The sequence below is a fragment of the Podarcis gaigeae genome, assembly GCF_964106915.1.
Source record: "Podarcis gaigeae genome assembly, chromosome: 17".
NCBI classification, from domain to species: Eukaryota; Metazoa; Chordata; class Lepidosauria; order Squamata; family Lacertidae; genus Podarcis; species Podarcis gaigeae.
The window spans coordinates 23,379,276-23,440,223 of record NC_139694.1 but is presented as its reverse complement, the minus strand read 5'-3'; the positions used below and the strand labels follow the sequence as shown (position 1 = coordinate 23,440,223).

The window sequence follows — 60,948 nt, the reverse complement described above, 5'->3', positions numbered from 1 at the left end:
CTGTAGCGCATGGGTAGGGAACCTCAGGTTCGGGGACTGTGTGTGGCCCTCCAGGTTTCTCTAACCGGCTCTCAGCACTCTCCCCAGGCCAGACCCTTCACTGGCCATGATTTCCACCAAAAATGTTTCCACCTGGCTGGGATGCAACCTTGAACTTTGATAGTGCCTTTTGAACAATGGCAACTCGTGCATTCATTGCCCTGTCCCCTTTTGCCTCTAGCTTTGCCCCCCCCCCATTGGAAATGTGGCCCCCTGCTCCTGCTGCAGCATAACCCCATGGTGTGGCTACGCTTTGATGCATTGGAAAGCAGCACAATGCCTGTGAAGATGCACATCATATTCCCCTTTACTGGTACATTTAAAAAGCACTGTGGCGCTGTACCAACCCACATTTTTAAGAAGCTTCAAAGTGCCATCATGTTCCTGCACGCGAGTATAGAAAGGCCAGCCAAAAAGAGATGAACAAAACCCGGGCTTGCTCTTTTCAGCTACAGCCACTGCTATGTTAAGATCGCCCTCTGCTGCTCAGCCCAGGTCTATATTCACATTACAAAGTGATTTAAAAGACTCCCCCCACAACCTCCTCTTGGCCTGCAGGAAGACAGAAAAAGACAAACTGAGTTTTGCCAAACAAAAAACATCTAACAGTGCCACATAATCTGAGGATCACGACAAAAAGAGTGGTTTAACAGACTAATTTCAAACCATGCCAAGATACCTAACCCAGAGTCGTCCTCTCACCTTTATAGTTAGAAACTGAATTGTCAAGTTCGAAGGGACCTCAAGGATCATCTAGCCCAATTCCCAAACGTACATAGTGTACCGCCTTCTACATATTTGAGGTGAGCTAAGGTTTTTCTGTGAAGGACTATGAACTGTGCAAGGAACACCCTCCTCAGAGACAGACAATGATTCAAATGAAAGACTGTTAGGATTTGCACACATTACGCAATACTGAGCATCTCATTTTCTGGATGGATCATTCTATTGCCAGTTATATGCTGGCGAAATGCCCGTTTTGGTGCCAGGTCAGTGTGCTGTGGGAGAGCATGTTTCTACAGGGATCCCTGTGGGGTGCAGTTCACCTCTGAGTGCCGGGTACACAGAGACGCATGATGCACGTTTGCAAAAACCATTAGTAAGGCCAGGCCAGAGAGAATAGAAAGGCAGTTTATCCTCCCTGTACAACTAGGATTAGAGAAGGAATCAGTTTTAAATGCATCTAACACCAGAATTTGGCAGTTCCAGCCCAACTGAACTTTACTGTCTTCCGATTGCCTCCTTGCCTGCTTATGTCTAAGACACCTGCCCATTATGGTAATTTAAAAAAAAAAAAACAACCTTGCTAATCATATGCAAAATAATATGCTAAGCCTGTTTTACCAATTTCTGTGGTAAACTCAGAAGCAATGAGCAGAAAGAGACCATTGTGTTCAAACTGGTTTATTAAATCAAAGATGAACATTTCATTAACTATACAAAAAGAAAGTGGTATAGCAAGAGTTTAGCATTGTTTGAGAAGTAAGTGTTACAGACGATCTTTTATGTCATTCTTACCCTCCCTCTTTCCCACTCAGAGTTAAGCTCTGTTGTAGGGATAGTCAACCTGGTGACCTCCAGAGCTTATCGGACTCCCATCAGTTCCCAGTCTGCATGACTAATGGTCAGGAATTACAGGAGTCCTTTAACCTCTGAAGTGACCCATGTTGGCTCCCCCTGCTCTGTTGAATAATTTGATCATCAAACAGAGACAAGTAAGTTCAGTTTCAATGCACAGAGTTTACTGTATCGGAAATGCAAACAAATTACTTACTCAGTGCTTAAAAGGTATATATACTAGCCCACAACAGGAGAATAGAAGTAATAAATATTTACAAATTTTTGAATTTAAATGAAAAATAATGATGCACTACTAGATTTTACTACCATTTAAAGCTGCCTCAAATTGATGAACTGCCATGATAGGAGTTCAGAAATATAAACATAAAACTGAGCCAAAGCCAGCAGTTTAGCAGCTGCAAAAAGTAGCTTGAATTCCATCCAAAAAATATGAAATATCATCACTACTAGGTACAAGACAGGTTTGTATAATATAATCATATAGTTTCAAACGGGAATAGATGTTGTCAGACAGCTGCCTCTGCTCTTTGACGCTTCGTTTTTGTCTTTTCCCCTCTTGGCTGTGCCGCTATTTGGAGCCTGAGTATACCGTGCCACAGTGGAAATGCCGTCCACAAACTTCGTCTTGTAGAGCACATTTGCATTGTTGAACATACCATCCTTCAGCGATACCACAATGAACTAGGAACCGAAAAAGCATATTGTTAAGCATACGTTTGAAACAGTTAACTTCCTTTTGTAATATGAAATGAAGTTATCGGTGGAATGCAACAGTTGTCTAACTGCAGTCCTCTCATGAACAACAGCTAAAATCTGCCTAAGCGCTATTGTTCAGCCTGGACACTGAAGCCAAGCTCCGAGGACCTCCTGGCAGTTCCCTCACTGCAAGAAGTGAAGCTACAGGGAACCAGGCAGAGGGCCTTCTCGGTGGTGGCACCTGCCCTGTGGAACACCCTTCCCAGATTTCAAGGAGATAAATAACTATACAACTTTTAGAAGACATCTGAAGGCAACCCTGTTTAGGGAAGTTTTTAATGTTTGATGATTTATAGTGTTTTTAATATTCTGTGAGAACCTCCATTTATTCCTCTTACTTTTATAGAAAGAACGAGCGACTGAGACAGAAATGAACAAATGTACAGTACACCTGATAAGAGAGAGAACTGGAACCCTTCCAAGACCCAGAAGCATTTGTTCAGAAGATACTCTGTGAAAATTACACTCATTGTTACTAGCTTCTTACTTGGGAATGCCTGAAGTGGGTTCGAAGCATCTGTCCAATATTCTGGGTGTGTGACAGATCAAGGGCTGCATCTACCTCATCCAAGATGTAAATTGGAGCTGGCTTGAAGAGAAGCATGGCTAATATCAAAGATAAAGCCACAAGAGACCTGAAACGCAAAACAAAAATAGAGAACCAGACACACCCAGGTTTTATATGTGAATACCTGTATCCCTATTTTCAATAACGGACACTTTTTTTTTTAGGTTTCTGGAATAGAAGTACTTAATGAATACTTCACAATACTTCTGTCTTTGAGAGTAATGCAAAGTGACACAGCTAGGTCTTGAAAATTTTGAGTTAAACAACAACATCATGTAAACCTCAAGTGCATAAACAGTTTAGACACACCGAAGATTTCAGTTTAAATCTTGCTACATTTGTTTGTCACTGTACTAAAAGAATCTCAAAACAACTTAGCAAGATAAAATACAAATGAATAACATCAAAAAGATTCAAAACATTTTATGATATGTAATATCTAAAATACTCGTTCAGTAACGCAATAAAGTCTTATAATCAGCCAGCCACAAAAGAGTATACCTGACCGAGTGAAAATGCCTTAAGCTGCTGTCAAAAAACTGAAATTGACAATACTTGGTATGCTTCATTGAGGAAAGCATTTCAGAGAAGGGGCCAAAACTGAAAGGGTCTGTTCCACGTGCCCATTATGTGTACCTCCCTCAGGAGAAGCACACGGAGAAAGGGCCTCTGATGAAGACTGCAGGATTTGGGCAAGTTCATACGAGGAGAGGAAGCCCTTGAGGTATTGGGGTTCTGAGCTACATAATACTTTACTAGACAAAATCATTGCTTTGAACTGAACTCAGAAATTAATCGGTAGCCAGAGCAGTTGGACCAATTTTAATGAGTGCAGGTTATGCACTAACTGGTAAACAGCAAGTAAGCATTAGTATGCATCCCATCTTCCTTGTCTCTCCAAATTAGGGAAGGAGAGTCAGCAGCCCTTGGACCACCTTGCCACACCCACAAGGATTCCAAAGTGGACCTGTTCCCAAGAAAGTGAATATTCCCAAGGAACCTAATAATCAGGTGAGCTCATTTTGGGCTAGTCAGATTTGTCAGTTTGCTCCCTCCTCTGGCCAGTATTTTTCTCCAAAACCAAGTTCACGCACCACTCTGCATTCCCCATACTGTAGACACCAGAATAAAGAGCCTCGGAAATTGCAGACCACAGTATAGCTGAGGCCTGTACTTTCCCCATTGCTATACCTCTATAGACATTTCCACACATATAAAACTATTTATTAGCTTAATGGAGGCCGAGCCCACAGTTGTGTTTTTAAACCTTCTGACAGATTTCTTAGCAGCTATTTTAGTTTAGCTACCCAACTCCTATTGTTCTTTTATTATTTCCTATTGTTATGTCTTTTCCAGGCTTTATTATCTGTACAAAACTATTTACAATGCAGAGCATCGCAAGTCCATGTCTGCTCAGTCGCTAGCAGAATCTGGGAGTGGGCAGACCTTATACCTTCCCAAGCATAACAGTCGTGTGACCCCCCCACCCTTCTCCTCCCCTCTCTGAGCGCAAACCTACTGCGTAGAGTGGGCATTGGCAAAGGGGGACTTGCCTCCCCTCCTCTTTGCTCAGGCTCGGTGTTGAGGCTCTCCCTAGCATCTTCTGATCCCTGTGTCCCTTCCCCACTGGAGGCGGGGCTTCCCTCCTCACCAGAGGAAGAACTGCTTCGCAAGATCTTCGGAGGCTCCCTGTAACACAACTGCCCTTCCACCTCTCGCCTCTGAGCTGATGGCAGTTCCCTGACACCTATTACAGTCATACCTCAGGTTACAGATGCTTCAGGTTGTGCGTTTTCGGGTTATGGACGCGCCGAAACCTGGAAGTACCAGAACAGGTTACTTCTGGGTTTCGGTGCTCGCGCATGCACCAAAACACTAAATTGTGCTTTGTGTATGTGCAGAAGCACCGAATCGCAACCTGCACGTGTGCAGACATGGTGCTGCGGGTTGCGAACATGCCTCCCACACGGATCACGTTCGCAACCCGAACGTCCACTGTATTAAGAACATCTCACCATTTTTTCACTGAACTCATGAAACTTAACAAGGTCAGTATCCAGACTATTACACAGAACAATGTATCATAAAAAACAATGGATATCCCTGCGGTATAGGACAAGGATGGGAAAGGGACAGAAGGCAATTTTGATTTTGTGCTACATTTGCGTTTATAAATATATATAAATATATATATATCACACTAACCTTTGGCCCCCACTTAATTCAGTTAAATTTTCCTTCCAGGTGTTCCCCAAAGCAACTTTGAACTCGAGACCATCTAGAACAGTTTGGCCTTCAGGAGGAGACAGCATAGCATTGGACCCAGGCAGAAGCGTTGAGAAAATTGAGCCAAAGTCTTTGTTTACCTGGGAAATTGAATGCAACCATCATATTTTTAGAGGTTCTTTTGAGTTAAGACCGAGACCTGAATCATGGCTTCCATTTCTAGCACACAGCAATTCCATAGGCAACAAAGGTCTTTTTTTGCCACTCATTTTGCTTGATGGGACTTTTGTGCATCTCAAGTAATAGTTAAATGGACAATGGATTTTGGTTAATCCATTAAAAAAAGACCCATGAAATTAAGTTTATTCTTGAGCCCATGGACAGAAGAGTTATCAAACTAAAGAGACCTACCTTCTGCCAGGCAACATTTAAAGCTTCATTTTTCTTTTGGTCAAGCTCCACAATTGTCGCAAGAATTTTAGACTTGTCATTCTCAACAATTCTTTTCTTCTTCATCAAGTCATTGTACTAGAAACAGACAAGATTGAAAATCATGTGACTTGGCATGGGGCAGATTAGGTTGTAGAACTTGCAGTTTTCCTTGATTTTTAGTGTGTGTTTGAACAATTTCACAAAAGCAAGGTAAAGAAGGTGCTTGTAGGGTCAGGGACTTTAGTGCTTTGTGGAGTTGTCAGTATTTATTTGGTGGTGTGGAAGTATGAAGCAATGCTGCAGAAGCTTGATACTACACTGATAGTTTGGAACAAAAAGCAGAATCCTTCTAATATATACCAGTAACAGCCTCTTTTGCCTTTTTTGCTGCCATTGGCTGTCCTGCTCTGATGTCACAGAAGATCTCTCTTTGCAGCAGTGTCACAGCCCCTCTTGCCATTGGCTGCATTTTTCCATATCATATGGGCTGGCCATTCTGGGACCAGGCACCTGAATGCTTTAGGCAGCTGGGTACAAACCTGCTAATAATTATAGCTCATTAACAGAAAGCCTGAATGACTCCTTTAAGAATGTTATGGAGGTCTTTTGCTTGAAGTAGACAGAAAAACACTGGGCAGTATCCAACGAAAGCATTCCATCAGCACAAGGATTTCTGCTTGCTCAATGGAAAACTCCCCTCTCTGCCTTTGACACTCTCCTCCGCTACATACCCTCTAAATTTACTCTGGGGGCTCTCTCAACTCTCTGGAGCAGATCTGGGGAGAGCTTGAGGCAGGCACTGCACAAATGAAAATCATCGTGCTGACAGGACATGTTAAGTTAGATATTGCCTGCTTTCTGCATAGTTAGGCATCTAAAGCCATCCAGTTTGTTGTTCACTATCTAAACACGCTGCTTCCACATTAGGGTAGGGTAATGCAGGATATGGTATGGCTGTGTACACAGTAACTGGGAGGTGGCACGGGGAAAGAGTGGAGTGGAAGCGACTTAACTCTTTCTTCTGCCTCTGTAAGCATGTTCATAGCTCTCATGTTGACATTCCTGCCCAACTTCTCTTTCTTTTCCTGCAATTTCTGAAGTCTCTGGCCAGCTTCTTTTGGATTGTTAGTTTTGAAATCGTAAGCTGTGTTTGGTTGGCCAAAAAGGTTTTTCTCTGAAGCTATCCATTCATAGTCATTCAGCATTTTGGCAACCTGTTTAAAAAACAACAACAAAAAACAGTTTAGAACTTTTATAGAGTAATATTCATCTACCCCCCCCAAAGAAAAGGTTTCTATAACTCTTAGCACAGCAATTCCAAACTGTGATGTGGGAAGCCTCAAACACCTCAGGTAGTAACTTATTGGGTTCAGCGTTGATATTGTGTTTCATCTTTGGTATGAAAGTTTATCTTGCAATGAGAGGAGGAAATCTGTTAGGGAAGCTTCTGTTTGGGATATTAATCTTGCATTTGCTAGTAGGATCACAATGTTTTTGCAGCCACATAGATAAAGGAAGCCAAACAATGGTAATGGGAGATGAACAAGCAATGCACTCAGCAGTCATTACATCCCATAGAATTCATCTCTGCCCACAATATGCATATTTTAAATTCAAACACAGTTAAAAGTATCAGAAGTAGGGATCTTATTCACTGGTGAGGAAGTAGATATGTTAACATACCTTTGCAGAAGCATCAGAAGCCTCCTCCTTGTGTTTGCTGACATTGTGTTCCAGCTCCTTGATCTTAAGCTGCGCCTTGTTATTTTGTTCTTTATATTTCACAACCTCTGTAGATTTGGCTTTGATTTCTTTATCCTGGGCCATCACCACTGCTTTCTGCTTAGCCAGTTCCTCTTGAGCATTCTTTACGGATTCCTGAACAGCAAAGGAGACAATTATCTCCCCACATTGATTAAAATTAAATGTGGACTGGAAATATTTAAAGTAGTAAGTTTTAACGTATTAAAACTCAAAACAAAAAATAAAGCATTTACGATTTAAATCACTCTCAAGATGTGATTCAAGAGACAAAACGGAATGCCAACAGAGGGACTTGGCAAGCACAAAAATGGGACTTGCCAGCATAGTATTTTAGGATACTCTGGAGTATTGACTCATCAGCCCCTCTTTTCTTAAAGCTTGAGAGTTCAAGAGGACATGTCAGGTTGCCTCTTTCATTAAACCAGAATGACAAGACTTACCTTGTTTTTTGCTACCTCGGCTGAAATGACCTCAATCTGCTCTTGGAACAATTTTATAGCTTCATTCACCGCCTCAATCTGTTGCGTATAAGAGTTTTGTTCCCGTTTTAGCTCTTCAAGTTCCAGTGCTAGAGCTTCAGCTTCCTGAACAAAGCAAGCAAACAAAACAACAACACCCCTTAAGGCTGCAGTTCTTTGGGAGCAAGCCCAACTGAACGCAGTGGGATTTGCTCCTGCCAAAGCATTCATATTATCTGTGCTACACAGATAGCACTTGCTTGGTATTCAGCTAATGAAATTAAGCACACTAGACTCTCAAGGTGGGTTGGGCAAATGTTTTCCAAGGTTCTCCTGACGGTAGAAAGCTTTCCCACATCCAACTGTCTTCTAAGGACCACCTAAGTGCCTCCCCCAGTTTAGTTTAGGAACAATCACAACTTTCAGTTAATTTCAAGACTATTTAAATGTTTGGGCACCATTACACTGTTAAAAGTTTTACCTGCTCTTTTTCTTTCATCTTTTTGCTGGAAGCATCAGCTTTTTTTTTGGCTCCATCAAGCTTCTGCTGGGCATTTTTCAACTCTTTCTCCCTTTCTGCTTCGGCATTTTTCATTTTGTTTTCCAGCACTTTGAGCTTTTCCTCTGCTTTTTTCTGAACCTCTTTTGTTTTCTTTAAAGTCTCCTCACTTTCCTCTGAAAAGGAAGAGGCTGCTGATCACAAACTTCTGGGCAGAAAGATTCTACAGCAATTCTGTTTGAAGCAAAAAATCCCCCCTCCCCCAAGGAAACGGAGCCCATCACGCCAGCCAAGCTCTCGCCGAAGCAATACCAGTCCTGTGCCACTTTGTGAGGCTGGGATCTGATCTAAATGATTTGCCTGGCTACCACAGATGTCAAGCACCAGTGACTCAATGTAGAATGCACTTTGCAGAAAGCTACTGGAGATTAAAGAGGCTAATTCTCCTTTGGAGAAAGATAAACATTAACCACTGGCAAGAAATACAAAAAAGTTACCAAATTACCACACTGACTTAATTTACCTTTTAAAATGATTATTATTTTTAAAAAGTCATTTCCCTTGCTAAGCAACCGGCTTGCAGACTCTAACCCAAAGTACATACAGCCAGTTAAAATACGCTATCACTGTTTTCTTCTCACCAATTGTATTTTTCAATGTATTCAATTCTTCCTGCTGTTTGTAATAGGAACTTTGCTGCAACTTGGTTTGCAATAGTTCTGCTTCTTCAGATTTGATTTCCCATTGCTGCTTCAGCTGACGATACCTTTAAAAAATTAAACATTTTATAAACAACAACCAGTGCTTCACCCAAGTATTTTATACTTATATAAAACCTTTATATAAAAGGTAAAGGTACCCCTGACCGTTAGGTCCAGTCGCAGACGACTCTGGGGTTGCACGCTCATCTCGCTCTATAGGCCAGCGAGCCAGCGTTTGCCCGCAGACAGCTTCTGGGTCAAGTGGCCAGCATGACTATGCCGCTTCTGGCGAACCAGAACCAGGTTTAGACCACAGAGCCACCTGTGTCCCCAAGTATTTATATACAAGTATCTTTAAAAGCAATTGAACTGGATAGTAGCAATACTTTCTAATGATTTTTTATTTAACTGCATTTGCATCTTGGCTTTTCCTCCAAGGAACTCAAGGTAGTGTACACATTCCTGTCCCTCTCATTTTATCATATAACAAGCATAACAAATGTTTTGTGATAATTGTAATATTTCTGTAGTACAGATGTCACACAAAATTAGTCAACTGTGCTCTTTAATTGGTACGGAAGTAGCATTACTACAAGCCAGCTTGTACCAACTATCTGTAGAAGTTTAAGCTTCTATACATCGTTTTTTATTCACAGATTTTTATCTAGGGAAAAAGACCCAATTCCTCCCGTGAAATACAGCATTATAAAACATTCATACTGCTTTAAGTGAGGCAAACTTCTTCAGGTTTCTATACAAAAGTAAGTACTGACAATACATACTTTTCAGCAGTCCCCTGCAGACTTTCTAATTCCCTTCCTATTGACTGCAATTCAGCCTCCTTTGCTTTCAATTCCTGTTGCACATCTTTTACTTCTTGAAGCTTGGACAAAACTGAAGCAGATTGTGGTCGTGCGCCTGGTTCATGAAAGAAGAAAGACGTAAACAGCTGCTTGAATGAAGACCAATGAATACATAAGCTACACAAGCACAATCCAGTCGCTCCACAGCTATCTATGATGAATTCAATTGGATGAAAAGGGTTGCCTTTGGAATAATGTCAGGTGACACAAACGCTCTGTCTGCAGGGTGAAATTTGTTATGCTGCATCAAGTGATCCACATGTATTGTTAAAAATATTATTTATTACCTGCTCTTCACGCTCAAGTCCCAGGGCAGGTTACAACAATTAAAGCACAATATTAAAAACCATTTAAAACAATTTACAGTCACAGAAAATATACATCTCAAGTTTCAAAAGCCAGGGTAAACAGTGTGTACAAACACATCTGTCCATTATAACAGAGGGATAAAACTAGAAATGCAGTCTTTAGCAAGCAAATAAATGAATCCAAATTCAGTATAGCCAAACAAAAAGAAAACAAAAAATCAGTTATAGCTGTGCAATATGAAATAAAAGGCAGCAATTACCTCCACTCAGAGTGCCTTGAGGATCAAAGGTATCTCCATCAAGGGTGACCGTTTTTGTCATTATCCTTTTGTCAAAGGTAACTCGCTTGGCATTGTCCATGTTATCGCAAACCAGCGTGCCTCCAAAAACGTATTCCATTGCCTTTTGAATTTCAGATTCATATCCCACCAGACTAAGGGCCAGATGGACACTGTCTTCACCAACCTAACGTCCAAAAGAAAAAAGAATTAACACGGCAGAGAAAAAGAGAACAAATAGCACTAGAAACAGTGAGACTCAACAACTTGCTCTCCCCTATTCATTCAATCCAGAAGTGGGTCACCGGAGGGAAGAATCATTTTTCTAGCTTCCTGGTAGGTAGGTCATTGGTGCTTATGAGGAGGGAGGGAAACAAGGCAGCAGGGAGATTGGTGTCATGGAGAAGCAGCAGCAGAAGCAGCCTGAACTCTTATTGATGCATTTACACTGTGCAGAGCTGCCCACCACCTCACCTCTCCTGGGAAGCCAGTCTAGAAGCTCACGCCCCCCAGCTGTATCTGTCTGAATGACTGTATAACAGATATATTGGTTGAATTGTGATGGTTGCCCCGTGATTTCTCACCAACCCACTGCTCAGACAGAGACCACCTACGACAGGGGTGTCCAAACCTTTTTCAAAGAGGGCCAGATTTGATGAAGTGAACATTCATTTTTTAAAAAAGGATTTTACCCCAAGAAATAAACTGCCACAGGGGCCAGATTAAACCGACCAGCAGGCCGGATTAGGCTCCCAAATCCCAAAACAGATTTCAGACGTGCCTGACCTAAGAAGTCCAGAAGTCCGCAAAATCATCGATCCCAAATTCACAGCCTATAAAAGAAGCATTTGGTATAAACAGTGGTACCTCGGTTTTCAAATGTAATCTGTTCCAGAAAACTGTTCTGAGTTCCAAAACATTAGAAAACTGAAAACTCAATACGGAAGTCGCGTGGCATGTTCAACTTCCGAGGCGTGTTCAAAATCCGAAGCATTTACTTCCGGGTTTATGGCATTCAGAAACCAAAATGTTCATTAATGGAGATGTACAAAAACTGAAGTACCATTGTATACAGAACATAGAAGTGTAAATCATATCATAAGAAAACTAATGAGCATGTAGGGTGTCTTATAAAGTGAAATAATTCACCAGTAGCATGCTGGAAAAAAATTTGTAAAATTATTTAAGAACATACCAAGGTTTTAGCCGCTCTGATAGCTTCTTTCTCAACAAACCTCGCTGAAATTTTGTTCAGTGGAATAATGGTATAGCGACGCTTCAGTTCGCCCTTTTCTAGCAATTTTTTCCCAGTAAGCTAACAGAAGAAAACAAAAACAAAAAATTACACTTACATACTAACCCATTTAACTCATAGCTGGTGCTGAGTTAATAACAGATTGCAGCAGTAATAAATTACAACTTCTGAAAGGTAGAAAAGTTTTATAGGTTTAATTTCTAACTCACACCTAGCTTATGTTTCAAACTGTATGAAGCTCACGTTAGACAAGCTTTAGTTGTGATTCTGAGTCTTAAGATATGAATAAGGCCATAAAATTTGTGAATGAGATAGACCCAATTTCAAACAGGTGCCTCATGCACCTGTTGAGTGCTAGGACTGGCAGCACTTTGCCGTCTAGTGTTACCCTGCTGCCACATCTAGGGTCTTTTGTGTAAAAAACCCCTTTAAAAAGCCTAGATATTTTCTTTTTATTTATCCTACTGAGAAAAACATACCTCGGTGTCCACCACAACGTTGTAGAGTCGACCCCCAGCAACTACTTCTAGTGCTGTTGCTGTAGAGATATCTTTCACCGTAATCAGAGATGCAACGAGGCCTTTCACTTGATCTCGGTTCCAGTTCTTTTCTGGATCTCTTAAAATGAACAACAACCATCAGTCGTAATATGGCTGCTGCTAAATATTATCAGTCAATTCAAATGTATTGCCTGAGAACAACATAAAGCTGGGGGGGGGGGGAGGGGGAATGGCTGACTAGCTATCGATGCTCTGACAAGAGATAATTATGCAATGATTTACGATAGACAGGATGAATCCTGGCATCACACTCTCCCTTTGAAGATAGGGAGATTAATTGGCATGAACCTCACTTACCTCTGAAAGCAGTTGTTCGTCACATGGAGACAAAGAATTGTTATTGGATGTGGAGTAACGTCTCAGAGACTGCATAATAGTCCTTAAGACATCAGGTCAGCAAAACCTACCGCCTTTTAACTCTTTTTGAGATTGGAACTCATTACACCTGAGGTGATCTAATTGCCTATTAACACTCAGCCAATTTTTAATATTTTGAATAACCCTAATATACATAATGGGCAGATGGAGCATTGAAAGTCCTTTCCACTTCTTTCGTTTATCTCTTTTTTATTATCTTTTAATGGTCTTTAGCTTTTGTCCATTTTTGTTTGTTTGAGTTTGTTTAGGTTATATTTTGTTCTTTGATGTCCTCTATATTGGGTTGAGGAGGAAGGTGATGAAGGACTGATGAAGGACCCTGTGGGAGAGGCAGGGAAGGGAAGAACTCCCAGGGTGGGAGGCTAGAAGAAGAAATGGAAGCTCCCAGGTGAGAGCTGGGAAGATCCACCCCCCTTTTGTGGGTGGTAAGGATTAAGACTGACCGCTGATGGAGGGCTCTTTATTTTATTTTTTCCCCTTTTCCCTCCTACCTTCTCTGCCCCCCCTGTCTCTTCTTTTTTGTTTCTTCTCTTCTCTACCTTTATTTAGTTTAGTTAATTTTTATTGTATGTTGAAAGCTTTTATTAAAAATTTAGATTAAAAAAAAAAACAAAGGGAAAAGGGGGGAAGGCATAATGCAACAAATGTGCTAGTAAAAGAAGTATATAAATCATGTTTTTGACTAATTAATAGCTTCCAGACTGAAGCACTGCAATTCTATCTAAAATCAGAATATATTTTTTCTCAGCTTCTATGTTTGAAAATAGGACATTTTAATGGAAAAGATGAGTCTGTAGTTTTACCTGTACTCAAAGCGTAGGTTGGGGAACTTGCTCATTAACCTTTCATAGGACTCTCTCAAGCGGTTAACCATGCGGGACAACTCCCTTTGTTTTTCCAAGAGGGTCTCTTCTTTTTTCTCTAGAACCACAAAGAAATTAAAAAAAGAAGAACCCAGTTTACATAACTTCAAAATGAAGCTGTTTAGGAGGAAATGCACAGCCCATATCTAACTAAAATAATACAACACCCAAAATGTGCTAAACTGGTAGGAGCATTGATTTAGGTGCCACAAATTACTAGGGGGGATTTTAAACATAGGCACAAGACGTAGGTGGCCCATGCCCCATTTGACTGCATTTTAAACTCATGGCACATGTTAGCATGTGCTAATGCATATGCATGACCATTAGCATGCCTGCACACTTCTATGTCTGGCTCACATCTTGTCCAACATGGGCTGTTCACCAAAAGTCTGCTGGATAGCAGTTTCTTAAATACACACCTGTGCATGACAAGCAAAAGCCTTGTTGAATTTCACAAGCAATTCTGTGCTACCTCCTTTCTCAGTAGTATCCAGACATTTACTTCTAGATTCACACCTCCATAAATTGTTTCCTCATTCCTTCTACTCCCAACCGTTTTCACCATTCAATCACTTAGTCCTAAGCTAACCTTCATAGTTGAGTTTCTTCATTTCATTTTCTAGTTTCTCTTTCTGCCTTTTGACAGCTTCAAAGGTGTCTTGATCTTTCTTGTAGCCAGCATCCATTTTCTTCACTTCAGCTTGTTTGGTCTTTAGCTCTTGTTGAGCATGTTTCAGCTTCATCTGAGCCTGCAAGGAAAATTCAAAAGTCTAGGAACCTTGCTTATATGGAAGCATTCTCTCGCCTTGCCATGAACATGAAGTTATTAGTAAGGCTTTTCACACTAGAACCACTAAATATAGGCTGCAAACGTACACAAGCTTCATTCAGACGTGTCAGTAAAGCTTACGGCCAAGACATATGCATGATTGGGCTGAAGTGTTTAGGATTTTTTGTTGGGGTGGGGGCTGTTATTATTGTATCTTTATTTCATCTCTTATGATGTATTTATGCAGAAATTGTTTGATTTGACTGGGTACGTATTTTTCAATGTTTTATTTATTTATGACTACTTTTGTTATGCTTGTAATCAAGTGGTTTTTTTAAAAAATGTTGTAAGATGCCTTTAGCATGGTTTTCACTTTGGAAAGGTGGCATGCAAATAAAGTGATTGGTTATAATCTGCTTAAAAAAGCAGTTGTTCCATTACATTGCTTTAACAAAAAATGTGATGGCGGGCCCAGAGTGAAGAATAGGGATAATACAATATATTTTGCCTGATAAGGAGACTTTCTCCACAGTAGGATATGAAATATTTGTAACATCACTATCATATAACAGCATATGCAGAAGTTTGATAATCATTTCTGCCCCCTATGTTCACATGCTTCTACTTCTTTTCAGGAGCCGTTTAGTTTGCACTGTTTTCCAAAAGGGAGAAAGGTATTTTCCTCTCTTTCCATTTTGTTAACTTTTCAACATATCAATCTATCTATCTAGGCCTCTATCACCATTTTATTTTATCCGAGCTCTTACCTAGGAGAGCATCACCCTTTCTTAGCCTCTCACCCTGTCTCTTAAATAGGTCCCTTTATCTTCTGTCCATCACCTTCCAATACACATCCTCATTTATCCCTAATATAAATCTTCCAATATTTAACCCTACATATGAGTAATATTGATAAATAGCTATCAAGAATTGAAAAATGCTAACAGGCAGTAAGATAAACGAAAAATAAAAGAGGTACTTTTGCTTCTCTGTCTGCCATACACCTACTCAAATTATTTAGCATCTGCACTCCAGAATAGTATTTTCCAAAATGAGTTGGATTATAAAAGTGCTCGATGTAGGAATTGGCTTTTAAGAAAAAGTCACCTCTGTCACTAGCAGAGGTGAATGCAGGATGCTTGTTTATTGTTGCTTTTGCCTTCATAGGAAGTCACTGCCCTCCTAAGTTGCAATCCTACAGATGTTCATAACACAATATATTTGTCATTTTAAAGGCTAAGGCAGGTTTCCTCAACTTCAGGCCTCCAGATGTTTTGAGATTACAATTCCCATCATCCCTGACCACTGGTCCTGCTAGCCAGGGATCATGGGAGTTGTAGGCCAAAAACATCTGGAGGGCTGAGGTTGAGGAAGCCTGGGCTAAGGATTCCTATCCTCACCAAAAGATGCAAAGATAGATTCTTACTCGTTTTGCTTCTGTTTCTGCTTTGCTCATATCGTTTTTGCAAGCCATTATCTGTCCAGCAAAAGTAGCATCTTCCCCATCTTCATTGCTGGACAGACCAGCAGATACAGCATTGAAGTGCTGCTGTGCTGCAGTCAAAGCCTCCATCTCTTTATTATTTGCCTCCTGTAGAGCACTCAGTGCATCCGTAATCTTATTTACCTCTTTTTCCTTTGACACTAAAGCTTTAGAGTCCTACAAGAAAATGTAAAATTGTATACAAATTGTAAGCACACAGAAGCCCACAAAAATTAGATGCAATTGACCAGAAAAAGTCCATCAGACTTTTTTTTTAAAGGCACTTACCCTTCCAAATCTACATCAGTCACATTTAATCTTACATGGCCTGGATCCGAAGAACAGCACAATTTGTCCACAAATTTTGGTATGGCACCAAGGCAGAATTTGTGATTGACAAGACCCTGACCCCCATCTTCAAAGTACCCGCACATAAGTCCTACTGGTTTCAATGGGGCATTGTAATTGTTCACAGGGCAACAGCCTTTTAAGGAAACAAATACAACTGAACATGTGCAGGATTGCACTGTTCGATTCCCAACCTAGTGCCCTGCCTCTGTGGGACACAATATCTGCAATCATGAAGCAGTCCCAGCTCCCTTATGTTACCTTTACAAACGTTAAGATATATTTCTATGACACAAGTACTTGTAGAAGTACATAATGCATATTACCAAAATGTACGAGAGTAAACATTAAGGGGAAAGAGAAGACAAGAGTGTATAATTTAACAAAGTGTTCTTTGCTTACCTCTTCCATGCATTTAACCAGCCCTTTACGCTTTTCTTCTTCACTTTGCAAGTTTTGCTTTTTGATGTCAAGCGTGCTCTGCACTTTAGTATCTGTTCTTTGAACTTCTGCAAGAGCTTCTTCTAGTGAATGGAGAACACCACTAAATTCCTGCAAATATTTTAAAGTATCAATCATTAACTTATGTGTTTTGTGTATTTGCAAGTGTGCTGAGAAGAGGCAAAATGGTTCTTTGTTAAGGATCTCTGAAGCAAATGCAGACCACCAGTGGAGAAAGGCTGAATTTTATGAAGCAAAATGGCTTCACATGCACACAAGGGTACAGAACTCCTCCAACGATTAAACAATTCCTCCTTTGCACGATAGAAAAGCAAACAATAATCAAGCCTTAACATAGAATACTAATCAAACAACCAATAACTCCTTGCTTTTTACCAGGCAAAATACCAGATGACAGAATCCCCACTTCCTGCTATAGGGAGCCCCAGCGGTAGTAGAGTAGGTAAATAAATATGGGGAAAGCAAAATGTCACTTAGAAAAGGATCTGAATTATTTTCCTTGAAGCTTGAATTTGTTTTATTCTGGATTGTTTTATTGGATGTTTTAATGTGTTGTAAACCGCTTTGAAAATTTTTTTTCTTTAAAATATGTGGTATAAAAATGAAATGAAAAATAATTTTCACAGCAAAAATAAAGAAGAAAAAAAGAGGTGTACCTAGACATTCCCCTGTGGTAACCATAACCTAGGTTTAAGGTACCATTTGGTGATTAGCTTATACAGTGGTACCCCGGGTTAAGTACTTAATTCGTTCCGGAGGTCCGTTCTTAACCTGACGCACCACTTTAGCTAATGGGGCCTCCTGCTGCCGCCGCACAATTTCTGTTCTCATCCTGAAGCAAAGTTCTTAACCTGAAACACTATTTCTGGGTTAGCGGAGTCTGTAACCTGAAGTGTATGTAACCTGAGGTACCACTGTATATCTGAGTTTCTAACACTGGATCTCGGTCCAGACAGCGATGCAAGACCTGCAACAGTGTAGGTCTGCTTCAAAGCTCCCCCTTCCTTGCTCAAGCTCTATGGTTTTTTCTGCTCCATGCAGGAGACACTTAATGACTCAGCTACCTGTACCTGACATGATTATATAACTACCTTCACCTGGGTCTGGGAATCCCATGATCCAGGCCAGCAATCAACCCACAGCTGGGCCATCCCCAAGAATAGGAGTGTTTCTGCAAGCACTTAAGTCAGCATTAAATGAAGGGTTAATTGCACAAGGCCACCTACACCTCCTCTCCTTGATTACAATTCTTCCGCATTTCCACTGCAATCTCTTTTTAGAAAGTTCATCTGCTATGGATAGTAGATATAATGTCAGAAAGTAGAAAGGAATGGGAAAGTAATAGGCTGTGTCAGCAACTTTTATTCTTAGAGGGCAATCAAATTCCCACCCCGCTAAGAGATGCATTTTTAAAAAATGTATTATTTGATACTAACAGCTTTGCTTGGTGAATATCTCTGTACCAACTGTGCTATAAACAAGTGCATACTTTGCTGTATACAAATGGTTCCATTTATAGCCAAACAGTGTTCACAGCATCATGCTTTAGGACAGGATTCGCTGAAGAAATTGTCAGCTTCAACTTCCAAAATTATCTTCTATGTCTCCTGTAAGCACCAAAACTATAAAAAGGTTTCTTATCTTGATACCCTCTTGCCTCAAATTCAACCATCCAATTTCTTTAATCCCAGTTATCTAAGATACCTTCAGTGGAAAGGCCATCAGGGAACTCATACCAAAAGCTCTACTTCTGATGTACAACATCTGAGTTATTCAGCTAACCAAATAGTGCAGATTTCTTATCAAGTGTTATGCCTTTAAATGTCATTTCCAAGTGATATGGAAATGGTCAATATAATGTACTTCACATGTTGGAATTCTCTGTTTAATCCAGACACAAAAAACTTTTTAAAAATGTGCTTAATATAAGAAATAACGGCAGCAGTTTAGTTGGTCTTACTTTATCCCTTTTCTTTTCCATTTCAGCTATTTCTGCGCCAAGTTCCTTCACTTTCTTCTCATTCTCAACCATCTCTTCCTGGACTTTTACAATGTTCCCTTCCATTTCCTTTAGCACATCACCAGCATGTGCCTTGGTTTCTTCAGCCAACACAAACTGATATGCAACGTACAGATGGCTCAGGTGTTCAATCTCTCTCATGACCTTTTGGTATTCCAAGTAGGAGGATCGTTCCTGGAAAGGACAAGCAGAAATATAAGCCATAACCAGAAATAACAGCTATGATGCAACAGCGTAATTAGATTAGAAAACATGGCCAACACATTTATTTAAACAGAAGTTCTATTTTTTTAAAAACCTACAAATTACTGGATTCCAAGAATATATTTCTGCAATGTATATTGAGAATGTAAGAATTTCAGAGGAAAACTAGAAAAATGAAGCACATTCACTAAAACCATTATGAATAGTAAGAAAGTGATGCAGTTTGCAAACTAGTTCACGTCAAGGAAAGGTCGACAATAACGTCTCATTTCCAGGCCTCATTTCCCCGCAACAGGGTGCACTCCTGTTGTTTGGTCTCAGTTTCTGCCAACCTAGCAGTTCAAAAGCATGTCAAACTGCAAGTAAATAAATAGGTACCGTTCTGGCGGGAAGGTAAATGGCATTTCTGTGCGCTACTCTGGTTTTGCCAGAAGTGGCTTAGTCATGCTGGCAACATGACCCGGAAAAACTGTCTGTTTACGAACTCCAGCTCCCTTGGCCAGTAAAGGGGGATGAGCGCCGCAACCCCAGAGTCGTTCACGGCTGGACGTAACTGTCAGGGGTCCTTTACCTTTAAACATGCCTTGGTTTGCAATGTAAAACATTTTTTTCATTTTAAACGGGAAATACCTCTTTCAGTTTCTGCAAGGTGGGTGTTATTTCTTCCTCCAAAATCTGTGAACAAAGTACAGAATGAAAAATTTTGAATTTTCCAAATGCTCCCACCATACTTTCAGTGGATGGGACTTTCACTGCAATGGACTTTGAAAAATTAAATTAAAAAGAGTAAATAAAACCAAATTGGTCATTAAGGAAAGAGACAGACAGGACCAGAGTCAAAGCTCATTTCATTCCTCTTAATCTACGCCTTGAGGAACTTTAGCAGCCATCCATATCTGAAAAGCAAACTTCCCAAAATAAATAAAAATCTATTATAAAAATCTAGTACCGTGCAAATTTCCTTAAGTTTTGCCTCTTTTTTCTCAATGGTTTTCTGGGCAGCTATTTTCTTGCATTCATACATCCTAGTGCCAGCTGCTTCTTCAATCATAGCCAAAATCTAGAACAAAAAACTTGTTATTGCAATCTCAGGCTAAATAATCAATTCCAAAATGAATGAAGGAAACACTAATGAAAAAGCTCCAGCATTCTTACCTCTGGAGGCTTCATATTCAGAACTTTGGTAATCCGTCCCTAATACAGAATGAAAATCAATCAGTAACATAGCAGACTTTTAGCAGATTTCAGGGAAGTGGAGGTGGAATGCACAAAGTTATAGGCAAGAATAGTATTCTGAACCAAGCAGGGTCATCATCAGTCCTTACAAGAATTAAGAGCTGGAAAGATTGAGAGTCCCTGGCAGAGGACACATCAATTCATTAACTGGTCTTCCATAACTATTTTGCATTATTTTAATTCTACCTTTAATGTATCAGCTGTTTTTTGTGTTAACTGGGGCCTTTACTGTTTCTATTGTATATTGCCTTGAGACAACTGTGTAAAAGGTGATTAATCACAATAATAATAAAACATGCAGCCCAGAGAGGACTTCCTCAGAATCTGCAAGATCCCATTCCATTTTTTAAAAACAGCTGGAGATCTGCTGGATCCTAATTATGCTCATCCCAACAGATCTAGCTTAGTTCCTGCACCCTAGTTATTGCCTGCTAAAAAAACCAACACAATAAGAAGAAAAGTGATTATATTTATAACAATATATGCTTACCTGCATAATAAGAAAGTGAGGATTATTGACATTCAGTCCAACAGAGCAGAAGAGATCTTGTACTCGAGCATTACTTGCATTCACACCATTGATTAGATATTTATTTCTGCCTCCAATCACCACCTTGAGAAGAAACAAGGGTTCATTATGTACCAAAGCATAATTTTCCTTCTAGTCTGATGCTACAGTATTCAAACATCTAGACAGCTTGGCATGTGCAGCTACATATGCCAAAAACAAATAAACAAAGGATTTCAGAATATACCTTTACAGAGCCTAACTATTGCTCACCTGCCTTGTTACTGTAATCTCATCATGAATCTCAAACCCGAATGGACTCTGCTTCTTGTCAAAATTATCAAAAGTGATTGATACTGTAGCCTTGGTAATCCCAGCTTGGCCATTTTTGTAAACCAGATCTTGCAAGTTAGAAGCTCGCACCTGAAAAACATTAAAAGGGCAGTAATTTTCAATTGATAGCAAGAGTGCATGCTTAGGCTATAGGGTTCTGTCTAAAACACTTAGTTGGAAGTTAACTGTTTGGGCCATCATTCACAATGTTTATACAAGATTGAGGAGAGAAACACACTTTTTTAAAATAAATAAATAAAAAAATCAATCTTATGATGAAATTTGTGGGAAGTTTTATATATAGCTCAAAAAAAGTCTATAAAATGGTTTAGCATTGCATGTTGGATAATTCCAATGAGTATTTGTCCTAACTCCCACAGTGAATTGGAATACAAAAAACACATGTGACTGGAAATTATGTCTATTGGTGCTGTAGTTTTACTGAAGAATCCAGCCAATATTTGTATAGTTTTAAGTGAGTGATCCACAAACAACCTGAACTGCCACAAGTGCAAATTAGAATTGAGTTTTGGGTTCTATCTCAAACAGTTCATAGGCAAACATACAGGACAAGTTTCAGTAAGTGCTGCTGCCAGAATGGACTTGTACCCCTAGCTAGTCATAATTATAAGCAGTACAAAATTCTATGTTTAGTTATACATGGAGTAAAGACAGGTTAATACCCTGCCTGTTTTTGTTTTCCTTCAGAATGCACTGTCAGTGGGCAGGGTTGTAGTTTAGTGACAGAGCATCTGCTTTGCATGTAGAAGGTCCAAGAGTTGAATCATCAGAGTATACTGGAAGAGATTCCCTGCTTCAAATTCTGCACTCAGTGTATGCCGAGTCATCACCATTCCACCACAGTAAAATAGGCAATTATATGTTTAGTTTTCCTCTAATCAGAAGGGGATGACAGAGGACGAGATGGTTGGATAGTGTTCTCGAAGCTACAAACATGAGTCTGACCAAACTGCGGGAAGCAGTGGAAGACAGGAGTGCCTGGCGTGCTCTGGTCCATGGGGTCACGAAGAGTCAGACACGACTAAACAACAACAATCAGAAGAATGTGTAATATTCTAGCATTTGTTACAAAAACTTCAAACTCACCAAAGAAAACTTTAAGCTCACCAAAGAACAAGGAATGGAAATATTGATGCCAGTAGATGTCTAAGGCATATACTCACCTGTGATAGATTGGTAATGCCCAATAAGAAACAGATGGAGTCCAGGATGTTTGATTTGCCACTTCCATTTAAGCCAGTAATAGCATTGAACAATGGGTCAAAGTCATTCACTTCTGTCCGTTGAGCGTAAGACTTAAACCCCTCGAGCACAATTGATTTTATGTACATTTTGATTGCTCTCCCTGGAGATTCCAAGCAAACCTACTGTTTAACCTGTGAAAGAAAGCATTTGATTCATAATTGTATTTTGAGTCATAATTCTGTGAGTTACAAACATGCATACTTCATGGATCCTACCCCGATGCTCAGAAATCTGAAGTAACAGTGAATTCTAATCGGCTTCAGTATTTTAACTTTCTGTATATTTCCAATATTTCTTTATTGTTTTTACCTTTTTGTAAACAGCTTGAAGGTTTACAATCAAACAGTGTATAAATTTTATGAAACAAAGTAAGAATCTATTGGGCACAATGCAGCAAGTGACAAGCATGAGATGGCAAGCATTGCAATCACACTGGGACTTAACTTTACAGTAATGTTGTACAGGAGAAATCAACACACACTGCAACTAATTTGAGATTTATGCAGCAAGGTCGGTTTCCCTGCCTTTCAAAAAGCATTTTTACGTTGCTCTCTATGTATTAGAGAGCGGGGTAGGGACATCCTCAAAGGATGCTCATTATCCAATAGGTTTCTTTGCCGCTGAGCCACCTCAGGGATTATTGTTTTGCTGTTTTGATTTACTTATTTTTATCCTGTATTTTATTCTGTGAACTGCCCTGCACCCTATGAAGGGTGGTATATAAATCTAATAAATATGACAATAACATTTAATGAAGCTGTCACCTGTGCAGAGGCTGCACCGCAGCTTCCAAGTCAGACCGAAGCTGGTTTGAGGTGAAATGCCTCAAACAGCTGCCTATCACAGGAAACTGTGGGCCTATGTGTACTCAAGCCCCAAGTGCCGCAATTCAAGAGAAATTATGTTTCTGCGCAGAGGTGTCGCAGATCTGCTGGTGCTTTGCCGCATTTCATGGGTGTTTGGGTTCTCAGGCAGACATTCTCATCCCATAGAATCAGAGAGTTGGAAGGGACCCCGAGGATCATCTAGTCAAACCCCCTCCAGTGCAGGAATATGCAGCTGTCCCATCCAAGGACGGAACCTGCAACCTTGGTGTTGTCAGAGCAATGCTCCAACCGAGCTACCCACCTTTGGAGTGATGCTACACGCTCTTTCTCTATCTTCTCTATATGCTTAGGATTGCAGCTTCAATCCAACCCACAGCGGTGGCATTCATAAATGAGAGCCAACCAGCCATGCCACCGTAGCCAGGATTTTTTTTGGGGGGGGCAGCATGGGCGTAGCCAGGATTTATTATTTGGAAGGACAACATTGATGTAGCCAGAAGTTATTATTGGGGATGGGGGGCAGCCCTGAAACTTTCAGGTATACGGCGGTATATAAATTCAACAAGTACTACTAATAATGTAGTCAGGAGTTATTATTTTTTTGGGGGGGCAGCATGGGTATAGCCAGGAGTTATCATTTTGCGGGGGAGGGAGCAGCCCTGAGACTTCCAGGTATAGGGTGGTATATAAATCCAATAATAACAAGAATAATAATGTAGCCAGGAGTTATTATGGGGGGAGGGAGCAGCATGGGTATAGCCAAAATTTATTGCGGGGCAGCATGGATGTAGCCAGGATTTATTTTGGGGGGCAGGATGGGCGCAGCCAGGACTTTTATTGGGTGTGCAGCACCTCAGGTTTGTATTGATTTTGATTGGTTTGGGGGCCCTGCGCTACACCCGTGGGTGTACAGAACCGAGATAACAGAACCGAGTTATCTGGGACAGAATTGGCCAGTTAGTTTATTTATTTTTGTATTAAAGGGCTGCGCGCAGCAGGACAAATCCCCGGATCCGTTCCCTTACTTGGTTTACCCCGCAACCCTGTCACACGCCGGAGCGCCCTTCATAGACGCGCGTCACGAGGGTCGCCCGACACGGATGTCCCTCCGCAGTTCACACGACACAGGCACACACGCGCGCGCAAACATGAGGCGGCCGTTTTCAAGTTGCACTTACTATTATTATTATTATTGCACATTCGGCGTGAGGTAATCTCTGTATTCTGGCTCCTCGGAAAGCAGAGGAGCCGCGAGTCTTACCTGAGGCGACGGCGGTTTCTTCCTCCCCTCGCTTGAATTTCGGCGCGAGCGCGGGGGTCCTTCCCCCTTCCGCCTCGCGAGACGTCCATAGACAAAGCTGTCCAACTCGATGCCTGCTTTGTTTTGGTTTGTTTTTCCCCACCCTGGGAGACAACGGCGCAGGCGCTGTGAGCACAGCCCCACCCTCGCCGCTCGTGATTGGATGGAGGCGCCCGGTCGTTGGATATAAAAAGGCGCGGAAGCCCCGCCACCGCTCATTTTTTGCTGCGGGGAGAAAGGGTGGAGCTTGGGTGCTGGTGGGGTTTGAGTAGCTTCTGCTAGGAAGCCAGAGCTGTAGGGTCTGGTTCTAGATTATAATGCTTTAGCAAATTAAATAAGGAGGGTCATCTAGTCCTTGCAATGCAGGAATATTCAGCTGCCCCATATGGGGATTATTGAACCTGCGACCGTGGGGATATCAGCGCTATACTCTCAGGTTCTGAGCTAATGCAGGGATTTTTTTCTCCCTTTATTCTTGCTTGATCAATTTATCATAGAATCATAGAGTTGGCAAGAGACCACAAGGGCCATCGAGTCTAACCCCCTGCCAAGCAGGAAACACCATCAGATCACTCATTTGTTTCCTGGGGTTTTATTTTATTTTTTTGCAGGCTCTCTATAAGTAGTAGCTCCTGCCTCTCCAGTATTGAGTTTTTTCCTCCCCCTTCTGCACTTGCTGTTCTTAATTTTTAAAGAAATAACTTAATGAGGGAACAGGGGACTGGAACTTGGGAGTCATTGCTTCAATAGCTTAAAAATACTTCATCTCGAGAAGGAAGGGCAGGGTTGGGTTGTGGTGGCGTTTGAAGATTTTCAGCTTCTGAAGTGAAAATAAGAACTTCATGGTCTTGGGATGTTAAATTAAATTAAAAGTACAGCAATCACCATATAAGAATGCAGGAATTCCCCCCCCCTTTCCTATTCCGTTTGAAGCCAAGCCAAATCAGATTAGTTTTCAGCAAGGAGAGTAAAAGAGAGGTTTGCTTTTTTTTGGCAGACTCTGGAAAGTGTAGGAGCTTTACCTCCAGTATTCAGGTTTCCCCCCTATTTTTCTGCACTGACAATCCTGAAGGAGACATGTTTTAAGAAATATGTAATGAGAATAAGGAACTAGAACTTGGGGGTTGTTGGTTTGATACCTTAACTGTCTTGGGAATTACAGCAACTATGTTTTTTTTCCTATCCAACATTTGTTCTATTCACTACTCAAAATTGTTTTTTAAACAAACTGCAGATAACAATAGCAGCTTGTTTTCTTTGGGATCCCCTTCTGAAGCAACATCAGTTTTGCCACCAGGAGTAGGATGATAGGTTTTCTGAAATTATATAGCTACTAGAGAACTTAAACTGGCTTGATGTGAATTGCATGCCTTTGGCCTAAAACCTATTGAATCAAAGGTATATAGCTGTAAAGGAAAAACGAGTGGGAGGGAGAAGGATAAAAGCAAGCTCTGGTCTGGTGCCAGTTGCTGGTTTCAGCTGTATGGGAAACCTGCAGGAAAGGTTGGGAAGGTATACAACCATCTATACAGCTGGTTGGAACATGCTTTAAGTAAGCCATGAATACCCCACACAAGAATATGGTAGCTTTACCTGTAGGGAACTTAATTTGTTGGAGCAAAGCAGCCTTGAAGCTTTAAAAAGACCTAGCTGAAAAGCAGGAAATAATGATTGGAAGGGGCAGGGGGTGAGCTTTTCAAATTGTAGTTTAATGCTGGCTGCTGTGGTCATGCAGCTGCAGAAAATAATGCAACCTTAACAGCCTTGTAAATAGATGAAAATGTCTCTTTGTAAGATGCAAGAGGGCTCCAGTCAAACATTCTAGGCCAAAATTACACAAAATTAAAAAGCAGGATAATACCACTTAAGAACATTCATGGCTTTTTGTGCTTGATAGTGTAAAGCTGCTGTAAACATGATCTATCTCCCTCCCTTTTGAATCCCACCCAAGTTTTTGTTAGCTGGGGATGAAAGCAGTCAGAACAGAAAAGACAAACTATTCAAGCAAGCTTTTAAGTTGAAATATTTCTGCCTACAGTTAGGTCTTCCTTTAATCTTAGACATTAGAAGCATGCTTATATCCAAGCCCAATGCAGCTTTTAAACCAGAATCTGAAGCAGCTTCACCCAGAGTTTTTGAAGTACTCATGTTTTGTTTTGGGGTGAGGGACCAGCCTCAAAAGTACAGATTGACAATAAGACATTAAAACTTTTTACTACTGTACTGAAATTTTTTTTACTTTTATTACCATCTTAAGTTGGAAGCTACAAGATTGGGAAGAAAGCAATGTTTGGTTATTTTTAAAGAAGTCATGAATTGCTATACCTATCCTGGGAAAATGCAATATAAACTTGTTACCCAGCTGTTGGGAAAAACAGAAGCTGATTGCATGGGTGGGGTCTGTGATGCAATTTATCATACCCCACCTGCATTTTGGTTCTACCAGCAAATGAAAAAGAATGAAGGCTTTTGCTAGCTTCAAATAAACCTTTAAAGCAGTTCTTTTTTAGAGATGCTACATAAAGCACCTGTGCTAAAAATTAAAAATGCCATGTTGGCTACCCTTGTTCAGCTACTATGACTTGTAGCTTCTCACTTCAGTTTTATATTCCTATACATAAAGTGCCATGCACACTAATGATGCTCTACAGTTTTAAATCTCTGGCATCAAATTGCATGCTGCAGTATTTACTGTTAACCCTTTCAAGGAAGCTTAATGACCTCACTTGTATATATATTTCAAAAGGTTTGTCCCTCTCCAAAGTGTAACCCACCCACACTTGAGTGTTCTTAAGGTCAGTAGCAATGGGAGACTGAAAATGAAGTGTTAGGAGCAAATTAGATGCGCTAATACCCAGCTGGAATGGAAGCTTCAGGTAACATAGTTGCTGTTGCTCAGGTGAGCAGGTGGAATAGCTGTTCCCATTTTTCTCGGTTGCAGCCTAGTTGCAAAGCCTGTTGATTGGGCAGCTGTGTAGCAGCCCTTGCAGGTGGCCTGAGGTAGACCAAAATTGAGCTTTTTTGAAAATAAAGTGTTTAGGGAGCAGCCCATGGCCCCATCTGCCCGTTCCCTCCCCTCCTCCCTGCTTAGCTACACTTCTGTCATTGGGTGACCGGGGAAGGTTGCCTTGTGAGCATTCACCTTGCGATGATAGGTGTGGCAATATACCAAAGTTACTGCTCTCTAGAACAAGTGTAGGTATGGCTTGTCCCCTGTATGGCATGTCTCACGTTGGAGAAAGACAAAACTCTGGATGATGCCAATCACCAAAGACTTCTGACTTCTGCAGCTCCCTTTGTGGGCGGATAGCAATGTTTTTAGGCTTAACCTAAGGAGTTTCTAGCACTGGTATTGTTTGTCTCCTGTATGGCATGTCAAATGTTGGAAGAAATTGCATTCTTCTCCAATAGCTGGCCTCTTTTTTTTTTTTTTACTTTGAATTTTCTGGAGTCTGAATGTAGCCATGGGCTCCACCCGTTTTCCCAGGTTCTCTCCTTCACCCCACTGCCTTCCTACAGGGAGGGCTGCCTGTATAGCAGGGTTGCAAACTACTTTTTGTAACACTTCTACACTTGAGGAACAAAGGACATGCTTGAGTATTGTTTTACAGTACAACGAAGACACAGAACTTTTACTTCCGAAAGCTACTTGGCAGGGCCTTCTTAAGCATATCCAGTGCAAAGCTCCTTCTGGTGCCCCTCCCCTTTCCCAGAGTTTTAGGGAGGGTGGCAGGGCTGGAGGGGGAGGGTGGCGGCTGGAGGACAGCTGGCTCTTACGGTGGGGAAGAGGCGGAGGCTGGACGCGGCGCCTCGCGGCTCAGCTGGATGCTATGTGCCCTGGTGGCCACAGCAGATGGAGGCTCTGGAGGAGGCGGGTGAGGGCCTTGAATGATGCCGGGAGGTGCCGCATCTAGCCCTCTGCCTCTTACCTGGCACCACTAACCTCTGGGCAAGGTGCTCCTGCTTCTAGGGACAAATGTGCTCTTTCCACAAGCTCCTTAAGGGGAGGAGGAGGCAGGAGTGGCAGGCGATGAATGCTACTCTCCTTGTGGGTCTGTATCTGCTGCCCTCCTTCCAATCGGCTGCCCTGGCCCTTACGGGGCTGAGTCCCAGCCCCGGTCCTTTGCCATGAAGCTTCCCATGCAGGAACTGTAGTTGCAGTTGAAATCCTGCCCGGTGCCTCAACGACAGGTCTCCCAAGTTCTTCCATTTGCACTGTAGAAAAAGGTAACTTGTTAGCTACTGTTACCAACTGTTCCAAAATGATACTTTAGTTCCCAACCAATCGGAAATGCTCTTTGGACTCTTGCTGTGCATGTACATTCATGTTCCATAGGGTGGAAACCCCTTCAGAGATACTCCCATTTGTCCATTGAGACTAATACTCCCTTCCATGTATTACCATTCTTTTTAAGACCTGCCTTCTCAAATGTGTATTACGTAGTTCATTCTTCAAAATTTGCATGGCTTTTTGAGGATTAGAGATCATGCAGATGGCGTCATCTGCATAGAGATTCAATAAATGCTATTCACCCCTTTCCCTAGTGACCCCAATACATGGGTTACCATGCAGAGCCACGGCTGGTGGCTCCAGGGAAACTGAAGGGGACTTTGAGATGGGACAACTCTGCTTTCGTGTCCCTTCCATTTTGAAGTAAGGGATGACTCCATGTCGTTCGTACATGTGCTGGCTTTGTTGAAGCCATAGTAGCAAAACCATATATATGACTTGACACTGCTTTGGGGATTAGACCAAGGTTCAGAATGTAACATTCAAAAGATTGACTTGGATAAACTACTAGATGAATTAAAATATTTTAATCTAATGTTTTTATTTTGAAATCTTCTAAGATAATTTAGTTTTTTGTTACATTGCTTTGACTTTATTCAACCACATTATCCTAAAAATATAAAGTGGCATAGAAATAAAACAAAAAAATTAGAGTCACGTGCATTTTCCAAGCATGGGTTTACAGTCTCTCCATCTAGCTTCTAAACGACTGTATTTTCCTTACTTTCCAGAGCTCTGCCTCCTGCAGCTGTGAGGCCATGCCGGGAAGTTTGACATTTTAGTCATGTCTGCTATTGGGCTAGAGTATTGTTTACAAGGGGGTTGGGAGAGGTTGGTGGTCCTCACCAGATCCCCAATGTCAAAAGTGGTTCTGTTAGACTACGAACCACCTGAAAGAGTTTCCTGGTCGTGTTTTCCAAAATACGATCACTGCTCTTTCTCCAGTGTTGCCAAGGCTTTTCAGAATGGAACTTTCTCAAGAACTGAGGTGTTGTCCCTTGGGCAGATCATACCCAGGCTGAGGGGCCGTTCTCTCCAGTCCATGTGAACGGAGACTCAAAATTCACTATCCACCTGCTCATTGGATGTGTACCTGAACCACTGTCATTGATGCAACCCCCGCCCCCTGTTTTTCTTCCTGCAAAAATACCTTTCAAAACAAGTTAAGAAAAGTTGGGGATTTACAAAAAGACTAGTAAAACTTGACAAGGCAAAAGAAGAAACAAACAGCAATACCTCTGAAAGTTAATATTGGTTGCAAAGAATTAAATCAATTTTTAAACAGTTTTGCGCCATTTGGGCAGCTTCAGCTTCCAAGGCTGCAGTTGGAACTTTCAGGGTTTTACCCAGTAGAAGAGGCCTGGCAGCCCTTGGAGGCAGCTGTAGTCTTGATCCTGAGGGGATGTTCTTATTCTCAGCAGTCCATGTGAACAGAGACTAGGTAGTCAGATTCTCCTTGGGCTTGGTGCCTGCACCCCACTGTAGTCTCTGTTGCACTACGAACTACATGGAAGAGTCTCCTGTTGAAGGTCCTCTTCGCTGTGCTTATCGCCATCTCAGTAATTGTTTTATCACCCCCCGTTTTAGGGGAAATCCTACCTGAGATCCTGTACCCTAGTGCATTCTCCCCCCCCCCCCAGTGCAGCCTGATCCAGCCATTCTGTTGGGAGCCCTGTCCCAATTTGCAATTCAGCAAATATTCCAGCCTTCCAAAGACTGCTGTTAAACTGAAGACTGAGAAGTAAGTCTTTTCTTTATGCCATCCCATGCTTTTGAGGCTGTTACCCGCAGACGCTTTGTGCCCTGGTGGCCACAGCAGATGGAGGCTCCGGGAGTGGTGGGTGAGGGCTGTGAGTGATGCCGGGAGGTGCCGCGTCCAGCCTCCGCCTCTTACCTGGCACCACTAGCCTCTGGGCAAGATGCTCCTGCTTCTAGGGACAAAGGTGCTCTTTCCACAAACTCCTTAAGGGGAGAAGGAGGCAGGAGTGGCAGGCGATGAATGCCACATTCCTCCTTGTGGGTCTGTATCTGCTGCCCCCCTTTCAATCGGCTGCCCTGAGCCCCAGCCCCGTAAGGTCCTTTCCCATGAAGCATCCCATACAGGAACTGTAGTATCAATTCAATAAATCCTACCCAGTGCCTCAATGGCAGGTCCCCCAAGGTACTCCTTTTGCACTGTAGAAAAAGGTAACTTGTTAGCTACTGTTACAAACGGTTCCAAATTGATACTCTAGTTCCCAACCAATCGGAAATGCTCTTTGGACTCTTTGCTGCATGTACTTTCATATTCCATAGGGTGGAACCCCCTTCAGAGATACTCCATTGGTCCATTGAGACTAATACTCCCTTCCATGCATTACCATTCTTTTTAAGACCTGCCTTGTCAAATGTGTATTACGTAGTTCATTCTTCACAATTTGCATGGCTTTTTGAGAGGATTAGAGATCATGCAGATGGCGTCATCTGCATAGAGATTCAATAAATGGCTCTTTACCCCTTTCCCTATTGACCTCAATAAATGGGTTACCATGCAGTGCCGCGGCTGGTGGCTCCAGGGAAACTGTGAAGGGGACTTTGAGATGGGACAACACGGTTTGCCTTTCTTGCTCACCACCTCTGACCACTGCGGGAATATCAGACTGGTGGTATTGTCCCTGAGGCGCCACATTCGTTTATAGCTGACCATAGGAAGTGGGGGGGGGGGTACAAAGGCAGTGCAATAGATATTAATCCTTAGAGGCTATGTTCCAGCCATACAGACGTTTATATATGGGAGCAGTTCTCCATTCCCCAGCCCAGCAAGCTAGACAAAGCCACTCCAGGAGGGATTGCGGCCTGGGAGCCTAAGGACAGGGATAGAAGTAGCCTTGGGTAGCATACTAAAGAGTGGATTGGGGCAGCATTGGACCCCTGGGCCTGAAGCTCACTATCCCTTTTTTTCTTCTTCTTGTTCTTCTTCCTGTTTACTTTATGAGCTGGTGACAGAAGCAGCAGATCACTCCTGCCCTGCTCACTCTTGAGTGCTCCTTGCTTCCCTAGACAGCAAAGAATTAGGCGAGTTGTCCTTGTCTTGTTGCTTGCAGTTACTGTCTTGTTTCAAGATCCACCAGCCTGTACGCTCCGCTCTTTAGTAGGGTTGTGTAGCAGGGAGGCTGAGCCCAGTGGGAGCACAAATGGTGTGGAGAAAGCTTGGGCTGCTCCTTGAAAGAACAGCCATCGTTTATGCCTGCTCAGTTCTGGCCCAGCAAGGATGATGTTTCCTTTGCTGTAATCCTTCTCTTCCCCACCCCCAGTAGTGCCCTATATGCAGGAAAGGTGTTTAGGGGAGAGGATGAACTGCTCCTTTGTAACCCCTTGCTGAAGCTGCACCAGCCCGCCAGGGAGAAAGGTGAGTGTGAAAGCACGCATTACACGAATGTAATTCTGAACACACATTCTTGGAAGTTTGACACATCGGTGGGGGAGCATCTCCCAAGAATAAAAACACCCTTAGGAGCTTGTAAAGTGTTCAAATGGCCAAGAAAAACTTTTTAGGCTGAATTGTGCCTTTTTAGCCGTTGCTAAAAACATTTTTTGTTCAGTTTACAGATTCAGTATGTGCAAGAGCACGTGTTGTTGCTGTATCTTTAGTTTTGCATCTTAGGATTTCTATGGAAATTGTTTCCATTTGGTTGTGTACTTTTTGATGTGTTTTTATCGTTTGACTTTTGTATTTGCTATTGTGTAAGCTATCCCTTTGTACAGCGCCTTTAGCATGGTCCCAACCATGGCAAGGCTGCATACAAATAAAATGTGGATGATTCTGGATTCCAGCACTAGCCAATTTAGCAATGTTCACAGTGGATTCTAAAAGTCATTGCTTTACAGCAAATGAAGTCTCTACTTAACTAGATAACTCCCATGGGATCATTAGCCAATCACATGAGAATTGCTACAATTTGGTTACCAAACAACCAAATTTAAATACGTAACAGGCCTGATATGAGCAATATAAAGCTTTAAATGTCTTGTTGTTTAGTCATGTCCAACTCTTTGTGACCCCATGGACCAGAGCATGCCAGGCTCTCCTGTCTTCCACTGCCTCCCGTTGGTCAAACTCGTGTTGGTAGCTTCAAGAACAATGTCCAACCATCTCGTCCTCTCGTCCCATTTTCCTGGTCCGCTGAATCTTTCCCAACATCAGGACCCCAAATGTCACAGGTTGTTCTGTTAGACTACGAACCACCTGAAAGGGTTTCCTGGGGCTGTTTTCCAAAATACGATCACTGCGCTTTCTGCAGTGTTGCCAAGGCTTTTCAGAACGGAACTTCAAGAACTGAGGTGGTGTCCCTTGTTATGGTGCATGTTGGAATTGAAAAGTCAGCACAGATCAGGCTGAGGGGCCGTTCTCCTCTCCAGTCCATGTGAACAGAGACTCAAAATTCCCTGTCCACGTACTCATTGGATATGTGCCTGAACCACTGTAATTGATGCACCTCCCCCCCCCCCCCCGTTTTCCTCCCAGGCACATCCCACAAAAATACCTTACAAAACAAGTTAAGAATAGTTGGGGATTTACAAAAAGACTAGTAAAACTTGACAACAAGGCAAAGGAATAAATAACTAGCAATACCTCTGAAAGTTAATATTGGTCAAAAACGATTAAATCAATTTTTAAACAGTTTTGGGCCATTTCGGCAGCTTCTCCTTCCAAGGCTGCTGTTAACGCCCAGGGTTTTGTTTCCTACCCAGTAGAAGAGGCCTGGCAGTCCTCGGAGGCAGCTTTAGTCTGCCAGGGCCCTGCCCTAGGCCTGGTGGAGAGAGGCAGGGGGCAGGTCCCACAAGACTCACAGTGGGTGGTGTTTTGTCCTGGGCAACCAGTGATCATGGATCAGGGAGATCTCATCCGAGCCGACCTGAAGGGCTTGCTGGTAGGATGACAGGAATTCTCCTAGGTTGGAGCGGGGGGGGGGGCTCCCCTACCGCACTGCCCCCTGTTCTAAACTACTGCATTTGAGGCCCCCTTGCTCTCGCCAGCTCCTCCTTCCGGGCACATTTTTCAGATGCCCCCCCCCAGGGGTCTGGCTCACGCCCTCATCCCACCCCTGAGGCATCAACTCCCAAAGGGATGATGAGCTTCTTTGTGGCCCCTTTGTTGCCATCCCCTTCCCCAGGGCAGCCTGGCTTTATTTATTTTGATGTATTTTTAAAAAAGATTTTCTTGGTTTACAAAAGTATGCAATGTCTCTCTTTTTCTTTAAAGTAGCATTTTTTGCAAATCAGTTTCATTTCTTGAGACATTAGGAAGAAAAGGCTGAAAGGTGGAGGGGGAAAGGTGAGTGAGGGTGGGGTGGCAATATTTCTATTTTACTTAATATATGTGGGGCTTGGTGTCAGCGTCGCTTGTGCAGGTTCTCTGCTGTTAGCAAGCGGGCTTTATACAGTTTCCTCCAGCAGCTGGTGTTCACCTAAGCTGGGGCAGTGGGTATTCCCACTATTCCCTGCCCGCCCTCAAGCTCCTGGTCCCCTGCCCTACCTTTACTGCTTGCCATCTAATCCACCAACTCTTGGGTCTTAACCACGCTTGATCCTATCCTCCTTTATCCAGCCATCCATGCTATCCTGTGTCTGGGCGCTTTGCCCATAAAACCCAATCTTTAAAGATCTATTTGAGTCCGTCCGTCCCCCCCCCCCCCGGATTGCCATTTGCTCTGATGCAGCTTTAAAGAGCGGGTTTAATAACTGCTTTTTCATGCAGATCTGGGAAAGACTCCCTCCTGGGCAGAACTGCATTGGCCAGCCCATAGAGCCCATTGCCCATCCTGGCCTGGCTGGCTTTTAGGAGCCAGGATGGGCAAGAATCAAGGAGATAGGTGGTGCTTTCACCCAAGAAAGCCTCTTCACACCCTCACAGGTAATGGGTGGAAGTTGATCCCATACAACTTGACTAGACGGAACACCGGCATTCTCCGGCCCGGCTACCACGGTGCTGGAGCCTTCCCTCTTTCTGAAATCTTACCAGCATAAAACTTTGTGAAGTCATTGCAGGAGGTCTTGTGGTCAGCTTCAGGATCTGTCCTTCCAGTGAGCACTCAGGGCTGATTTCCTTCAGAATGGATAGGTTTGATCTTCTTGCTATCCATGGGACTCTCAAGAGTCTCCTCCAGCACCGTAATTCAAAAGCACCAATTCTTCGGCAATCGGCCTTCTTGATGGTCCAGCTCTCACTTCTTACATCACTACTGGGAAAACCATAGTTTAAGTATACGGACCTTTGTCGGCAAGGTGATGTCTCTACTTTTTAAGATGCTGTCTAGGTTGGTCATTGCGTTTCTCCCAAGAAGCAGGCCTCTTAATTTTGGGACAGCTGTCACCCCCTGCAGTGATCATGGAAGCCAAGAAAGACCCCAGGTTTTTCGTAAATGGCTTGCAGCAGATCTTGTGGTCCTCACCAGACCCCCAATATCAAAGGTGGTTCTGTTAGACTACGAACCACCTGAAAGGGTTTCCTGGTGCTGTTTTCCAAAATACAATCACTGCTATTTCTGCAGTGTTGCAAAGGCTTTTCAGTACGAAACTTCCTCAAGAACCGAGGTGGTGTCCCTTGTTTGTTTGTTGTTTTTGTGTGTGCTTCAAACCTTTTTGTAATGCAAAAAAGAACTGACACAATAAAGGCCTGATTCCATTGTGGGTTCTCGTAAAAAGGGGGTGGGGTGCAAGAGGGTCTCAGTTCACAACAAATACTTTGTGTGCGGCCTTTGCAACCCAGCAGCTACCACAGCGAAGTCCACACCCAGCCAGGCTTCCATCCCATCCAGGCAGACCAGAGTGCTGGTGGGCAAGGAAACCACAGGAAAGGAACTGAAACGGGAAACAAAATCTCCCACGTCACATACAAAGGGGAAGAGAGGACAAAAGGAAAATGCGGAAATGCTACATTTCTCTTCCATCTCCTCCCCATACATATTTCTCCTGCTTGTAACATTGCCAATAGAACCCAGTGAAAAGGTTTTCGGGATGAAAAAAGAAGGGTGCCTCAAGCAACAGTAATGAAGCCATGAATCAGATTGTGTGAGGGAGAGAGGAAGCTGCTCCTCTTGCTCTTGCAGCTGAAATTCTCCAGGGGCACTTCTTGTGCGCAGCAGAATCTTGAGTGCATGCCTCCTCCTGACGCCTGTCTCTGCGCCGCTCACTTCTACTGTGTGTCAGCCGGAGGACGTCTCCCAGGCTGGGCATCCCTTCATCAGCCAAGATGCCCATCTGGCACTGCCCTGCAATGACTCAGAACAGCAGGCCCAAGTTGCCTCCCTAGCAAGGTGGGAATGGAGAGATGGGTTTCACCCGGCACTCGGTCCCAGTCTTCCTCCCATTCGGAACCAACCAGAATGAAGTCAGTTGTTGACATATTCAGGATGGATAGCAGGAAGGGCTCCTCCTCCAAGGCTAGACATCGCTCCCACTAGACGCAGTGTCAGCAAGCCACCTTGAAAGGCGGACTGGACAAAAGGCAGGGAGCAGGAGGAGGCCCTCTGTGGCCACAGGGCATGCTAGCTGTGGGCTCCCCGTGGAAGGAGAGCCACCTGGGCTCTTAAGAGCAGCCGCAGGGAGGGTCTCCCATCCCAGGGACAGGGAGAAGGTGTTGCCCCTTGTTATGGGGCATGTTGGAATTGAAAAGTCAAGACAGATCAACCCCAGGCTGAGGGGACGTTCTCCTCTCCAGTCCATGTGAACAGAGACTCAAAATTCGATATCCACATACTCACTGGATATGTACCCGAACCAAGGTAATTGATGCAACTCCCGCCCCCCCCCCCGTTTTTCTTCCTGCAAAAATGCCTTGCAAAACAAGTTTAAAACAGTTGGGGATTTACAAAAAGACTAGGCAAAAAAATAAAGAGCGATACCTCTGAATGTTAATATTTGTTGCAAATAATTAAATCAATTTTTAAACAGTTTTGGGCCATTTGGGCAGCTTCAGCTTTCAAGGCTGCAGTTAACTTCCAGGGTGTCCTACCCATTAGCCTGGCTGGCTAAGGACAGAGATAGAAGTAACATACCAAAGAGTGGATAGGGGCAGCATTGGACCCCTGGGCCTGAAGCTCACCATCCCTCCTCCTTGTTCTTCATCATCTTGTTCTTCCTGTTTCCTTCATGAGCTGGTGACAGAAGCAGCAGATCACTCCTGCCCCGCTCACTCTTGTTTCCCTTGACAGCAAAGGATTAGGGGAGTTGTCCTTGTCTAGTTGCTTGCAGTTGCTGACTCGTTCTGAGTTCGCCTGCCTGTTAAACTGAAGACTGACGAGTAAGTCTTCCTTACGCCATCCCATGCTTTTGAGGCTGTTGCCCGCAGGTGCTCTGCTGATCACGACTTCCTTGCACCAGAGGCTCCCAAGGGATGCTTTGTGCCTCGGTGGACACAGCAGATGGAGACTCCGGGAGTGGTGGAGGCGGGTGAGGGCTGGGAGGTGCCACATCCAGCCTCCGTCTCTTACCTGACACCTCTAGCCTCTGGGCAAGGTGCCCCTGCTTCTAGGGACAAATGTGCTCTTCCCACAAACTCCTTAAGGGGAGGAGGAGGCAGGAGTGGCAGGTGATGAATGCCACTCTCCTCCTCGTGGGTCTGTATCTGCTGTCCCCCTTCCAGTCTGCTGCCCTGGCCCTCAAGGAGCTGAGTCCCAGCCCTGGTCCTTTCCTATGAAGCTTCCCATGCAGGAACTCTAGTTGTAATTCAAGAAATGGTGCCCGGTGCCTCAATGGCAGGTCCCCCAAGTTCTTGCGTTTGCACTGTAGAAAAATGTAACTCGTTAGCTACTGTTACCAACGGTTCCAAAATGAAACTCTACTTCCCAACCAATCTGAAATGCTCTTGCTTCATGTACATTCATATTCCATAGGGTGCAACCCCCTTCAGAGATACTCCATTGGTCCATTGAGACTAATTCTCCCTTCCATGTATTACCATTCTTTTTAAGACCTGCCTTGTCAAATGCGTATTACGTAGTTCATTCTTCACAATTTGCATGGCTTTTTGAGAGGATTAGAGATCATGCAGATGGCGTCATCTGCATAGAGATTCAATAAATGGCTCTTCACCCCTTTCCCTATTGACCCCAATAAATGGGTTACCATGCAGTGCCGCGGCTGGTGGCTCCAGGGAAACTGAAGGGGACTTTGAGATGGGACAACACAGTTTGCCTTTCTTGCTCACCACCTCTGACCACTGTGGGAATATTGGACTGGTGGTATTGTCCCTGAGGGGCCACATTCGTTTATAGCTGACCATAAGGAAGTGGGGGGGGGGGTACAAAGGCAGTGCAATAGATATTAATCCTTAGAGGCGATGTTCCAGCCATACAGACGTTTATATATGGGAGCAGTTCTCCATTCCCCAGCCCAGCAAGCTAGACAAAGCCACTCCAGGAGGGATTGCGGCCTGGGAGCCTAAGGACAGGGATAGAAGTAGCCTTGGGTAGCATACTAAAGAGTGGATTGGGGCAGCATTGGACCCCTGGGCCTGAAGCTCACCATCCCTTCTTTTCTTCTTCTTGTTCTTCTTCCTGTTTACTTTATGAGCTGGTGTCAGAAGCAGCAGATCACTCCTGCCCCACTCACTCTTGAGTGCTCCTTGCTTCCCTAGACAGCAAAGGATTAGGCGAGTTGTCCTTGTCTTGTTGCTTGCAGTTACTGTCTTGTTTCAAGATCCACCAGCCTGTACGCTCCGCTCTTTAGTAGGGTTGTGTAGCAGGGAGGCTGAGCCCAGTGGGAGCACAAATGGTGTGGAGAAAGCTTGGGCTGCTCCTTGAAAGAACAGCCATCGTTTATGCCTGCTCAGTTCTGGCCCAGCAAGGATGATGTTTCCTTTGCTGTAATCCTTCTCTTCCCCACCCCCAGTAGTGCCCTATATGCAGGAAAGGTGTGTAGGGGAGAGGATGAACGGCTCCTTCCTTTAACCCCTTGCTGAAGCTGCACCAGCCCCCCAGGGAGAAAGGTGAGTGTGAAAGCACGCATTACACGAATGTAATTCTGAACACACATTCTTGGAAGTTTAACACATCGGTGGGGGAGCATCTCCCAAGAATAAAAACACCCTTAGGAGGTTGTAAAGTGTTCAAATGGCCAAGAAAACCTTTTTAGGCTGCATTGTGCCTTTTTCGCCGTTGCTAAAAACATTTTTTGTTCAGTTTACAGATTCAGTATGTGCAAGAGCACGTGTTGTTGCTGTATCTTTAGTTTTGCATCTTAGGATTTCTATGGAAATTGTTTCCATTTGGTTGTGTACTTTTTGATGTGTTTTTTTCGTTTGACTTTTGTATTTGCTATTGTGTAAGCTATCCCTTTGTACAGCGCCTTTAGCATGGTCCCAACTATGGCAAGGCTGCATACAAATAAAATGTGGATGATTCTGGATTCCAGCACTAGCCAATTTAGCAATGTTCACAGTGGATTCTAAAAGTCCTTGCTTTACAGCAAATGAAGTCTCTACTTAACTAGATAACTCCCATGGGATCATTAGCCAATCACATGAGAATTGCTACAATTTGGTTACCAAACAACCAAATTTAAATACGTAACAGGCCTGATATGAGCAATATAAAGCTTTAAATGTCTTGTTGTTTAGTCATGTCCAACTCTTTGTGACCCCATGGACCAGAGTATGCCAGGCTCTCCTGTCTTCCACTGCCTCCCGTTGGTCAAACTCGTGTTGGTAGCTTCAAGAACAATGTCCAACCATCTCGTCCTCTCCCATTTTCCTGGTCCGCTGAATCTTTCCCAACATCAGGACCCCAAATGTCACAGGTTGTTCTGTTAGACTACGAACCACCTGAAAGGGTTTCCTGGGGCTGTTTTCCAAAATACGATCACTGCGCTTTCTGCAGTGTTGCCAAGGCTTTTCAGAACGGAACTTCCTCAAGAACTGAGGTGGTGTCCCTTGTTATGGTGCATGTTGGAATTGAAAAGTCAGCACAGATCAGGCTGAGGGGCTGTTCTCCTCTCCAGTCCATGTGAACAGAGACTCAAAATTCCCTGTCCACGTACTCATTGGATATGTGCCTGAACCACTGTAATTGATGCACCCCCCCCCCCCGTTTTCCTCCCAGGCACATCCCACAAAAATACCTTACAAAACAAGTTAAGAATAGTTGGGGATTTACAAAAAGACTAGTAAAACTTGACAACAAGGCAAAGGAATAAATAACTAGCAATACCTCTGAAAGTTAATATTGGTCAAAAACGATTAAATCAATTTTTAAACAGTTTTGGGCCATTTCGGCAGCTTCTGCTTCCAAGGCTGCTGTTAACGCCCAGGGTTTTGTTTCCTACCCAGTAGAAGAGGCCTGGCAGTCCTCGGAGGCAGCTTTAGTCTGCCAGGGCCCTGCCCTAGGCCTGGTGGAGAGAGGCAGGGGGCAGGTCCCACAAGACTCACAGTGGGTGGTGTTTTGTCCTGGGCAACCAGTGATCATGGATCAGGGAGATCTCATCCGAGCCGACCTGAAGGGCTTGCTGGTAGGATGACAGGAATTCTCCTAGGTTGGAGCGGGGGGGGCTCCCCTACCGTACTGCCCCCTGTTCTAAACTACTGCATTTGAGGCCCCCTTGCTCTCGCCAGCTCCTCCTTCCGGGCACATTTTTCAGATGCCCCCCCTCCCCCGGGGCCTGGCTCACGCCCTCATCCCACCCCTGAGGCATCAACTCCCAAAGGGATGATGAGCTTCTTTGTGGCCCCTTTGTTGCCATCCCCTTCCCCAGGGCAGCCTGGCTTTATTTATTTTGATGTATTTTTAAAAAAGATTTTCTTGGTTTACAAAAGTATGTAATGTCTCTTTTTCTTTAAAGTAGCATTTTTTGCAAATCAGTTTCATTTCTCGAGACATTAGGAAGAAAAGGCTGAAAGGTGGAGGGGGAAAGGTGAGTGAGGGTGGGGTGGCAATATTTCTATTTTACTTAATATATGTGGGGTTTGGTGTCAGCGTCGCTTGTGCAGGTTCTCTGCTGTTTGCAAGCGGGCTTTATACAGTTTCCTCCAGCAGCTGGTGTTCACCTAAGCTGGGGCAGTGGGTATTCCCACTATTCCCTGCCCGCCCTCAAGCTCCTGGTCCCCTGCCCTACCTTTACTGCTTGCCATCTAATCCACCAACTCTTGGGTCTTAACCACGCTTGATCCTATCCTCCTTTATCCAGCCATCCATGCTATCCTGTGTCTGGGCGCTTTGCCCATAAAACCCAATCTTTAAAGGTCTATTTGAGTCCGTCCGTCCCCCCCCCCCCGGTTTGCCATTTGCTCTGATGCAGCTTTAAAGAGCGGGTTTAATAACTGCTTTTTCATGCAGATCTGGGAAAGACTCCCTCCTGGGCAGAACTGCATTGGCCAGCCCATAGAGCCCATTGCCCATCCTGGCCTGGTTGGCTTTTAGGAGCCAGGATGGGCAAGAATCAAGGAGATAGGTGGTGCTTTCACCCAAGAAAGCCTCTTCACACCCTCACAGGTAATGGGTGGAAGTTGATCCCATACAACTTGACTAGACGGAACACCGGCATTCTCCGGCCCGGCTACCACGGTGCTGGAGCCTTCCCTCTTTCTGAAATCTTACCAGCATAAAACTTTGTGAAGTCATTGCAGGAGGTCTTGTGGTCAGCTTCAGGATCTGTCCTCCAGTGAGCACTCAGGGCTGATTTCCTTCAGAATGGATAGGTTTGATCTTCTTGCTATCCATGGGACTCTCAAGAGTCTCCTCCAGCACCGTAATTCAAAAGCACCAATTCTTCGGCAATCGGCCTTCTTGATGGTCCAGCTCTCACTTCTTACATCACTACTGGGAAAACCATAGTTTAAGTATACGGACCTTTGTCGGCAAGGTGATGTCTCTACTTTTTAAGATGCTGTCTAGGTTGGTCATTGCGTTTCTCCCAAGAAGCAGGCCTCTTAATTTTGGGACTGCTGTCACCCCCTGCAGTGATCATGGAAGCCAAGAAAGACCCCAGGTTTTTCGTAAATGGCTTGCAGCAGATCTTGTGGTCCTCACCAGACCCCCAATGTCAAAGGTGGTTCTGTTAGACTACGAACCACCTGAAAGGGTTTCCTGGTGCTGTTTTCCAAAATACAATCACTGCTATTTCTGCAGTGTTGCAAAGGCTTTTCAGTATGAAACTTCCTCAAGAACCGAGGTGGTGTCCCTTGTTTGTTGTTTTTGTGTGTGCTTCAAACCTTTTTGTAATGCAAAAAAGAACTGACACAATAAAGGCCTGATTCCATTGTGGGTTCTCGTAAAAAGGGGGTGGGGTGCAAGAGGGTCTCAGTTCACAACAAATACTTTGTGTGCGGCCTTTGCAACCCAGCAGCTACCACAGCGAAGTCCACACCCAGCCAGGCTTCCATCCCATCCAGGCAGACCAGAGTGCTGGTGGGCAAGGAAACCACAGGAAAGGAACTGAAACGGGAAACAAAATCTCCCACGTCACATACAAAGGGGAAGAGAGGACAAAAGGAAAATGCGGAAATGCTACATTTCTCTTCCATCTCCTCCCCATACATATTTCTCCTGCTTGTAACATTGCCAATAGAACCCAGTGAAAAGGTTTTCGGGATGAAAAAAGAAGGGTGCCTCAAGCAACAGTAATGAAGCCATGAATCAGATTGTGTGAGGGAGAGAGGAAGCTGCTCCTCTTGCTCTTGCAGCTGAAATTCTCCAGGGGCACTTCTTGTGCGCAGCAGAATCTTGAGCGCATGCCTCCTGACGCCTGTCTCTGCGCCGCTCACTTCTACTGTGTGTCAGCCGGAGGACGTCTCCCAGGCTGGGCATCCCTTCATCAGCCAAGATGCCCATCTGGCACTGCCCTGCAATGACTCAGAACAGCAGGCCCAAGTTGCTTCCCTAGCAAGGTGGGAATGGAGAGATGGGTTTCACCCGGCACTCGGTCCCAGTCTTCCTCCCATTCGGAACCAACCAGAACGAAGTCAGTTGTTGACATATTCAGGATGGAGAGCAGGAAGGGCTCCTCTTCCAAGGCTAGACATCGCTCCCACTAGACGCAGTGTCAGCAAGCCACCTTGAAAGGCGGACTGGACAAAAGGCAGGGAGCAGGAGGAGGCCCTCTGTGACCACAGGGCATGCTGGCTGTGGGCTCCCCGTGGAAGGAGAGCCACCTGGGCTCTTAAGAGCAGCCGCAGGGAGGGTCTCCCATCCCAGGGACAGGGAGAAGGTGTTGCCCCTTGTTATGGGGCATGTTGGAATTGAAAAGTCAAGACAGATCAACCCCAGGCTGAGGGGACGTTCTCCTCTCCAGTCCATGTGAACAGAGACTCAAAATTCGATATCCACATACTCACTGGATATGTACCCGAACCACTGTAATTGATGCAACTCCCGCCCCCAGCCCCCCGTTTTTCTTCCTGCAAAAATACCTTACAAAACAAGTTTAAAACAGTTGGGGATTTACAAAAAGACTAGGCAAAAAAATAAAGAGCGATACCTCTGAATGTTAATATTTGTTGCAAAGAATTAAATCAATTTTTAAACAGTTTTGGGCCATTTGGGCAGCTTCAGCATTCAAGGCTGCAGTTAACTTCCAGGGTGTCCTACCCAGTAGCCTGGGTGGCTAAGGACAGAGATAGAAGTAACATACCAAAGAGTGGATAGGGGCAGCATTGGACCCCTGGGCCTGAAGCTCACCATCCCTCCTCCTTGTTCTTCATCATCTTGTTCTTCCTGTTTCCTTCATGAGCTGTTGACAGAAGCAGCAGATCACTCCTGCCCCGCTCACTCTTGTTTCCCTTGACAGCAAAGGATTAGGCGAGTTGTCCTTGTCTAGTTGCTTGCAGTTGCTGTCTCGTTCTGAGTTCGCCTGCCTGTTAAACTGAAGACTGACGAGTAAGTCTTCCTTACGCCATCCCATGCTTTTGAGGCCGTTGCCCGCAGGTGCTCTGCTGATCACGACTTCCTTGCACCAGAGGCTCCCAAGGGATGCTTTGTGCCTCGGTGGACACAGCAGATGGAGGCTCCGGGAGTGGTGGAGGCGGGTGAGGGCTGGGAGGTGCCACATCCAGCCTCCGTCTCTTACCTGACACCTCTGGGCAAGGTGCCCCTGCTTCTAGGGACAAATGTGCTCTTCCCACAAACTCCTTAAGGGGAGGAGGAGGCAGGAGTGCCAGGTGATGAATGCCACTCTCCTCCTCGTGGGTCTGTATCTGCTGTCCCCCTTCCAGTCGGCTGCCCTGGCCCTCAAGGAGCTGAGTCCCAGCCCTGGTCCTTTCCTATGAAGCTTCCCATGCAGGAACTCTAGTTGTAATTCAAGAAATGGTGCCCAGTGCCTCAATGGCAGGTCCCCCAAGTTCTTGCGTTTGCACTGTAGAAAAATGTAACTCGTTAGCTACTGTTACCAACGGTTCCAAAATGAAACTCTACTTCCCAACCAATCTGAAATGCTCTTGCTTCATGTACATTCATATTCCATAGGGTGGAACCCCCTTCAGAGATGCTCCATTTGTCCTTTGAGAGTAATACTCCCTTCCATGTATTACCATTCTTTTTAAGACCTGCCTTGTCAAATGCGTATTACGTAGTTCATTCTTCACAATTTGCATGGCTTTTTGAGAGGATTAGAGATCATGCAGATGGCGTCATCTGCATAGAGATTCAATAAATGGCTCTTCACCCCTTTCCCTATTGACCCCAATAAATGGGTTACCATGCAGTGCCGCGGCTGGTGGCTCCAGGGAAACTGAAGGGGACTTTGAGATGGGACAACACAGTTTGCCTTTCTTGCTCACCACCTCTGACCACTGTGGGAATATTGGACTGGTGGTATTGTCCCTGAGGGGCCACATTCGTTTATAGCTGACCATAAGGAAGTGGGGGGGGGGGTACAAAGGCAGTGCAATGGATATTAATCTTTAGGCAATGTTCCAGCCATACAGAAGTTTCTACACGCGGGCATTTTTCCATTACCCAGCCCAGAAAGCTAGACAAAACCACTCCAGGAGGGATTGGGGCCTGGGTGGCTAAGGACGGGGATAGAAGTAGCCTTTGGTAGCATACCAGAGAGTGGATAGGGGCAGCATTGGACCCCTGGGCCTGAAGCTCACCATCCCTTCTTTTCTTCTTCTTGTTCTTCTTCCTGTTTACTTTATGAGCTGGTGACAGAAGCAGCAGATCACTCCTGCCCTGCTCACTCTTGAGTGCTCCTTGCTTCCCTAGACAGCAAAGAATTAGGCGAGTTGTCCTTGTCTTGTTGCTTGCAGTTACTGTCTTGTTTCAAGATCCACCAGCCTGTACGCTCCGCTCTTTAGTAGGGTTGTGTAGCAGGGAGGCTGAGCCCAGTGGGAGCTCAAATGGTGTGGAGAAAGCTTGGGCTGCTCCTTGAAAGAACAGCCATCGTTTATGCCTGCTCAGTTCTGGCCCAGCAAGGATGATGTTTCCTTTGCTGTAATCCTTCTCTTCCCCACCCCCAGTAGTGCCCTATATGCAGGAAAGGTGTGTAGGGGAGAGGATGAACGGCTCCTTCCTTTAACCCCTTGCTGATGCTGCACCAGCCCCCCAGAGAGAAAGGGGGGCGTGCAAGCAGGCATTACACGAATGTAATTCTGAACACATTCTTGGAAGTTTGACCCACCGGTGGGGGAGCATCTCCCAAGAATAAAAACACGCTTATGAGGTTGTAAATTGTTCAAATGGCCAAGGACAAAGAAAACCTTTTTAGGCTGCATTGTGCCTTTTTCGCCGTTGCTAAAAACAAACATTTTTTGTTCAGTTTACAGATTCAGTATGTGCAAGAGCACGTGTTGTTGCTGTATCTTTAGTTTTGCATCTTAGGATTTCTATGGAAATTGTTTCCATTTGGTTGTGTACTTTTTGATGTGTTTTTATCGTTTGACTTTTGTATTTGCTATTGTGTAAGCCATTTGTTGTACACCGCCTTGAGCATGGTCCCAACTATGGCAAGGCTGCATACAAATAAAATGTGGATGATTCTGGATTCCAGCACTAGCCAATTTAGCAATGTTCACAGTGGACTCTAAAAGTCATTGCTTTACAGCAAATGAAATCTCTCCTTAACTAGATAACTCCCATGGGACCATTAGCCAATAGCATGAGAATTACTGCAGAACACTCTAGAATTTGGTTACTAAACAACCAAATTTAAATACATAACAGGCCTGATGTGAGCAATATAAAGCTTTAAATGTCTTGTTTAGTATTGTCCGACTCTTTGTGACCCCATGGACCAGAAAACGCCAGGCACTCCTGTCTTCCAATGCCTCCCGCAGTTTGGTCAAGAACACTGTCCAACCATTTCATCCTCTGTTGTCCCATTTTCCTGGTCCACTGAATCTTTCCCAACATCAGGGTCTTTTCCAGGGAGTCTCCTCATGAGGTGGCCAAAGTCTTGGAGCCTCAGCTTCAGGATCTGTCCTAGTGAGCACTCAGGATTGATTTCCTTCAGAATGGAGGAAATTGATCTTTTTGTAGTCCATAAGAGTCTCCTCCAGCATCACACCAAATGTCTTAGCCTATCTGATATTGTGCCAAGCCCCAAAATAGATACGTACAAAGCCTTTGACTATTTAGAATGGAAATGTCTAGGTACCTGAGTGTCTAGATGGGGGAGTATCTTTTGGTAGTCATTGTTAATGGAGCAGTTGTGGATTGGGTCCACTAAGATTTCTTCCTGGAATAAATCTGGTTTGTTCTGAATTAACAGTTGTGTATCATAAACGTTGAAGTAATTATGTTTCACTGGGCCATGGTATTGTTGAGCATTGCCCCCAAACTTTTTTTCCCCTATAAAGCCAGAGGCAGATTTAACCCATATTTAGCAATTGTATGTGCTTTCGTCTGTTAAAATGGAATGTTGACAAGTGGCTGCATTGATAGAGAGGAGTGTTGGGGTGTGTATATAAAGTAGCCTTCTGGACAATGGCAACTTCTGCATTCATCACCCTGTCCCCTTTTGCCTCTCGCTTTGCCCCCCACTGGAAATGGGGCCCCCTGGCTGGAAATATGGCCCCCTGCTTCTGCTGCAGCATAACCCCCTGGCGTGGTTGCATTTTGATGCATTGGAAAGCAGCACAATGCCTAGGAAGATGCACATCATATTCCCCTTTACTGGTACATTTAAAAAGCACTGTGTACCAACCCACATATTTAAGAAGTTTAAAAGTGCCATGTTCCTGCCAGCCAAAAAGGAGGGAATGAAAACCGGGTTTGCTCTTTTCAGCTACACCTGTTGCTATGTTAAGATCACCCTCTGCTGCCTTAGGCTAGGTCTATATTCACATTACAAAGTGATTTAAAAGACTTATTCCCCCCCCCCCCATTTTTTAAAATTTATTTTCCACAAAATTTTTAAACACACAAACAAGTAAACAAACAAACACAAATCATAACCTTATTAAGACTAATCTTATTAACATTGTTAAGTGACATCCTTGTATCCCCCTGGTTGAATTTCAGTGTATATCATTTTAACCATTTTCCAAAACCAGTATTCTTATAAAATTAATCACTTAACATCTTTCTTTCCAATTCAGCATTAAACATATTAATTCATCCCATTACATATTTAAATCCTAAGCCTATCTGGTATTTGCAAGCTTTTCCAATTAATTTAACATATTTAACTAAATAGTCTTTAAATTTGGTCCATTCTTCCTGGTACTCCTCCTTCTGGTCACGGACTCTTCCGGTTAGGTCAGCTAGTTCCGAAAAATCCATCATCTTACTTTCTCCCCCATGGCCTGTGGAAAGACAGAAAAAGATTTTTTAAAGACAAGCTGAGTTTTGCCAAACAAAAACGATCTAACAGTGCTACATAACCTTAGGATCACGTCAAAAAGCATGGTTTAACAGACTATTTTAATTTCAAACTACGCCAAGATACCTAACCCAGAGTCGTCTTCTTACCCTTACAGTTAGAAACTGAACTGCCAAGTTCAAAGGGACCTCAAGGATCATCTAGCCCAATTCCCAAATATACATACTGTACCGTCTTCTATGTATTTGAGGTGAGCTAAGGCTTTTCTGTGAAGGACTATGAACTGTGCAAGGAACACCCTCCTCAGAGACAATGAAAGACTGTTAGGATTTGCCCTAAAAATAAAAAGTTCAGCACACATTACACTGAGCATCTCATTTTCTGGATGGATCAGTCTATATCAACTGCCTTCAGTTAAATATGCTAATGAAATGCCCGATTATATAATTTTCCAAAATACGATCACTGGCATTTCTGCACTGCTGCAAAGGCTTTTCGAAACGGAACTTGCAGAGAGATGTCTTTCCACTGGTCAATTAGTTTGCCCCCATATTGCCATTTTCTCTGATTTCAGCTTTAAAGAACGGGTTTAATAACTGCTTCTTTATGCAGATATGGGAAAGACTCCGTCATGGGTAGAACGTGTCCTCTGTATTGTCCCCTGCCCTGACAACTGCAATTGAGGCTCCCTTCTCGCATGCTACTCCGGAGCCCATTGCCCAGCCTGGCCTGGCTGGCTTTTAGGAGCCAGGATGGGCAAGGAGACAGGTGGTTGGTTTCACTCGTCCAAGAAAGTCTCTTCACACCCTCAGGTAACAGGTGGAAGTTCATCCCGTAGAACTTGACTAGATGGAACAGTAGCATTCTCCTGGCCCTGCTTTCAAGCTGGGATCTTCCCTCTTTGTGACCCCATGGACCAGAGCATGCCAGGCTCTCCTGTCTTCCACTGCCTCCCACAGTTTGGTCAGACTCATGTTGGTAGGTCCAAGAACACTGTCCAATCATCTTGTCCTCTGTCCCCTTCTCCTTGTGCCCTCCATCTTTCCCAGCATCAGGGTCTTTTCCAGGGAGTCTTCTCATGAGTTGACCGGTCTTGGAGCCTCAGCTTCAGTTTCTGTCTTTCCAGTGATCACTCAGGGCTGATTTCCCTCAGAATGGATATTTTGGATTTTGCAGTCCATGGGGCTCTCAAGAGTCTCCTCCAACACCATAATTCAAAAGCAGCAATTCTTCAGCAATCAGCCTTCTTTATGGTCCAGCTCTCACTTCTGTACATAACTACTGGGAAAACCATAGTTTAACTATACAGACCTTTGTTGGCAAGGTCATGTCTCTGCTTTTTAAGATGCTGTCTAGGTTTGTCTTTGCTTTTCTCCCAAGAAGCAGGCGTCTTTTAATTTTGGGACTGCTGTCACCACCTGCAGTGTCCATGGAACCCAAGAAAGTCCCCAGTTTTTTCGTAAATTGCTTGCAGCAGATCTCGTGGTCTTCACCAGACCCCCAATGTCAAAGGTGGTTCTGTTAGACTACGAACCACCTGAAAGGGTTTCCTGGTGCTGTTTTCCAAAATACAATCATTGCTATTTCTGCAGTGTTGCCAAGGCTTTTCAGGATGGAACTTCCTCAAGAACTGAGGTGGTGTCCCTGCTTATGGGGCATGTTGGAATTGAAAAGTCAACACAGATCAAACCCAGGCTGAGGGGCTGTTCTCTCCAGTCCATGTGAAGAGAGACTCAAAATTCGCTATCCACATACTCATTGGGCTATGTACCAGAACCACTGTAATTGATGCAATTCCCTCCCCCCCCCCCCCCGGTTTTCCTCCCAGGTACATCTCGCAAAAATACCTTACAAAACAAGTTGAAAATGATTGGGGATTTACAAAAAGACTAGTAAAACTTGACAACAAGGGAAAAGAACAAACAGCAATACCTCTGAAAGTTAATATTGGTTGAAGATGATTAAATCGGTTTTTAAACACTTTTGGGTCAGTTGGGCAGTTTCCGCTTCCAAGGCTGCAGTTAACTCCCAGGGTGACTACCCAGTAGAAGAGGCTGTTGCTTCCAAGGGAGGCTTTGTTCCGCGGTGGCCACAGCAGATGGAGGCTCTGGTTGTGGTGGAGGCGGGTGAGGGCTGTGCGGGAGGTGCTGCACACAGCCTCCGCCTCTTACCTGGCACCACTAGCCTATGGGCAAGATGCTCCTGCTTCTAGGGACAAATGTGCTCTTTCCACAAACTCCTTAAGGGGAGGAGGAGGCAGGAGTGGCAGGCGATGAAGGCCACCCTCCTCCTTGTGGGTCTGTATCTGCTGCCCTCCTTCCAATCGGCTGCCCTGGCCCTTACGGGGTTGAGCCCCAGCCCCGGTCCTTTCCCATGAAGCTTCCCATGCAGGAACTGTACTTGCAATTCAATAAATCCTTGCTGGTTCCTCAGTGGCAGGACCCCTAAGTTCTTCTGTTTGCGCAGTAGAAAGAGGTAACTTGTTAGCTACTGTTGTCACCTGTTCAAAAATGATACTCTAGTTCCCAACCAATTGGAAATGCTCTTTGGACTCTCGCTGCATGTACATTCATATTCCGTAGGGTGGAACCCCCTTCAGAGATACTCCATTTGTCCATTGAGACTAATACTCCCTTTGATGTGTGATTCATTATGTCGAGAGGAGGAGGTGGCTGATTTGGCGGGTGCATAGGTGGAGCGGTAGTGTTGACTCGGTGGGAGTTAGGTGGGTTTATGGTGGGCATCTGAGGTCTCGCATTTGGTTGCGGTCGGTGGCTCTGGGGTGGTTGAGACGGAGGTATTTGCGGGCCATAGGATGTAGAAGATGCTTGCGGGGCATAGGGTGTAGGAGGTTGGCTTCCATATCCCTGGGCTATATTAGGACAGGATGGGAAAGGGGCATAGGTGGTTTTCTCATAGGGAGGTCTGAATTCCTGCCCGCCATAGCCTCCTGTGTTGAGATATGGGCAGAACCTTTTGATGTGCCCCTCCTCTTGGCAATTATAACATCCTCCGGTGGTGGGCCCCCATGGTCTGTAGGAGGTAGGGGGTCCTCCTCCCCGGACCCCCTTTCCTCGTTCAGTACCCCTACCCCGGTAGGAGTTGGGTTCCATACTCAGGGCTAACACGTGTAAACTCTCCTGCTTGGGCTCCTTTAGTTTCCTCTCATCCCAGGAGTTGTACACAGACTTAGCTATTGACAGGATCTCACTTATGCTTTTCCCGTCGTAACCGATTTGGAGGTTGAGAGCCTTTCTAATGTCTGGGTTAGCTTGGTCATTAAAGAAGCCCTTTACAATAGCCTTCTGTTGGGTGTTTTCCGGGTCTATCCCTCCCCATGTTTTAATAGCTGATACCAGCCTGGTGTTGTAATCTGAGGGATGTTCGTTCAGTCCCTGTAAGACTGTTTGGACCTTTGTCCAGTTGACGGTGCGCTGACCAGCTTTTATGCCGTCCAATATGGCTTTTTTGAATAAATTCAAACATCAGATCCCGTCCGTGGTGTTGTAGTCCCAAGACGGTTTGTTCCTTAAGATCTGGGTTGTGAGCGCTTCTACCCTTGCGGGTCGGCCAGCCTGATAGTCTGGGAGTTTCAGCGCCTCTCCCGCTTTGGCTAGCATGTCTGCCTTTTCTGCTTCATTAAAGAGGGCATTTAGTAGAACGTGGATGTCTGCCCAGGTGGGGTATATGAGTAGAGAAGATGGCGCTGACTTGACGGTGGCACTTGTCTGGGTCATCTCTCAAGGCATTTGGTTTGACAATGTAACTAAAAGGGATGGTGTGTGTATACCATTCGGGGGGCCCCATTGGGATCTAGAGGTGGAATCGGTAGAGCTCTTTAAGGCACTTGAACCGCTGTCTGGTTTTTTCGTAAATTGCCCGCAGCTGATCTTGCAGTCCTCACCAGACCCCCAGTGTCAAAAGTGGTTCTGTTAGACTACGAACCACCTGAAAGAGTTTCCTGGGGCTGTTTTCCAAAATACAATCACGGCTTTTTCTGCAGTGTTGCCAAGGCTTTTCAGAATGGAACTTTAGAACTGAGGTGTTGTCCCTTGTTATGGGGCATGTTGGAATTGAAAAGTCAAGACAGATCAAACCCAGGCTGAGGGGACGTTCTTATCTCCAGTCCATACGAAGAGAAACTCAAAATTTGCTATCCACATGCTCATTGGATGTGTACCTGAACCACTGTAATTGATGCAACTCCCGCCCCCGCCCCCCGTTTTTCTTCCTGCAAAAATACCTTACAAAACAAGTTAAAAATAGTTGGGGATTGACAAAAAGACTAGTAAAACTTAACAAGGCAAAAGAAGAAACAAACAGCAATACCTCTGAAAGTTAATATTGGTTGCAAAGAATTAAATCAATTTTTAAACAGTTTTGGGCCATTTGGGCAGGTTCAGCTTCCAAGGCTGCAGTTGGAACTTCCAGGGTTTTACCCAGTAGAAGAGGCCTGGCAGCCCTTGGAGGCAGCTGTAGTCTTGAGGCTGAGAGGGGATGTTCTCATTCCCAGCAGTCCATGTGAACAGAGACTAGGTAGTCACATTCTCCTTGGGCTTGGTGCCTGCACCCCACTGTAGTCTCTGTTGCACTACGAACTACATGGAAGAGTCTCCCGTTGAAGGTCCTCTTCGCTGTGCTTATCGCCATCTCAGTAATTGTTTTATCACCCCCCGTTTTAGGGGAAATCCTACCTGAGATCCTGTACCCTAGTGCATCCCCCCCCCAGTGCAGCCTGATCCAGCTATTCTGTTGGGAGTCCTGTCCCTCCCCCAAACAAAATAACTTTAAAATGCAACAAGTTAGATAAGAATAGATATTAAAATAGCTATTTCCCAAGCTAACACACCATCCCCATTGAAACTTTGGGGGGAGCTGGCAGTCCTACAGTAGCAGCCCTCCAGGCAGTGGTGTAGGAAGGGGGGGCTCACTGGGTGTCCCCAATGAGGGGGTGAGAAAATGGCCCATCAGCTGGGAGGCAGGCGCTCTGCTGCACGCCCGCCTCCAGGCACTACTACCCTGCGGTACTACTGGGGGCGGCTGGCACTGGCTTGGGGAGGGGGGGGGGTCAAGCCTGACTCCATCGCACTGGAAGTGGAACCATCCGCAGGAAAATTAGCAGGCACAAACAGGCGCCTTGCAGCAGCAGCAGCAGCAAGTGTCTTTCAAAACGCAAGAAAATCAATCGAGCCAGCTGACTTTTGTTTATGCTGCGTCCCCACACTGAGCAGACTTGCAAGGCTCTGATCTGGGGAGGGGGGTGCCAGAAGGGCGCAACAGTCTGCACTTGGGGTGCCTTTGATCTCGGCTACTTGCCCTTGCCCCCTCCCCCCCCACCCCGGGACGTGTTGGAGCCACGCTCTCCCCCCTGCCTCTGGCGAAGATGGACATCCCCCATCTATTGACGCTCAAAATGAAAGAATCCTCTTTTTCTCTAAAGAGGGGTAAGACGATCCACTGCTTTTGGAGGTGAGGCAAGGCAAAAAAGAGCACGCAACAGTTTCTTACCCCGTGCTGGCTCCAAGAGGTGGGAAAAGATGCCAGAAGTGGAATGACACCCCCCTCACAGAATCTTCCAAAAGGAGGCAAAGGGTGCAAGCAAGAAAATGCAGTAGATTGCTCACCACCTCTGACCACTGCCGGAATATCAGACTGGTGGTATTGACTCAAGGGTTAGGAAGGTTTTTTTAAAAAAAGCCTGAGGGGCCACATTCCTTTATAGTTGACTGTGTGTGTGTGGGGGGGGGTGCTTACATAGGCAGTGCAATGGATATTAATCTTTAGGCAATGTTCCAGCCATACAGAAGTTTCTACACGCAGGCATTTCTCCATTACCCAGCCCAGCAAGCTAGACAAAACCACTCCAGGAGGGATTGGGGCCTGGGTGGCTAAGGACGGGGATAGAAGTAGCCTTGGGTAGCATACCAGAGGGTGGATAGGGGCAGCATTTGACCCCTGGGCCTGAAGCTCGCCATCCCTTCTTTTCTTCTTCTTGTTCTTCTTCCTGTTTACTTTATGAGCTGGTGACAGAAGCAGCAGATCACTCCTGCCCCGCTCACTCTTGAGTGCTCCTTGCTTCCCTAGACAGCAAAGAACTAGGCGAGTTGTCCTTGTCTTGTTGCTTGCAGTTACTGTCTTGTTTCAAGATCCACCAGCCTGTACGCTCCGCCCTTTAGTAGGGTTGTGTAGCAGGGAGGCTGAGCCCAGTGGGAGCACAAATGGTGTGGAGAAAGCTTGGGCTGCTCCTTGGAAGAACAGCCATCGTTTATGCCTGCTCAGTTCTGGCCCAGCAAGGATGTTTCCTTTGCTGTAATCCCCTCTTCCCCACCCCCAGTAGTGCCCTATATGCAGGAAAGGTGTTTAGGGGAGAGGATGAACGGCTCCTTTGTAACCCCTTGCTGATGCTGCACCAGCCCCCCAGAGAGAAAGGGGGCGTGCAGGCAGGCATTACACGAATGTAATTCTGAACACATTCTTGGAAGTTTGACCCACCGGTGGGGGAGCATCTCCCAAGAATGAAACCACGCTTATGAGGTTGTAAAGTGTTCAAATGGCCAAAGACAAAACCTTTTTAGGCTGAATTATGCCATTTTAGACTGTTGTTAACATTTTTGGTTCAGTTTACAGTTTACAGTGCAAGAGCATGTATTGTTGCTGTATCTTTGGTTTTGCATCTTAGGAATTCTATGGAAATTGTTTCTATTTGGTTGTGTACTTTTTGATGTGTTTTTATCGTTTGACTTTTGTATTTGCTATTGTGTAAGCTATCCCTTGTACAGCGCCTTGAGCATGGTCCCAACTATGGCAAGGCTGCATACAAATAAAATGTGGATGATTCTGGATTCCAGCACTATCCAATTTAGCAATGTTCACAGTGGATTCTAAAAGTCATTGCTTTACATCAAATGAAGTCTCTACTTAACTAGATAACTCCCATGGAACCCAATCACATGAGAATTACTACAGAACTCTAGAATTTGTTTACCAAACAACCAAATTTAAATACATAACAGGCCTAATGTGAGCAATATAAAGCTTTAAATGTCTTGTTGTTTAGTCATGTCCGACTCTTTGTGACCCCATGGACCAGAGCACGCCAGGCACTCCTGTCTTCCACTGCCTCCCACAGTTTGGTCAAACTCGCATTGGTAGATTCGAGAACAATGTCCAACCCTCTCGTCCTCTGTCGTCCCATTTTCCTGGTTCGCGTAATCTTTCCCAATATCAGGACCCCAAATGTCAAAGGTGGTTCTGTTAGACTACGAACCACCTGAAAGGGTTTCCTAGTGCTGTTTTCCAAAATACGATCACTGCGCTTTCTGCAGTGTTGCCAAGGCTTTTTTAGAATGGAACTTCCTCAAGAACTGAGGTGGTGTCCCTTGTTATGGGGCATGTTGGAATTGAAAAGTCAACAGAGATCAAACTCAGGATGAGGGGCCATTCTCATCTTCAGTCCATATGAAGAGAGACTCAAAATTCGCTATCCACATACTCATTGGATATATACGTGAATCACTGTAATTGATGCAACCCCCCCCCCCCCGTTTCCTCCCAGGCACATCTCGCAAAAATACATTTCAAAACAAGTTAAGAAAAGTTGGGGATTTACAAAAAGACTAGTAAAACTTGACAACAAGGCAAAAGAATAAACAAACAGCAATACCTCTGAAAGTTAATATTTGTTGAAAATGATTAAATAAGTTTTTAAACACTTTTGGACCATTTGGGCAGCTTCCGCTTCCAAGGCTGCAGTTAATGCCCAGGGTTGGGTTTCCTACCCAGTAGAAGAGGCCTGGCAGTCCTTGGAGGCAGCTGTAGTCTGCCAGGGCCCTGCCCTAGGCCTGGTGGAGAGAGGCAGGGGGCAGCTCCCACAAGACCCCAGCGGGTGGGACAAAATACTGGGCAACCAGCGATCATGGATCAGGGAGATCTTGCTTTGAGCCGACCTGAAGGGCTGGCTGGTAGGATGACTGCAATTCCCCCAGGTTGGAGTGGGGGGCTCCCCTCCCGTACTGCCCCCTGCTGTGAACTGGTCCCCTTGCTCTCGCCAGGTTCTCCTGGGCACATTTTTCAGATCCCCCCCCCCAAGGGGCCTGGGCCCACGCCCTCGTCCCACGCCGAGGTATCAGCTCCCAAAGGGGATGATGGCCCCTTTGGTGCCAGCCGCTCCGCCAGGGCAGGCAGGCTGGCTTTATAAAGCCCCCCCCCCCCGCAGCTGGTGTTCACCTAAGCTGGGACTGGGTGTTCCCACTATTGCCTGCCTGCCTAAAGCCCTGGTCCCTATGCTATCCACATGCTCATTGGATATGTACCTGAACCACTGTAACCACAGCCCTGGCCCTCGCTTTACCCCACCCCGATCTTGGGGTGACCCCCTTTGATGTCTCTCCTGTCCAGCTTTTTAGAGCTGCCCCAGGCAACTGATGTACGCCAAGCTTTGGCACTAACTGTGGCCAGTGCTTCCTGCCTGCCCAGAGTCCTGGTTATTGCAGGACTCTGCAGCTGTCTTGAGTCGGATTAGGCGAGTTGTCCTTGGCTTGTTGCTTGGAGTTACTGTCTTGTTTCAAGATCCACCAGCCTGTACGCTCCGCTCTTTGTAGGGTTGTGGAGCAGGAAGGCCGAGCCCAGGGGCGCACAAATGGTGTGGAGAAAGCATGGGCTGCTCCTTGAAAGAACAACAGCCATCGTTTATGCCTGCTCAGTTCTGGCCCAACAAGGATGATGTTTCCTTTGCTGTATTCCCCTCTCTTCCCCACCCCCAGTAGTGCCCTACGCAGGAAAGGTGTGTAGGTGAGAGGATGAAATGCTCCTTCATAACCCGTTGCTGATGCTGCACCAGCCCCCCAGAGAGAAATGTAATTCTGAACACACATTCTTGGAAGCTGGACACATCAGTGGGGGAGCATCTCCCAAGAATGAAAACACGCTTATGAGGTTGTAAAGTGTTCCAATGGCCAAGGACAAAGAAAACCTTTTTAGGCTGAATTGTGCCATTTTAGACCATTGTTAAAAACAAACATTTTTTGTTCAGTTTACAGATTCAGCATGTGCAAAGAGACCTAAAGAACACGGCGTTATGGAATAATCTCCATAACTCTGTTAAATCAGCTATGGTTGATTTAGGCCTATTCAGGTAACACCTGAGCCACAGATACATTGGCCAAAGGGCCCTACCTTATAAAAAATAAGCTAACCGTGGTCTTGAAATGTATGTGAATACATATGAATAAATATGAGCTGTATGTGGCTGTGGCTCACTGAATATATATCAAACAGGGTTCTACAATATCAGCCTTTCAGGACTTCCAACCTCAAAATACAGCTGCGCCAAAACTCAGATGGGCTCTCTCTGCTGCAGGAACTTGGATACATCATTACTGATTAATTGAATTTATATACCGCCCTATATCTTTAGGTCTCGGGGCACGGTTCACATAAAAAGACCACAGTATATAAAATAAAAATAAAAGCAATAACCCAATAATACCCCCCCAAAAGAGCCACATTTTAAAAGGGTGCAGCATCTGCAAGACAAATCTTTTTTTTTTTTTACACCAAAACAAAAAACAAACCCACAACAGAAACTGGACCAGCATAGTTGGCTTAGGTGTGCACTCCTAAACATACCCAATGGGTTTAATAACACTTACTCCCAGGTACATATGTATATAGGCACTGCAGCCCAGCTTTGTATCCTGCAAACTAGCCTCTCCTTAGCCGGCAACCCTCATCCCCAAGAATCAAACCCGTTCCTGGAGTTTGGACTGCAAAGCTGGCAGCTATTACAGGATCAATTACAAACGTACAACGGAGAACAATCCAGTGCATCGCAAATTTTATTTTTTGAAGAGCCTTTCAAAGATTCGTTAATCCCAGAGGCAATGTGTTTTAAGGCCAGCAATTCAGCAAATATTCCAGCCTTCCAAAGACTGCTGTTAAACTGAAGACTGACAAGTAAGTCTTTTCCTTACGCCATCCCATGCTTTTGAGGCTGCTGCAGGCAGGTGCTCTGCTGAGCACAGCTTCCTTGCATCAGCAGAGGCTCCCAAGGGATGCACTTTTGGGACAAGGCAGGTGGCAAAGACATCCTCCTGCTAGCAGGTAAACAAGGGGCGGGGGGTGTAGGTTCTGGAAACCAGGCAACCAGAACCTTTGGTTTTGCCTGGGAGGGGGGAAAGGTACAAATGGGGAGGGATCCCCGTGAGGGGTGGGGTGTGCAGAGAGCCTGATTTCCCCCACCAGGTGCCAAAATAAAAAGGAAAGCGTTTTAAGTTCTGAGGCAGTCTTCCTCCTGGAGGTGCCAGATTCAGGCATCAGTTTCTCCGATGGGAGAGGCGGAGGATGAGCGAAGAAGGAAAAGGGAGTCTTGTCAGATCCAACTCTCCTTTTGTTACGCTGCTGGGAGATTTCATCAGGCTATGTCGGGCGCATCCCCTCTGTCTCCTTCTCCGACTCGTGCCCTCTTTGCACCACTCTGCATCAGCTCCTCTCCTTCCCGGGAGGTGATTGCTGCAGCCTCCCCATCTTCCCCGCTGCCGGCGTTGTCTCCTCCTCCTCCCCCCGCCTCTCCAGGCTTGACTTCCTGTTCTTGGAAGGGCTGCAGCTTCAGAGCCTGGCGGAAGAGGCTGCGGTTCTCCCTGCGCAGGCGCCGGTTCTCCAGCCTGAGGCGCGCGTTCTCTTCCCGCAGCCGCCCGCTCTGGCGCTCACGCTCCTCCCCGAGCCTCAGCGCCTCGGCGTGGCTGGCGGCCAGGTCGGCGTACCTCTCTGCCAGCTGCTGCGGAGAGCCGCCCGCCCGGCCTCGCCAGCCGACGCAGCAGCACTCCCCTTCTTTGCCTTGGCCCCTCCGAGCAGAGATGCTGCTTCGGCAGCCAGCGCCCCGAGCCCCGCAGAAGCAGCAGCCCCTCCAGTGGCGGCTGGTGCTGCGCATGCGTCTCATCCGTGGTCCTCGGCACCTCTCTGCGCCTCGAGAGGAAAAGGGGGGAAAGCAGATCTGTCCGGCTCTATGTAACAGAGGAGGGCGGAGCTTGCTGGAGCACATGGGCAGGGCTTGGAGCCTCAGCCGCCTGTTCCTCCCCCCTCCTTGCAGCTTCTGCTGCTGAGGGCCTCAGATGCACACTGAGGAGTCGTAGAATTCACAGAGTTGCCACCTGTCCTGTATAATTAAGCGTGTCGAGGTCCCCAAGCCACCCCTAATAAATTCACACTTCCCACCGTAATTTTGTGGAAGGTTTTTGGCATAATTTTGGCCACAATTTTATTAAAATACAAAATGTGAGTGGTTGCTTAGGCATTGTTTGCGACTGTCCCCGCCCAGGGACAGAACTGCAAAGTCAGTAAGGGAAAACATTTTATGGGGAGTAAATGGAGCTGGGTGGATACCAGACCCTCACCTCTCCCCAAATGCTCCCAGGGGCTCTTGCGTGGCCCTAGCACCTTGACGGGTGCAGACAAAAGCATGGCGAGCCCCTGGGTTCTTTTAACGGAATACCCTTGCAGCAGCAGCATTTGGAGGGGCAGGCACAGCCAATCCATACCCCTCCACCAACCAATTTTCTAAAACTAATGCCTAACCGCAGCCTTACAAGTTGTGACAATATGCTACGCAGTAGGCAAAAACCAAATGGCATCAGCCAAATGGACAAAATTCCTACCAGGCCCCTGACCCAAAAACAGACGACCCCGTGACAGGCATAGCAAGGTAAAACGCAAAAAATGTCCTAAAATTAGGGCGGGTGGGCAGGTGATCCAATGCGCACAGTGAAAAGAGGAAGCTCAATGCTGCGCTCTGGGAAGATATAAACTAAGGCTGTCAATCAAAATTGGCAACCTCCAACTCTCCCCAGCAACCAGAGGAGCCCAATCACAACAGTGGCCATCCAACCTAACTTACCCAGCAACAGAGGGGTGTCTGGTTAACCCCACTGCAACCCGTGCTCTCCATGAAGGAGAAGACTCTTTGTCAGTCTTTTGCCTCAAGAGCTGCTTTGGTTCATGGTGCCATTGCGAGCCTGCTCTGCCTCTAACAGGATGGTTCTCTCACAGTTCTCTTCCCCTGCCACCAGGAACAGCAATATAAGCAACCGTGGCTTCAGCATGGCCTCTGCAGACAATCCTCTACATCAGGCATTGGCAAACTCTGCTCTCCAGATGTTTGGGGACTACAACTCCCATCATCCCTAGCTAATACAACCATTGGTCAGGGATGATGGGCCAGGAAGCAGATTGCATCCGTGAAAGCCTGCAGGTCCATCCTTACATCTCGTTGATAATAATAATACATTATTTGTACCCCGCCCATCTGGCTGGGTTTCCCCAGCCACTCTGGGCGGCTTCCAACAGAGATTAAAAATACATTACAATGTCACACATTAAAAATTTCCCTTCAGATGTCTTCTAAATGCCAGGTAGTAGTTTATCTCTTTGACATCTGATGGGAGGGCGTTCCACAGGGTGGGTGCCACCACCAAGAAGGCCCTCTGCCTGGTTCCCTGTAGCTTTGCTTCTCACAGCAAAGGAACCGCCAGAAGGCTTCGGCGCTGGACCTCAGCGTCTGGGCAGAACGATGGGGGTGGAGACGCTCCTTCAGGTATACTCGTTGGATCTGTTGTGAGCCCATGCCACTTCTTGGTGATGTCAAATGTAGAGCAGGCAATAGGCAAACTTGGCCCTCCAGATGTTTTGTGACTACAAGTCCCTCTCCATGCATGAGCAGGTGGAGTTCCTGGTAGACTTTTCTGTGAGTGCAACTTGGCTGCCCTGGACGAGAAGCGCGCAAGTGGTGACCAACTTGTCCTTCACAGAACTTGCCCAAGATGTTTCTCATAGTGTAGACAAGAAGGTGCTGTTAGAATCTCAGTAGGTTGGTAAGTTTAAAAGTAGAGAAGTAAAAAAGGAAAAATTATTTCCCTGGGTGGCAATCGACGATAATTACAGTCCTGTTATCTGCAGAGCTCCGAAGCCAGCTTGCTAAGCCGTTGCCATCTTGGAGCCTCCTTTCCCTCGACCAGCTTGTGGCCCTGGTGACTTGCCAGCAGAAAAGGCTCCACCTCAGACCTGCCACGGACATCTGGCAACCCTCCAAATCCCAGAGCTTAGTGGGACCAATACAATATGAAGTAAGGTTAAGGGAGAGAGCTCAACTGGTAGAGCATGAGACTTAAATCTCAGGGCTGTGGGTTCGAGACTCCTGCATTGCAAGGGTGGGCTGGATGACCCTTCTGTTGGGGCTGCTGTGTTCGTTTTTGCTAAATACAGGACAGGGTGAGGCAGTGCAGTTGGGGGGAGTTTAGTTTTTTTATCTGGTGCTCAAGGGACTCCCATTACAATCCCTCGCAGCGAAACAGAATGGTCTCTCGTATTTGATTCTGTCTGTGCTTGGCTACCCAGAGCTTTTAAAAAAAGTGACCTTTCACATTCCCATTCAAACACATGCATTTGGAGAAGATCCCTAACTTGGCAGGGAGATGGGGGAAGAACCTACATTCCAGTGGGGTGGTCCTTCGAGGTCTCTTCCAACTCTACAGCTCTATGAAATACAGGACAACATTATCAATATAGGATGTAGCATTTTGCTTTGAAATAATGGGACAATTCTGCATTTGTGTCTTAATTTGCGTGTGCGCACACACACATTTCCAAAG

The 60,948-nt window shown here is 45.0% G+C and overlaps 2 protein-coding genes across 5 annotated transcripts; both read right to left on the bottom strand.

Annotated features, from left to right (window-relative positions):
• Positions 1-1,427: 1,427 nt before the first annotated feature.
• SMC2 (structural maintenance of chromosomes 2) lies at positions 1,428-24,395 on the bottom strand. 4 transcript variants are annotated; one of them, XM_083718459.1, is made up of 25 exons: positions 24,250-24,395; positions 22,080-22,292; positions 20,836-20,985; positions 20,545-20,667; positions 19,974-20,012; positions 19,768-19,878; positions 19,449-19,493; positions 18,555-18,788; positions 16,535-16,684; positions 15,728-15,961; positions 14,122-14,281; positions 13,470-13,587; positions 12,208-12,346; positions 11,669-11,788; positions 10,456-10,660; positions 9,807-9,942; positions 8,965-9,089; positions 8,306-8,499; positions 7,807-7,950; positions 7,286-7,480; positions 6,616-6,816; positions 5,582-5,698; positions 5,150-5,310; positions 2,864-3,011; positions 1,428-2,301 (listed from the first exon to the last, which is right to left on the bottom strand). In XM_083718459.1, exons 2-25 carry the CDS (start codon positions 22,245-22,247, stop codon positions 2,107-2,109), a joined length of 3,612 nt encoding a protein of 1,203 aa, XP_083574585.1. In that variant the 5' UTR covers positions 22,248-22,292; positions 24,250-24,395; the 3' UTR covers positions 1,428-2,106. The 4 variants fall into 4 exon arrangements, with proteins under 4 accessions (XP_083574585.1, XP_083574586.1, XP_083574587.1 ...); XM_083718460.1 differs by having other exon boundaries at positions 24,014-24,296; XM_083718461.1 differs by lacking the exon at positions 24,250-24,395 and adding an exon at positions 24,185-24,204.
• Positions 24,396-57,126: 32,731 nt separating this feature from the next.
• TUSC1 (tumor suppressor candidate 1) lies at positions 57,127-58,323 on the bottom strand. The gene has a single exon (XM_083718017.1). It carries the CDS (start codon positions 58,242-58,244, stop codon positions 57,720-57,722), a length of 525 nt encoding a protein of 174 aa, XP_083574143.1. The 5' UTR covers positions 58,245-58,323; the 3' UTR covers positions 57,127-57,719.
• Between the last annotated feature and the right edge of the window lie 2,625 nt (positions 58,324-60,948).

Excerpts from the sequence above, each read along its gene's own strand:
- SMC2 (XM_083718459.1), bottom strand. The coding sequence starts at position 22,247 with ATGTACATAAAATCAATTGTGCTCGAGGGGTTTAAGTCTTACGCTCAA. Across the intron at positions 13,588-14,121 it reads GAAGAAACTCAACTATGAAG|AGAAAAAAGAAGAGACCCTC; the intron begins GTTAGCTTAGGA and ends TTGTGGTTCTAG. Across the intron at positions 7,951-8,305 it reads AGATGAAAGAAAAAGAGCAG|GAAGCTGAAGCTCTAGCACT; the intron begins GTAAAACTTTTA and ends TGCTTTGTTCAG.
- TUSC1 (XM_083718017.1), bottom strand. The coding sequence starts at position 58,244 with ATGAGACGCATGCGCAGCACCAGCCGCCACTGGAGGGGCTGCTGCTTC.